This window comes from Pan paniscus, chromosome 4, assembly GCF_029289425.2.
Source record: "Pan paniscus chromosome 4, NHGRI_mPanPan1-v2.0_pri, whole genome shotgun sequence".
Classification (NCBI taxonomy): domain Eukaryota; kingdom Metazoa; phylum Chordata; class Mammalia; order Primates; family Hominidae; genus Pan; species Pan paniscus.
Genome location: NC_073253.2, coordinates 114982125 through 115054213, shown reverse-complemented (window position 1 = coordinate 115054213; position 72089 = coordinate 114982125). Strand labels below are relative to the sequence as shown.

The window sequence follows — 72089 nt, the reverse complement described above, 5'->3', positions numbered from 1 at the left end:
CTACCATGAAAGGGGCACTAAAAAAATTCTAACAAAGCAGGCAAGGAAATAATGAGCTTCTCTCTGGGAAAGAAAAAGACAGACTCTGGTGGAAAATTGAAAGCCCAGCCCTGTACCTAACACGGATCTAGAGGCCAAATGTACAGTTCCTCAGAGGTACAGAAAATTCTAAACTGAAAAATTAAGGTAAAACTGATGCTATCCCTGGGGTGCTTGGCAGAGCAAATGAAGGGCCATTCTGGAGAGAAGCTTCCAAAATGCAGGCCACAAGGCGTTTTCACAGAAGAAAGCAAGTCACACTAAAGATAGGCTCACATTTAATAAGTATAAAGCTCATGGGAAAACGACTCCCCCAACACATGAGTCCTCAGGCTAAAGAAACATTAGCACGGTAAATAAAAATAAATCAACACCTAGAGACATCATAGTAAAACCCCAGAATGCCTAAAACCAAGGAAAAACCTTAAAGTTTAAAACTCGCTAGTATTTTTAAAGTATACATTCTTGCCATTACTTGTATGACTTTTCACATTTAACACAATATAAACATTAACTCTTTAGAGTCAATATCACTATAAAAAATTAGTATTCTTAGTACTTGGAGATATCTCTTTGAAATGTAAACATCAAAAGATAGCACCCCTATCTTCACATTTCTGGGAAGATATTTTGAAATCTGATTTCTTTGATGGAAATTTTAAAAATGCCTTATTTTAAAAAAATTGGAGACCAGGCGCAGTGGCTCACGCCTGTAATCCCAGCACTTTGGGAGGCTGAGGTGGGTGGATCACTAGGTCAGGAGTTCGAGACCAGCATAACCAACGTGGTGAAACCCTGTCTCTACTTAAAATACAAAAAAAAAAAAAAAAAAAAAAATTAGCCAGGCATGGTGCTGCATGCCTGTAATCTCACCTACTCAGGAAGCTGAGGCAGGAGAATCTCTTGAACCCGGGAGGTAGAGGTTGCAGTGAGCTAAGATCACGCCACTGCACTCCAGCCTGGGTGACAGAGCCAGACTCTTAAAAAAAATAATTGGAGTACTACTCCCTCTGATATCCTTACCCATCCTGGAACTAATACAAGGTGAACTTGAAGCTATTTCATTGTAACTTAGAAATTTCTGACTCAAGTCAAAGTGGGTGGCCCTTTGTCCTATTCTCTGACAAAGTTCCCAGACGAAGTTGACCTTTAATTTAATTTATAATGTAATTCTTTTACTAAAATTTCTCAGATTAGGCACTAAAATTTGCCTTTCTAACAAATATTTATATAAAAATCCACGCTGTATTTATCTTTATAAGTCACCTAATTCATACTAGGGTCATGCTTACCATGTATGTATCTGTGCTGGATGCATTAGACCTGCCATTCAGGGTAGAGGACAGGGCTAAGGATAGGTTGTTAGGAGTTAAAATCAACATATAAACAACACTCAAAATCAAGACTATGAGGAAGTTCTCTGAAGGGTTAGTATATAACAAAGGAAAACAGAGTCCTGAAGCATAGAAGAATGACTGAAATATAGGAGCAGTAGGAGAAATCTAATCCAAAGAGAAGGAGTTATATTTCAAAGAGGAAAATGAGCATAAGATACTGAAATTTCCAAGAAAGTACAAAATAGTGTCAGAATAATGGAAACGTAGGGCTATTGAATTCAGTCATTGGAAAAATAATAGGAGACATTCATTAAACAACAAAAATTAAGACATTTACAAACAAGAAAACAGTGAATGATAAGAAAATAGAGGCATTTAACAGAGGATTTAATAGAAATCATTTATTCTAGAAATTTAGCAGTAAATAGATAAAGATGATGACAGCTATGGAGAGAGTGGCAGAGTCACAAGAAGGTGACTAACAAATCAGCAGACCATATTTTTGAAAGAAGAGAGGCAAAATTGGGTCACTAAAAACTAATGACACTAATTCAGGAGGAAGGAAACCTCCCTGGGAGATTAAAATCCAAGATGGAGATACGGGGTTAATACTAAGGAGATGAGACATCTCCTTACTAGGAAAATTCTCACAGATGTTGAGACATAATACAAGAAAAACACAGAAGCTCCTGTGAGAGGGGCGCCATCCCTGTCGCAGTTCATTCTCCTCTGTGGGGCAAGGAGAGAACATTTGGAGTGCTCTAGGGAGTGAGTGAGGCCTCACTGAAAAGAGACAACAGTCGGTGGGGTGGACCACAGCTGTATACCTCTGGTGGCCCCTGGCAGCCCTCTAGATAATTTTTATGAAAACGAGAATAAAAAATAATAACAGCTAGAGGGAATGATTCCAGTCCTTTAAATTGGTTAACAGGAAGAGATTCTAAAATTAGCAACTAAAAATAAGGCCCTTTTATTATTTACAAAGCCAAAAAGCCTACATAAGAGAAAACTTAGCAGAAACTACTTCCATTCCACAAATAAAACAAATAAACTGACCCAAGGGAAAAATTCTATAAAAAATTATACAGCATGTCAGTAAATGTAATATTTCTTTTTATATACTCTTTGACAAGTGTCAGCATAAGTAGTTTCTCATTTACTTTTTCATAGAAGGGAGACCTTCTGTTAAAATCATGTCTACAAAGTTCAGATGCAAATGAAAGGGTAAGGAAGAGGGAGCAGGAGCGCATATGCACTGGTAGAAAAAAAAACTAATTCTGCAAGAACTACATGAGGCATATGAGAGAGGCATTTCTGACTTGTCCCTAGAAGGCCAGTATCACACACACCCAGTCCTGAAGGAGAGCAAAGCTTGACAGTTTGTTAGCACTAAACAGAGATTCAGTTGCAAGAGTTGGTAGATAGAATATGCAAAGGGATGTCAATCAATAAAATGATGATTTCTGTGGGATAAATGTGGTGAGGTTTGTCGTTGCTGTTATATCCAATATGGCCATATTGCAGATTTTAAAATAAGGTACATCAAACCTTATCTCTCTTTTTCTTCTTTTATTTCAAAGGCAGTCTAAATTTTCCCACAAGCTGATTTATTGATGAGCCATTGACTGTGGATGCCAAGAGTCTTCTACCATTTTGGAAGAGCTCTATGACTGATACCTAAACAACAATGTCTTGTGCCAGGGTGTCTATAAGTTTATTTGTTTGATATGTTTTATTTCTGTTGTTTTGAAATACAAATACAGGATTTTTGAGAAATAGTTACCTGAGAAAAACAACAAAAACTTGGGTTGCTATCTAAGGGTAGTGACGTTTATTTTGTCCAGATTTTGCCAGCTTAAAACTAAATATTTTGTATTGACATTCACCGGTGAAAAATCAAGATGGAGCAACAGTTCGTCCATTGAGATTAAGAAATAAAATGCAATTTAATAAGATTCTCATATATTCAATCATCTGCTTTCAGCTCTATTTGGTATTATTTTTGAAAGTCTGATATGCTTGTTAGCAAAGCATAAAACAGATTCAACAATGCTAGAGACTGTTTTTATAATATTTCCATTATTTATTTTTTTATTTACTCATTGGACTTCTTTTTTATTTATTTTAAGTTCTTGGATTATTCATTGGATTTCTGTAACTGTGCTCATTCCTGAGTCATGGGGTACATGCACGCACACCCACACACAGTTTTTAGCAAAATATTTAAACAGCAAATAACTGTATCAAGAGAAATAGCAAAGAGAAAAATCAAGAAAATAAAAAAGTACATCTTGTATTATCTTTCCATCCAGCTAGGCTCTCTAGAAAAAGGAGGATTTCAGGTTCAACTATAACTTCATGGATATGGTCTTAAAATTCAATTATTGTAAAGAAAAATCATCTCTAGAAGATATATACTAGACTCAAGAGTTCCTGCTTCTAAGAAACTTTTCTAAATTATACTGTAACAACTAAACATCAGGACTTTGAGACCTACCAAGGGTCATCTTCTATGGAGAATTTTCTTTGGGTTTAATTATTATTGGCATTTTATTTTAATTTCTATAATTCATTAAGATACTAATTTTGTCTTAGTTATACTGTTTTTACTGGTCTAGAAAGTCTAGGAAATATTAAAAGATAATTTTTCATATTCCTCCCTGTGTAGGCAGGCCCTAAGACCACTTCAAGTTTTGGTGCCTGACTAGGAAACCTCAGAGGACTCAGCATAGAGTTGTATTCCAAACAAAAACAAGGTACAAGTTTTCAAGGGTCCTTACCCAGTGGAATCATATGGAATACATTTAATTCCTCCAGCACTGAATTGTGACAACACATATAAAATGTTATCTACCAAGGAAGTTCATTAGGGACTCAGTGCCCAAAGTTTTACTGGGAACTGGTTTCACCTTCTGCCTCTGCCAAAATCCCAGACTCTCAGAAGAAGTAAAGCAGGTGCCCAGAGTAAACCATACTGTTTGCACAAACAGATTAGGCACAGTAAGCCACTTTCATTAGTTAGAAAAAGTGAACACTCCAAAAATGCAAGTTCCTAAACACCAGCCAGGTGCCAACTTTGCAAGAAGGCCCTTCTAAGAATGGCAGATGCAAGACTGCTACGATAATTCTCTTGTGCACATCCCCTTAGAGATAGGATGGCCAAACTTTCGTGTCCAAATCTAGAGCCCTGAAGAAAATCTCAAGCTCCTGGGGGAGTGTAGATTCATAGAAGGGTATTAAGCTAGATTTTCTGTAAGAAGCAAGGGATAAAGAAGAACATGACCTGATCCTTGGTGTGGCTTCTCTGAGATGGAAAAAGAAGATAAGAATAGCCTTTTAGCAAGTGGCAGGGACCAATGCTCTCCTCTAACACAGCAGGTTTGAGCGGGGTAGGCTGTCTGTCAGGGAAGGGTGATATATGTGGATGTCATGGGATCAAAACACTAAGGGTCAGAACTTTGAAAACCAAATCAAAAGAGCCTTGATTATATGCTTGGCAAAAAAGAGGAGTACAAGAAATACTTCATTCTATTGTGGGCTTGAAAGTTGAAGACTTCAGTGGCAGCCTTGATATCCCGAAGACCCATGTCCAAGTTTTCAGAACTGTATTATTCCTTTGGGATTCTTAAATGACTCCCAGGAACAAGAATCTTCCCCCTTTGTACTGCTGCCAACTCCACCAAAAATTTAAAAATAAAAAATAATTGAATGTAGTGTCTAAACAGATTTAACTTTTTATATATTTTTAAAATATTTTACAATGTGTGATTCTCTTTGAATCCCACTGTTGTGGAGCATACCCATTCTGGTTAAACCTTTAATTTCACGGAAATCTTATGAGTAGGTACTGTAAACTTATTTTATTGATGAAAAAACTAAGGCTTAAAAAGATTAAGCAACTTGCTGGAGGTCATAGAACTAGGTATTCACATATTCAGAGTTCACCTCCACTTTTTTCCTACCTTAAAAACTATTCATGTGGCAACTGTACTATACCATACTTTTTAAGCACACACTCTAAGATAATTTAGAAAAACTTAGTATGCCCTCACACATTTTTACAATGACATCTAAAATTTTTCATTAAAAAAACTGAGTAATTATAAAAGATGTTATGTTCTATGTATTATAAATATTGACACTTCACATATATAATTGCATTATTCTTTAAAAACATCCAATATAATCTAAATGCCATAGCAATTTAATAATCACCGTCTATTTGAAGAATAAATGAACAACTACATGTTTTTACAATTGGAAGGTTTGCACCTTTCTTCTTTATTTTTAACTTGATTTTCCATTCAACATCCCCAACAAATTTTTAGCGAAATGTAATAATTATATAATTAAACATCTTTCATGGATCACCCTATCCATCTCTACTATATAAATTTAAGATTCTAAATGTTTTAAAAATACTTCTTGATTATGGTTATTAACTGTTCACATGTCCATTGGTAAATATTACTTATTCCTAGACTGAAACAGAGCTAAACATCAATACTATATCTAGTTTTCATTTGTATAGATACAGGACTGAGAAAATTTGTTCATCTAAATAAATACTATGGATGGGGTAGGATGGTGTTTTGTTATAACCATGTCATACAATTATTTGAATTTTTGAATAATCTGCCAACATCACTTGATTATATTCAACCACATCTTATTCTTAATCCCCTCTCAGTGAACAACTCCTTTGGGTCCTGCTCCAGTGATGTTTAAAGCAATGAACTGGGAACCACCTGACTTGCCAAAGGATTTGGTTCTCAGGCATTACCATTACTCACTTTCTCAACATCAATAGGATGATTTCAAATTGTCCCTTCGTTTGGCAATCTAGTGGTCTTTGCATCCAGGCCAATGCAACATTATAGAATTGCAGAGGGTGAGAGGTTTACCTTTCTCTAAAGTGAAAGAAAAGTCTATCAAGAAAGGTGCAGAAGATCAGAGGCTATGATTTAAGCCTCCCCCTACCCATGTGCCTTGACTACATTTTTACCAGTCTAACGCAGCTCAATTGAAAGAAAAAATACAAATGAGCATTGAGAAATTGCAACTGAATTGCCTTAAAATAATCTTAGTGTCCAAGTGCCCTCATGGAAATTTTTCACAAACCTCTGGGAATACAAGTACTCTGGTTTGAAGAAATATCCTACCTATATTCTGCCTCTATTCTAGCTCTTAACATATCAATTATGGCTATTAGTCTAATTGTTTTTCCTCCTCCTTGATTGTAAAATACTTCAGGCAGGAGCTGCATCTTCTTTAGCTATGTCTTCCAGTATCTGGCATGGTGTTTGATATATAGTACATGCTAATTAAGTATGTTTCATGAATAAATGACTGCCTCTGCAAAGTAAACAAAATTTAGTTGAATGTCATATATTAGTGAGTTAAAACAGACAAAAACAGTATTTTAGTATGATCCCACTGTGATCAAAAGAAGCATATGCAAATATGTGTACAGCTGTACATAAACATATATATATATAACATATCAGTAGATATTACTAGGTAGATATATTTTTTGGCCACTTTCTTTTTGTCAATCTCATTTATCTACAATCAACTTAAGTATGTTTTATAACACTTCATAAAGTATACAAACAAAGAAATAAGTAGAAGAGACAGGACCTCTATTTAGTGAATATCCCAGAACTGCTGAATGCTGCCCTCAGCTCAAACAAGGGAAGCTCTTGGTTATTAAAGAATATGATGTCCTGCCTTCCTGATTCTCAGATAAGCCACCATGAGCATGACAGGGGTCTGGGCAATTCATGAAATGACACCTCACACACAAATACCAGAAACTCTGTCACTCTTTTTACCCATGCTCAAAGAATAGTTCCTTTAAAGAATAGCTGCCTTATTGGTTTGAAACTCTGAGGAACTTCATATTTCTCAACTAACAAATCCAGGATCCCTATGTGTAAATTGTCTGCAACCGTGTGGCTATGAGAAGGAAAACACTTTAAGTTGGAAATGCTCCCATCAGATTGTTCAGGAAGAAAAATCAAGCTGCATCAGAAATGGACAGGGATGTCTTACCAAACTCACTTTATCTGCCAATGTAGACAAAAGTAAACCTCCTTCTGTAAGGATAAGTAAAGAATCTTAAAATCACTAAGAATATGATGCAGTTTAAATGAAATTTCACTTGGCAAAATCAGAAATAATGATTTCCTGGCTAATAAATTTAGGAAACTACTAAATTAGTATCAATATTTTTTAAATATTTTAATTTGAGTTTTCGACAGGTTTCAAAAGAACATTTTGTCCATGAAACTAGATCAGGTAGTCATAATAAAAAATCTACATATATGTGAGATCATGTAAAACTGCACATAAATGGAAAAATTTAATGGAAAATTTTAAATTGCATGAAAGCAGAAAATATAGAATTGGCTATTATAAAATAACCAATTAGTATAGTAGGAGACAAGTTCAAGGTTTTCTTTAAAGATTTAAAGAAAATCATAAGGGAATAAAATGATAAAAGAAAAAATACAGAAAATAATAAAAAGATCAAAGATTTGTATAATTGGAAGTCCAGAAGAAAAAAAAATGTAAACAAATGGGGTGGTAGTAATTACAAAAATAAGAGAAGAAATCTTCTCTGAGTTGAAGATAAAATTGGGACAGATGAATGGCTTACAATGTTTAAAAAAAGATGAGTAAAAATAATGATATATAAACATGTTCAATATTGTGTTAATTTTAAGAATAAATTTAAAATGTTTCAAATAAAAAATGAAAATGTTAAAAACAACATGCTATATAAAAGAAATAAAAAACAGACTGACCTTGCACTTTTCTTTTAAAAAAAATCTAGATAGCTGGCTACAATAAAATAATGTTTATAGTGTAGTAAAGGGAAAGATTGTAACCCACAAACTGCATACCCAAGAGTCAAATTTTTCACTCACGAAATGTCTTTTTTCACCTATGTTTGTGGAAAACGCTCACTTCCCCTTTATGAAAAGTAATTCATAGACTTACTACCCCAAATTAAGGATAACTCAATATAAAAAATTTCAAAAATAAAAATGTCATAGTACAAGAGAAATAATTACTATTATGAAAATACAGCAATCATTTTAGAAAAAAATCTGTTGAAAATAATCTTTATCTAATATCTAAGAATCAGCCTTGCATCCCAGGGATGAACCCAACTTGATCATGCTGGATAAGCTTTTTGATGTGCTGCTGGATTTGATTTGCCAGTATTTTATTGAGCGTTTTTGCATTGATGTTCATCAGGGATATTGGCCTGAAATTTTCTTTTTTTGTTGTTGTTTTGTCTCTGCCAGATTTTGGTATCAGGATAATGCTGGCCTCATAAAATGAGTTAAGGAGGAGTCCCTCTTTTTCTATTGTTCGGAATAGTTTCAGAAGGAATGGTACCAGCTCCTCTTTGAACCTCTGGTAGAATTCGGCTGTGAATCCATCTGGTCTTGGGCTTTTTTTGGTTGGTAGGCTATTAATTACTCCCTCAATTACAGAACATGTTATTGGTCTATGCAGGGATTCAACTTCTTCCTGGTTTAGTCTTGGGAGGGTGTTTGCATCCAGGAATTTATCCATTTCTTCTAGATTTTCTAGTTTAATTGCATAGAGGTGTTTATGGTATTCTCTGATGGTAGTTTGTATTTCTGTGGGATCAGTGGTGATATTCCCTTTATAACTTTTTACTGTGTCTATTTGATTCGTCTCTCTTTTCTTTTTTATTAGTCTTGCTAGCAGTCTTTTCTGTTAATCTTTTCATAAAACAAACTCCTGGATTCATTGATTTTTTGGAAGGGTTTTTCGTGTCTCTATCACCTTCAATTCTGCTCTGATTTTAGTTTTTTCTTGTCTTCTGATAGCTTTTGAATTTGTTTGCTCTTGCTTCTCTAGTTCTTTTAATTGTGATGTTAGGGTGTCAGTTTTAGATCTTTCCCACTTTCTCATGTGGGCATTTAGTGCTATAAATTTCCCTCTAAACACTGCTTTAGTTGTGTCCCAGAAATTCTGGTACATTGTGTCTTTGCTCTCATTGGTTTCAAAGAACTTATTTATTTCTGCCTTAATTTGTTATTTACCCAGTAGTCATTCAGGAGCAGGTTGTTCAGTTTCCATGTAGTTGTGCAGTTTTGAGTGAGTTTCTTAATCCTGAGTTCTAATTTGATTGCACTGTGGTCTGAGAGACTGTTTGTTGTGATTTCCATTCTTCTGCATTTGCTGAGGAGTGTTTTACTTCCAATTATGTGGTAAATTTTAGAATAAGTGCAATGTGGTGCTGAGAAAAATGTATATTCTGTTGATTTGGGGTAGAAAATTCTGTAGATGTCTATTAGGTCTGCTTGGTCCAGAGCTGAGTTCAAGTCCTGAATATCCTTGTTAATTTCCTCTCTCATTGATCTGTCTAATATTGACAGTGGGGTGTTAAAGTCTCCCACTATTATTGTGTGGGAGTCTAAGTATCTTTGTAGGTCTCCAAGAACTTGCTTTATGAATCTGGGTGCTCCTGTATTGGGTGCATATATATTTAGGATAGTTAGCTCTTCTTGTTGCATTGATCCCTTTACCATTATGTAATGACCTTTTTTGTCTTTTTTTATCTTTGTTGGTTTAAAGTCTCTTTTACCAGAGAAGAGGATTGCAACCCCTGCTTTTTTTTTTTCCATTTGCTTGGTAAATATTCCTCCATTCCTTTATTTTGAGCCTATGTTTGTCTTTGCACTTGAGATGGGTCTCCTGAATACAGCACACTGATGGGTCTGGAATTTTATCAAATTTGCCAGTCCATGTCTTTTAATTGGGACATGTAACCCATTTACAGTTAAAGTTAATATTGTTATGTGTCAATTTGATCCTGTCATTATGATGCTAGCTAGTTATTTTGCACATTAGTTGATGCAGTTTCTTTCATAGTGTCGATGGTCTTTACATTTTGGTATGTTTTTGCAGTGGCTGGTACCAGTTTTTCCTTTTCATATTTAGTGCTTTTTTCAGGAGCTCTTGTAAGGCAGGCCTGGTGGTGACAAAAATCCCTCAGCATTTGCTTGTCTGTAAAGGATTTTATTTCTCCTTTGCTTATGCAGCTTAGTTTGGCTGGATATGAAATTCTTGTTGAAAATTCTTTTATTTAAGAATGTTGAATATTGGCCCCCACTCTCTTCTGGCTTGTATGGTTTCTGCAGAGAGATCCACTGTTAGTCTGATGGGCTTCCCTTTGTGGGTAACCCGACCTTTCTCTCTGGCTGCCCTTAACATTTTTTCCTTCATTTCAACCTTAGTGAATCTGATGATTACATCTCTTAGGGTTGCTCTTCTTGAGGAGTATCTTTGTGGTGTTCTCTGTATTTCCTGAAGTTGAATGTTGGCCTGCCTTGCTAGGATGGGGAAGTTCTCCTGGATAATATCCTGAAGAGTGTTTTCCAACTTGGTTCCATTATCCCCGTCACTTTCAGGAACACCAATCAAACGTAGATTTGGTCTTTTCACATAGTCCCATATTTCTTGGAGGCTTTGTTCGTTCCTTTTCATTATTTTTCTCTAATCTTGTCTTCAGGCTTTACTTCATTTAGTTGATCTTCAATCTCTGATATCCTTTCTTCCACTTGATTGATTCAGCTATTGATACTTGTGTATGCTTCATGAAGTTCTCGTGCTGTGTTTTTCAGCTCCATCAGGTCATTTATGTCCTTCTTGATAATGGTTATTCTAGTTAGCAGTTCCTGTAACCTTTTATCAAGGTTCTTAGCTTCCTTGCATTGGATTAGAACATGCTCCTTTAGCTCAGAGGAGTTTGTTATTACCCACCTTCTGAAGCCTACTTCTGTCAATTCATCAAACTCATTCTCTGTCCAGTTTTGTTCCCTTGCTGGCGAGGAATTGTGATCCTTTGGAGGAGAAGAGGCATTCTGGTTTTCAGAATTTTCAGCATTTTTGTTCTGGTTTTTCCTCATCTTTGTGGATTTATCTACCTTTGATCTTTGATGTTTGTGACCTTCAGATGGGGTTTTTGCATGGGTGTCCTTTTTGCTGATGTTGATGTTTTTGCTTGCTGTTTGTTAGTTTTCCTTCTAACAGTTAGTTTTCCTCTTCTGCAGGTCTGTTGGAGTTTGCTGGAGGTCCACTCCAGACCCTGTTTGCCTGGGTATCACCAGCAGAGGCTGCAGAACAGCAAAGATTGCTGCCTGCTTCTTCCTCTGGAAGCTTCATCCCAGAGGGGCACCTGCCAGATGCCAGCTGGAGCTCTCCTGTATGAGGTGTCGACCGACCCCTGCTGGGAGGTGTCTCCAAGTCAGGAGGGACAGGGGCCAGGGCCCCACTTGAGCAAACAGTCTGTCCCTTAGCAGAGCTCGAGCATTGTGCTGGGAGATCAACTGCTCTCTTCAGAGCCAGTCAGCAGGGACCTTTAAGCCTGCTGAAGCTGTGCCTACAGCCGTCCCTTCCCCCAGGTGCTCTGTCCCATGGAGATGGGGGTTTTATCTATAAGCCCCTAAGTGGGGCTGCTGCCTTTCTTTCAGACATGCCCTGCCCAGAGAGGAGGAATCTAGAGAAGCAGTCTGGCTACAGCAGCTTTGCAGAGCTGCAGTGGGATCTGCCCAGTTCGAACTTCCCAGCAGCTTTGTTTACACTGTGAGGGGAAAACCGCCTACTCAAGCCTCAGTAATGGTGGATGCCCCTCCCACCACCAAGCTCGAGGATCCCAGGTCGACTTCAGACTACTATGCTGGCAGCAAGAATTTCAAGCCAGTGGATCTTCACTTGCTGGGCTTCATGGGGGTGGGACCCACTCAGCAAGACCACTTGACTGCCTGGCTTCAGCCCCCTTTCCAGGGGAGTGAACAGTTCTGTCTCGTTGACATTCCAGGCGCCACTGGGGTAAGAAAAAAAACTCCTGCAGTTAGCTTGGTGTCTGCCCAAATAGCTGCCCAGTTTTGTGCTTAAAACCCAGGGCCCTGGTGGTGTAGGTGCCCAGGGGAATCTCCTAGTCTGCGGGTTGCAAAGACCATGGGAAAAGCGTAGTATCTGGGCCAGATAACATGATCCCTTATGCACAGTACCTCCTGGCTTCCCTAGGCTAGAGGAGGGAGTTCCCTGACCCCTTGTGCTTCCTGGGTGAGGTGATGATCCACCCTGTTTTGGCTCACCCTCTGTGGACTGCACCCACTGTCTAACCAGTCCCAGTGAGATGAGCCAGGTACCTCAGTTGAAAATGCAGAAATCACCTACCTTCTGTGTTGGTCTTGCTGGGAGCTGCAAGACCAGAGCTGTTTCCATTCGACCGCTTGCTAGCTGCCCAGAGCATCTTTAAAATACTATTGAAATGCTCTTTTACCCCATAACTATAGGTGAAATTACATATATGTATATTTGTAAATATTTTACACTTTTTATATACAATCTATGAGCTCTAAGAATAAAATACTGTCTGAATAGCATGATTCATCTTTAAGGAAAAAGAAAAAGATCCCATAATTTTAGTCACACAAGATGGTACGTAATAGGATTATGTCGTGCTATGAATCTAGTGAATGCAGTTTAGGATAAATTACAGAATTTCTTTTCTACACAAAGCAGTTTTTTCCAAACAGAGCTTTTATTGATGTTCATACTGTTATTACTTTTTGTTCATTTAATGATAAATTACCAGGTTATCTGAAGCAATAATAAACTAACTTCTCCTTTGATTCTTCTTAAGGCAATTTAAAAAAAAATACAATCTGGAAAATAAATGGAAAAGAGTGTCCTTCTGACTCTCTGAAGTAGTTTTTGTGTTATTCTTTCCCCTCTTCTCATTTTCCCAATCAAAGTAATGGCCCCATCTTTCCACTAACCATCATCTTTTTAACAGCATCTCCTTTATTTCCATGAATGCAGTGAGCAGCAGTTATAGTGAGAATATCAGCAAACAACAGAAACATTATGCCTTTAACCCACCATGACCGAAATGCAGACTTAATGTTAAAATGTAATAAAGCTCAAATTGGAAGGCAGTCTTCTTCATGCCTACAGCCCCTCACTATCTCTGGACCCTGCTGGAATTTAAAACCAGCATCACAACAGGGATGGGCCTGATTCTAATGTACGACATGCCAAACCTGTCCAAAGAGACTGAATATATAAGTTATGTGTACACTACAATTAAAACCATTCCCTGTTGAGCAGGGAAAGAACTGGCTTTTTTTTAAGAGTCCTGTGGACATCCATAGTCCTGTGGATATCCATGGCAGGTAGGGTCCTGTGCCAGAGTCACCTTCTCAATATTGCAGGATCAGAAAGGTCAACTAGAGGGCCCACTGATGCTAGTCAATATATTAAACAGAGCACCTATATATGAACTTATAGCTAGGAACCTAACAGCCTAGTACATGTCTACTGATCAGCACCTTCTTTCTCCAACAAGAACATCTACATAGGGAAACAATTACTGCAATGAGAATGTTCCTGGTGAACATACAATCAGAGCAAGGCGAACTAGATGGATTGGATATCACTGAGACAGAAGAATCATCAGTCAAATGAAAAAAACAAAGAAACATCAGTCTACATTTCCATCTCTACTGCAGAGAAGCACCTGCCAAATCAACTAGTGGGTTAGCTCTTTCTGCTGGATCTCAGTTAAAGGAAAATTTAAGCATTTCTTGTCCATCGACCTCACCTATCCAGATTATACAGTTTCATGTCATTTTTTAACTGAATTATAATTTATAAACAATAAACCGCATTTGTCTTAAGTGTACCACTCCGTGAGTTGTGACAATTTTATAAGCCCATGTAATCTTTACTTCAATAAAGAGAATGATTCCATCACTCCAAAATTTCCATATGCTCTTTTGCACTCTATTGCCACTCTCACTCAGAGACAACCACTATTCTGATTTCTATTACTATAGGTTTATTTTGTTGGTCCTTGAACTTAACATATATAAAATCATATTTACGTCCTCTTTCTGTCTGACTTCTTTTAGCTTGACATAATATTTTTGAGAATCATTGGTTTATTGATTTTATATTTCTTTCCTTTTTACTGCTGCATAACATTCTATATTATGAACAATACCACAATTTGTTTATATATTTGCCTGTTGATGAACAGCTACGTTGCTGACAATTTTTGGTTAGTATGAATAAAGTTGCTATTAATATTCTTGTATAAGTCTTTTGTAGGCATGTAGTTTTGTTTCTCTCTTGAGTAACTCTTAGGATGGAATTGCTGTGTTATAGGGTAGGTATTATATTTAACTTTATAAGCAGCTGTCAAATAGTTTCACAAAAGAGTTGTACAATTTTACATTCCCTCTAGTAGTATATGAGACTTCCAGTAGTTCTACAACTTGCCAATATTTGATATTATCCTCTTTTTTTTAAATTTACTTTAGCCACTCCAATGGGTATATAGTGGTGTCTTATTGTGGCTATATTTTGCATTTCTCTGGTGATCACTGATATACACTCCCTTTTCATGTTCTTATTAGCCATCCTTATCTCTTCTTTTAAGAAATATTCAAGCCTTTTGCTCATTTTTTATTGAGTTAGTTTTCTTTTCATCATTGAGTTGCAGCAATGGTCAGATATACATATTGTAGATATTTTCTCCCAGTCTGTGGTTTGCCTTTCATATTTTACTAATAGTTTTTTATTTCAATAAGAATAAGTATAATGTTTCCATTTCAATAAAGTCTAGTTTATGGCTAGTGCTCTTTTTGCCCTGTGTGTATCCTTTTATTTTTTTTAACAACCTCATATCACAATATTGCCAGGTCATTAAAATATGATTGTTAATAGTTGCATAGTATTTCACCACAAAAATATATGGATTTGCTTATTTTTGTGGAGATATAAGTTGTTTCCAATTTTTCACAAATATAAATAACACTATTATGAACATTCCTTCACAGATGTCTCCGTTCATCATTGTTTTGAAGAGAATGTTACTATGGGGCATACTGAATCAAAAGGGAAATATTTTGAGACATATTGCTAAATTGATTTTACCAATTTGTACCCCCACCAGCAGAGCAAGTGCTTACTCTCAGTTTTAAGCATATTTGCACATATTTATTGGCTTTTCACATTTCTTCTTTTATGAATCAACTTTGCCTCTCTCGAATATCTGGAGGGAGATTTATTAGATGTTAACCCCTTGGATTTTTATGCTACATTTTTTTCAGATTCATTATTAATATTGTCCAGCAGAATTTTAAGTTTTTGTATATCCAGGGCTATCAGAATTTTCCTTTATGTTTTCTGCATTATATTCTGTCTTTACAAAAGTATTTCCCAGAACTAAATCAGGTATACTTATGGATATTAGTGCCAGAGTCTCCCACTACTGATGATCAATGGTGTCAACAAAGTAATGTAAAGACAGAGAGATTAGAAAGATAGATAGATAGATAGACAGATAGACAGATAGATAGATAGATAGACAGACAGATGAGAAAAAGAGATATCAGCAGAAAACAACATGTATCCACTGAGACGCTCTCCACTCACTTTACTGGGTAGCTCTGAGACATGCCTTAAGAACTCTCTGGCTTCCCAAATCAATGGGACCATGTTAGGTTCTCCCAGGAGTCATCTTCCTGTACTCTCTGTGGATCCCTTGGCTTTACCAGGACTTTAGGGACTTCCGTAGCTCACCCACACCCTATGAATGGTTTGCTCAAGTTGTCTGTTCACTCAGCGAAAGGTGAGCAGAGACACAGAACTCCAGTAACGCTCTCCAATAAAATCTTCTCTCTTAGAGTCTCCTTACTTCTCATGTACTCATGATGTGGATGATGAACTAAAAATCACTATATCTGTTTTTAGTACCAATTATTTGAAACTCTTCACAGATGATCTACACTCTTTAAAACATATGATCCTTGAATGCTTTTTGTCCTCAGCTTTGGAACCCAAATTACAATTATGAAACTCATGAAAAAAATAGTATTTAGACTGCTACACCTAAATTAGCTTCTTAATCAAGATTTACCCCTTTCCTAAAGCCCTTGACCACCAATGCTGGAACAAAATGAGAGTCTAATAGCAAGAAGGAAGTATGGGAAGGAGGTTGGGTAAGCAGCCAAGGGTGTCTGTCACAGTGACGGTGTGGTGCTTACTACTGCCTTTAAAAGAAAAGTTTCCCATAGTCAGATTGAGGAATATGGAACTTCTGAGCCAAATTCTTAAATGTATTTAGCAGCCAAATTCTTAATGATATATAATGTCCATTTTTTTGTGCAGAGACATAAAAAGAAGTCTCCCATTCTACAAATCTTCCTGTCTTTTTTGCCTTCTGCTTTTAGTTTTCTTCAAATTCTTTAATACTCCACAGCTTAAGATGTAGGAGAAAAAGCAAAAGGGGAATGGAAAAAGAAGAAGCTTTTGACATCTCCTCAGTGCCTTTGAAACATTCATTTTTATCTATTAGAGATCATAAAAAGCAAGAAGCTAGTGTCTAAGTAGTATAGGCAGGTGTAAAATAACATGTCTCTCTGCTTTTTTCCTCAGCAAGCTGACCTCTTCTAATGACACCACCTGGGTTCCCTTACCCTCTGGCTTCCTCCTTGGTACTGGCAGGAGATGGAGGGTGGGAAAAGGGAGAGGTCAGGGAATTTACTGCTGCATCCCTCCCTGCTGAGTAGAAGTGTGGCAGTGGCTATATTTTTCTCTCAAGGGTAATTTGTCACTCTGGATCTTCTCTTGCAGCTACAATTCTCCCCATTTTCCAATAACTATCACTTCCTTCGTCCCTTTAAGTTCAAGAGGAGCAATAGCTTCCTGCTTCACCATCCTTTGTCAGTTTCTTTAACCTGTCACCCTTGAAAATTGCCCGTTTATTAAACCTTTTCTCTTTTTTTTCACTTACCCTTTTGAATTTTTCATCTGTTTTCTGATGAATACCTAACTGATACCTCAAGTTACAGGTTAAGAAGGTATGTATCTGAGGTCACAGTGGATAAAAGTTCTGAAACACAAGCCAAAAAATAAATCGAGTCACCAGGAATCTGAGTGCCAAGATAAGAACCTGATTCTTCTTACCCAAGATCTGATAAAACAGCAAACCTCTTCTAAGACAAACTGAAGCCAACATTGGTATGGGAGAGAACAATAGTAAATTCTGACAGAAGACACATGTAGAAGAAATTGGTAACAAGGTCAGAGATAAATTACAAGAAAAACTGAACTCCATTCATCTACAGACTACCACCTTATTCTTCTTTTCTCCAAGTCTTCCAGTCCCTATCCTCAAACTTTCTCTTATTCTCTAATTTCATCCATTCTTCTCAAGGCTTCAACCATTACCTCCAGGCAGAATATTGCAGTTAAATGTTTTCTCTACCCTAAACATTACTTGGTTATTTCCTGAGCACTCAAAATTAATTTATCCCAAACCTATTATATCTTCACCCTCTCACAGTAATTGACAACTCCCATTGACTTTCTTATCTCTAGCATCAGCTATCTCCCATTCCTCCACGCTCAACACCTCAGGCATTTCTTATCACCTTCTCCTACAACCCTCACACTAAATCTGTCACCAGATCTTCTGGAATCCAGATGTGAATCATTGTTTATATTCTCATGTGGTTTCAGTCTTCCTCTCCAGCCTCAGTTCCCACCTCTTCTCTTCATGGTCTTCATCCTATTCTTGGAATATAATCTAGGATTTGCCTCTCCATTATTTACTCTAATAGAAGAACATCTTGCTAAGTAATTAGATCTGTTAAAAAAAAATGTAAGGCATAAATGTCAGTGTCACTTCCTTCACAGTCCTTCCTCTCTTTTCTTCCCCCAAGCAAATGATCTCCTCCCTCTCTGAACCTCTATAATATTTGACTTATACTGCTCTTATAGAACTTATGATGCATTATAATCATGTTGTACTTGATTATACAGCACTTTTTTCTGTGCTAGATTGAAAATTGCTTGAAAGCAGGAAAGGTTCTGTTTGTTTTATACTCTGCAGTGCCTATCTTTAATAAATAATTTCTGAATTGGATTCTGTTGCATTGAGTTTTCTGACACACATGTCAAATTGTCTGGCAAAATTATTCCTTAGAAACAAAAATTATCAAAAATCCAAAGTTGTACCTTATTTGTCTTTCTATACCTTGGTATGAAATTCCATTTTTACTATTTAAAAAATAATCAAAGAAAACAAGAATAAATTCACAAACAATATTTAATTTTGACATGTTAACCAAGTCAATCCCTTGTGACAAGGTTTTTGTCTATAGTTCCAGAGTGACAAGCTTTTGTCTATAGTTCAAGTTAATGGGACTTGGTAACAACACATTTTTTCTCTCCATGACAAATTAAGTTATTCTGGACAAACATGCAGTATTTTACCAGCAAAATGAAGCCACTTGTGCCTGCATTACAATTTTATTGAATGGCATATAAATAAGCAGAGACTGAAAAACAAATGTTGTCTTGTGAGGATGTTTTCTGTTTTCACAAATGCACCCACTCTTGCTAAGAACAAATAATTTGGACCTAAAAGTTTCTCCTCAAAAACTTTGAGAATCCTTTAGTTTGATCAATCCTCCTCATATTTTTCTAATTATTTAAGACATTTGCATGAAAATATGTTCTTTGCTTTAGCTATTCATTCTCTTAATAACCATCAACCAGGTATTAGCATTATAATTTTCTGAATAGTTTTTTCCTTAGATTCTCCTACAAAGGCACCAATGCCTGGTTTATATTTTCCCTGAAGCCCTTACTCCCTTAAGGACCATTCTTCATCCTGATATTATTTGAAACCATATGCCATCAGCCCTCTTAATTGCTTTTCAGCTTATTGGCCTATTTCCTCTATTGCCCATTCATCTGTTATCAGTTCCCAAGCTTCTCTTGGAGAGCTTCCCTTCCCCACTCCCTCAGTCCTTGTGGTCTGGATGGGTGGGGCCAATTCCATTCCAAGCTCAAAAATGGGCAGAGCAGTCAGATCACTGCATCCTCTGACTACACTGTTTAGCTCACAAAGGACTAATGAATCAATTTGGACTTACAAATATTAGTCCAGAAACTAATGCAAATTGTTAGAAAAGCAGCTCTCTTTCCATTAGGGTTGGGAAACAAGGCGAATACAGCTCAGAAGCTTCTGAGGAGAGCTCAGCTGAGGATGAAACCAACACAGGAAAACACAATCAAGAGGTGAAGAAAGAGACATTTCTGATACAATTATATGCTTGCCTTTAGAGATGCCTTCTCTGGATTTCAATTAGGTAAGCCCATAATTTGTTTTAATTAAGCCAATTTGTAAGTCAGCAGATTTTCTTTTTAATTAAGTCAGTTTGAATTGATTTTCTGTCACTTGCAAATAGAAATATTGGTATCTGGTATGCCACAGAGCACTCCACACTCTTCAATTGCCTTCCTCTCCGATCTAAGGCCAGTGCTAACCTGGCCTCCTCCCCATCTGAAGCTGACAAAATCATGTCTCTTTACATGATCCAATATATAACCTTCATTCACAAACTCAGGAAACACATCTGAGCTTTATTCTAATTATCCTCTACTTCTCTCTACATACCAGTGCTCTGTGCAATGTCATTTTTTTAATGTGGATTGCCTGATTCATCTCCGAATGTGTTTTAATTCTTTCTGCTTAAAATTATTATAAACAGTCAGAAATAAAAGAAAACATGGAAATAATTCACAGGAAGCATATAAATTAATAAGATCACTGATGAAGGCTTTGAGATACCTGCTAAAAACAATGGCGATTATAAAGTAGACAGAGCAAGTAGCTAGCACAGGTTGAGGAGCATTTAGAAGGGCCCCACCTCACTCTGAAACTGTATTACCTTGCTGTTTATTCTTTTTTCTGTGGAACCACAGGAAGTATTAACCATTAATACTCCCACTGTTTAAGTTATAAAAAAGTGAGCTGAGTACTGACACATTGATCATGTTTTGTACACTAAAAATCCAGATACATTCATGATAATCATAAGCATATTCATAAAATAGATAAGAAGGTTAAGAAGATAAAACAGAAAATAAGAAATGAAAACATGAGTATTCAAGAAAATCTGCTATACATGGATTCCAAAGGATATCACCATTCAGCTCCATATTGCAATAAATAAAATTTTCAATATGTATGACTGATATACCTTTAGAAGATCTGAATTTTTCTAGTTGAAATTATAAAATACTAGAATAGAACTTGAAATAAACTACTCTGCCTTGCCAAAAGCAAAAAAAAATTTGAGAAATATAAATTTCCCAAGCTTCATTTTCTTCATCAAGCCTATTGACAAGAGACTTTATATTATTTCTGACTTTCATCCCACTATTCAGAAAAGATAATCGAAGCAACCTTAATAATAGATCAGTCTCATTAATAAAACCTCTGCTCTACTCCAATTTACATGAGCTTCATTATGAAAAGTAATTGGGCACACTGAATTTACTGTGGGAGTCAGCTAATGCTGAATACAAAACCACAGGGAAATTTAGGAGGAAGGCTAGATGCAAGGTCAAGTATGTTGTAAGAAAGCTGAGTAGTCCTCAGAAGAAAAAGAAAATTGGGTATACATAAAGGCCCTCAACCTAAAATTAAGCTTTAAATTTTGAATAAATAAATGCCTTACTGGACAGAAAAGTCTAGTCCCCCAAACCAAAAGAGCAAAAGAAGATGATTTTGTGACAGTGGCATTGACTTGACATCAATGCCATAATAATTAAAAACAGGTTAATGGCTAATTTTACTATCCCTCCTCTTGTATCTCCCATGTTCCAATTAGGCAGTTAAGGTAGCTGTCAGAGCTAGGACTGCTGACAAGAGTTCCAGTTGCATCTCTGTTACACAGTTAACTTTAAAAGCTTTTAATTTCACATGCAACGCCAAACAGACTTTTAAGTGAATGAGATCACTGATGCTCTATTCCAATACAATATTCCTAGTTCAAAATGCATATGGGAAGACATTTGGCTACAAATTTTTAAATAGCAAGTGCTAAGGTTATAAGATAACATTAGTATTCCTTCTTCCCCGATCATGTTATTGAAAAATGATAAGGAACAACAGTTAGAATTCACTCCAGTTAAGGGTGTATACGAATCAGAATAATGTGTACATTCCTTTACTTGGCATTTAGAAGTAAGTTTCAAAGACGTATATTTTGCCCTCACTTGGAGACTGGAAATTGAAACACTGGTATATATCAGATATGCAAAATTGGTATATATCAGGGAAGATTCTGAAGTCATGTATTAAGAAGTAAGGCACTACATGTACATATTATGTGTATGTTTGTAAACACACACAGGCCACACACACACACAGAATATGCATGCCTGACCAAAAATAGCACTTTGTAGACGGATCTCTCCTCCAACAACATATATTCTACCAAATCCTCTGTGTCTGTTCAAGTTCTACTTTCTCTGTTGTCTTCCCTAATAAATCCAGACCATGTCTATTCTTTTTCTCAAAAGCAATTTCTACTTCACCACCACCATCACACATTTATCAAGAAATACAGGACCTTATTCGTAAAGCCAATAGAATTTCCCTAAACCTGAAATAGTTTAAAGCTAGTTACAAAGACAAGATGCAGACATAAAAAGTATAAACAGCAGCCTTGAAGTAACTGGATTATGGGGTGGGTGAAAACAGGAATGAAAAGGAAGATGGGATCACAGAGGCAGGGATAGCCAGAAGTGGAAAAGGTTTATGGAGGAGGAAGCACTCAAGTTTGTCCTTGAGGAAGGGCCCTTCTCAAAGTTCCAGAGTGGAACGAAGAGCCCTGGCAGTAGGAATAAGATGTGGAGACAGATGGACCAATACAGGACAGTCAGGAAGGTGTAATGTGGGCTGCACCTAGCAGCCTCCCTTAAGGGAAGCTCACATGTTCTCTTCGTCTGTGGATTCATCAGTTACTAAATGTGATATTACCTGTGCTTGATATAAACATCACTAACCAAAGACTAAAAATACAATAGCAGGCACTTCTAAAAAATTTCAGTAGCATTAGAAAGACAGAAAAAAAAGGATGCCAAACTCATGCCCACACTAACTGGGGTTCACTTATACTGCTTGTCTAAATTTGGGCAATGCACTCAATAGTTGCAAATGAGTCCAATTAACTCTCACATTCGAAGTAGGAGCCTTTCACGTATGAGCCATAACATAGACAGTAAAGGGGGAATAAAATTTCCTTAAAAGTTACAGTTGAACTTGAAATCTTCAGTGCATGAGTTGAACTAAACTAAAGCAACCTAAAAAACAAACAAGGTTAACTCCCAAGTGCTAGTTACTATCCTTGATGAAAACATGGATAAATTCACAATTTAGACCTTGTTAAGAGCAACTCTGCTAAAACCAAAGCTTCCATACAGACAACCCAGTGAGTCTCAATCTTGGTTGCATGTTAAACGCACTTGGAGAGCTTTTAGCACCCAGTCAGGACAGGTCCTTACCTGATCCATTAAACCAGAATCTTCAGGTATGGAGCTCAGGCAGGGTGATTCTCACAAGCAGCAGAGTTGAGAATCACTGACATCTCCCCCTCTTACAACCATCAGTGGCCTTACCAGATTAGGAAGAGTTCATCAGTTTGTTCATCATCACTTTGTGGAAATGGAGTTGATCACAGCATAGCATAGATAAGCTTTTTAACTTTTGTCCTAGTGAGCAATAATTGGAATAATTCACTAAGTAATTCACTAAGTAAAAGAACCAGTAAAAATTAAGTAGTCATAGCTTTTAAGGAAAGTGGCAAAAGAAGGCAATTGAGCCAAGAAAAAGTAAAAGTAATGAAACATTTTTGGAAATAAAATATCTGGGCCAGGCACAGTGGCTCCCATTTGTAATCCCAGCACTTTGGGAGGCCAAGAAAGGCGGATCACCTGAGGTCAGGAGTTCCAGACCAGCCTGGCCAACATGGTGAAGCCCATCTCTACTAAAAATACAAAAATTAGCTGGGCATGGTGGTGCATGCCTGTGATTCCAGCTACTTGGGAGGCTGAGGCAGAAGAATCACTTGAACCCAAGAGGCTGTGGTTGTGGTGAGCCGAGATTAAGCCATTGCACTCAAGAGTGAAACTCCATCTCAAAAAAATAAATAAATAAGAAGAAAAGAAATAAAATGTCCTGAAATTTACAAGTGTGTCTAATGGTTCATATTAACTCATTCACTTAATGTTTAGGGTGATAGATATATTAACCATCTAACAACATAATACTGATTTTTAATTCTTACTAGAGGCCACTAACAGTACTAAACATATTTTATATTAAAATTATTTAATATTATAATCTTATGAGAGAACATACCCCATCTTAAAGATGAAGAAATAAGGTTCATAATGATTACATGATTTTTGCCTAATATAACCTGGCTAGTGACCAATTTTCTAACTTCTAACTGCCTCAAGAGCAATTCAGTTCAGTTATCACAAACCACTGTTATCCAAGGCTTAGCCTACAGTCCTGACAAAGATGTGTTGGGATTAGATATGAATTGTTACAAATGACTTTTGAATCTATTTACCCTTAATTCATGGCAAAACTTGCAGGACTTTTCATTTATAAGGAAATTCAGCCAGGGTGATTATAATTTCTGACTTATTGGGTGGGCATTTAAATATTCCTGCCAGTTTCAAACTCCCTTTCCTTTAGGTTGATTTCACTTAGGGACCCAGTTTGTCAAGAAGTTCCAATGTGTTTGGAATAAGAAAGACTGGCACTTGATTTTGGGTGCCAATTCTTTCCACAATAATAATCTTTCAAACATCGTTCATTTTCAAAATAGAGGGGTTCTTATAACAAGCCAGACCTTCAACTCAGATTTAAGGAAAAGGATCATACTGAAAAGCTTCATGTGATGGCTTCAATACTTTCTTGAAAGTGTGCATAGGCATTAACAAGGCTCTGTAAATGAGTGATTGCATTCTGTTTATAGAATGCAGAACTGAGGTACACACTCCAATCTAACTCATCCAAGAAGGGGCAAAGCAGAGAATAAAAACAACTCCCTATGAATAGCACTAGGCCCCCATCCCAAGAGTACTCTGCTATTTAATTTAAAGCCTGGCTCACTCTACTTTTCCATTCAAATGCCAAGAGAAAACAAGCTGAACGGTTCAAGCTTGAAGATGAGAATGGGGCTCCCATAAGAATGAAGGAAAAACCATTTCAACACTGAAGATAGGCCCTCTATAAACCCTAATGTGGTTTTCTCATTTGTTGCGTGGCATATTGGTCTGCTCCTCTTAATTTATTCCAACTGTTTCTCCTGAAAAATACAAGGTTTGCAATTTGCTAAGGGCCTCAAAAAGCACAAAGAAATGGTAAATCATTGAATGATGATTACCAAGTCAAAGGAATGAATATTGCTTTTACTAGAAGACACAGGAATGGTTATTGGCCATTTGTCATGCTAGATAATAGATTATTTCTTTCTATGCACAAAAACTTGACAATTTCATGATTATATACTCCAAATGTATTGCATGCACAAGTATTAAAATATGAAGTGTATAATCTCAGGATATGTTGTTTTCTGAATATGATAATTTTAATTGGCATGAAATTTGCATTTCATATAACTTTAAGTCTGAATATGAGCATATTTGATAGGAATCCAGTATCACTCATCATTTTTCTTTATTTTGTATTCACATCTTGATTTAAAAAAACAGAAATCTATAATGCTAAAATCGTAATTTTAAAATGTCTCTATCAGCTTGCTAATCTTTCAGACTGAAGTGTAGATAAGTACATTTTAGTAATATTGGTTTAAAACACAATTAAGGCTGAACTTTTATATATTTTTCCATTTAAATGTTCACACTTCCTTTATATGCTTATAGATTAATTCATTTCTACATTTTTTTTCCGACACAGGCTCTCATTCTGTCTCCTAGGCTGGAATGCAGTGATGCAATCACAGCTCACTGTAGCCTCAACCTCCCAGTCTCAAGCAATCCTCCCACCCCAACTTTCTGGGTAGCTGGGACTAAAAGTGTGTGACACCACAGTCAGCTAATTTTTTGATTTTTCATAGAGATGAGGTATCACTATGTTACCCAGGCTGGTCCCAAACTACTGGACTCAAGTGATCTTCCCACCTCATCTTCCCTAAGTGTTGGGATCACAGGCATGAGCCACCATACCCACCCTCTACATCTTTTTAAAGCAAAGAGAGAGATAAAGAAAGAAAACCTCAGTGCTTAGAACAATGCCAACGTAGTGAAAAAAAAACTGAAATAATGAAAGGAAAAGGAAAAAATTTATGCACATATTTCAGGTTAATATCTTTTCCAAGAAAAATATTTTTTTTAAAAAAGAGTGAACAACAGATTGCCTACTAGGTGCATCTCCTCCATTAAAATGATTAAAGAACAAAACAGAGTATCTGAAGTGTCATGATAAAATAAAAGCTGTTCATACTCACATTACAGTCTGCCACAATTTTTTTTAAAGTCAGTTTTTTTTTTTTAATTTCCATAGGCTTTTGGGGGAACAGGTGGTATTTGGTTACATGAGTAAGCTCTTTTATCAATATTTTATTTCCATAGGTTATTGGGGAATAGGTGGTGTTTGGTTACATGAATAAGTTCTTTAGCGGTGATTTGTGAGATTTAGGTGCAACCACCACCGAGCAGTATACATTGCACCCTACTTGTAGTCTTTTATGCCTAACCCCCTCCCATCTTTTCTCCAAGTCTCCAAAGTCCATTGTGTCATTCTTATGCCTTTGCGTCCTCATAGCTTAGCTCCCACTTATGAGTGAGACCATACGATGTTTAGCTTTCCATTCCTGAGTTACTTCACTTAGATTAAGTCTCCAATATAATCCAAGTTGCTGTGAATGCCATTAATTCATTCCTTTTATGGCTGAGTAGTATTCCATGATATATACATACCACAGTTTCTTTATCCACTCGTTGACTGATGGGCATTTGGGCTGGTTCCACATTTTTGCAATTGCAAATTGTGCTGCTATAAACATGTGTGTGCAACTATGTTTTTTGTATAATGGCTTATTTTCCTCTGGGTGCATACCCAGTAGTGAGATTGCTGAGTCAAATGGTAGTTCTACTTTTAGTTCTTCAAGGAATCTCCATACTGTTTTCCACAGTGGTTGTACTGTAGCAGGACGAGCCGCAGACAAAACCTCTCAGACACTGAGTTGTAGAAGGAAGGGCTTTATTCAGCTGGGAGCATCAGCAAGCTACTGCCTTAAAATCCAAGCTCCCCAAATGCACAGTTTCTGTCCCTTTTAAGGGCTCACAACACTAAAGATTTCACATGAAAGGGTTGTGATTGATTTGAGCAAGCAGGCGGTACGTGATGGGGCTGCATGCACCAGTGGTCAGAGAGAAACAGAACAGGGCAGGGAGTTTCACAATGTTCTTCTATACAATGTCTGGAGTCTATGAATAACATTGGTTTCTAAGTTATGAGTTGATTTTTAACTACTGGGTTTAGGCCAGGCAGGCCCAGACCTGGTTTCGGGCCTGGCGCCCAGCTGCCTGTCTTGGGTTTTACGTCCTTAGTTTTTTTTAAAAAAAAAACAGGTACTGAGTATGAAACAATATAAAACAATATGACAGGGTCTCTCTCTTCCCTCAGTACTAGTTCCCACCAGCAGTGTAAAAGTGTTCCTGTTTACCATACCCATGCCAACATCTATTTTTTTTTTTATGGCCATTCTTGCAGGAGTAAGGTGGTATCACATTGTGGATTTGATATGCATTTCCCTGATCATTTGTGATGTTGAACATTTTTTCATATGTTTGTTGGCCATTGTATATCTTCCTTTGAGAATTGTCTATTCATGTCTATTCATGTCTATTTTTATGGGATTGTTTGTTTTTTTCCTGCTAATTTGTTTGAGTTCCTTGTAGATTCTGGATATTAGTCCTTTGCTGGATGTACAGATTGTGAAGATTTTCTCCCACTCGCTGGGTTGTCTGTTTACTCTACTGACTGTTCCTTTTGCCATGCAAAAGGTCTTTAGTTTAATTAAGTCCCAAATATGTTTCCCCAATTTTTAGATTTCTCTTCTTCCTCAAGAATGCCAATTATTCTTAGGTTTGGTTGTTTAACATAATCCCGAACTTCTGCGGGGCTTTGTTCACTTTTTAAAGTTCTTTTTTCTTTGTCTTTGTTGGATTGGGTTAAATCAAAAACCTTGTCTTTGAGCTCTGAAGTTCTTTCTTCTGCTTGTTCGATTCTATTGCTGAGACTTCCCAGAACATTTTGCATTTCTCTAAGTGTGTCCTTTATTTCCTGAAGTTGTGACTGTTTTTCATTTATGCCATCTATTTCACTGAAGATTTCTACCCTCATATCTTCTATCATTTTTTTTTATTTCCTTAAATTGTACTTCTCCTTTCTCTGGTACCTCCTTGATTAGCTTAATAATTGACTTTCTGAATTCTTTTTCAGGTTAAATCAAGGATTTCTTCTTGGTTTGGATCCATTGCTGGTGAGCTAGTGTGATTTTGATGGTGGGGGGTGCTAAAGAGCCTTGTTTTGTTATGTTACCAGAATTGTTTTTCTGGTTCCTTCTTATTGGGGTAAGCTATGTCTGAGGGAAGATCTGGGGCTCAAGCCTGCTGTTTACATTCTTTTGTTCTGCTGTTCACCATGGGGTGCTCCCTTGATGTAGTACTCTCCCCCTTTTCCTAGGATGTGACTCCCTGAGAGCTGAACTGTAGTAATTGTTATTTCTTTTCTGGATCTAGCCACCCAGCAGGGCTACCAGGCTCTGGGCTGGTACTGGGAGTTGTCTGCAGAGTCCTGTGATGTGAATCATCTTCAGGTCTCTCGGCCACGGATACCAGCAACTGTTCCAGTGGAGGTGGAAAAGGAGTGAAATGGACTCTGTGAGTGTCCTTAGTTTTGGTTGTTTAATGCACTATTTTTGTGCTGGTTGGCCTCCTGCCAGGAGGTGGTACTTTCAAGAGAGTATCAGCTGTGGTAGAATATGGAGAATCAGGAAGTGGGCAGCGCCCTCGAACTCCCAACAGAATATGCTCTTTGTCTTCAGCTACCAGAGTGGGTAGGGAAGAACCATCAAGTGCGGGCAGGGTTAGGCTTGTCTGAGCTCAGACTCTCCTTGGGCAACTCCTGCCCAAGGGGTGGGGCCATGGCTGCTGTGGGGAATGGGAGTGTGGTTTCCAGGTCAATGGAGTTATGTTCCCAGGAGGATTATGGCTACCTCTGCTGTGTCATGCAGGTTGTCAGGGAAGTGGGGGAAAGCCAGCAGTTACAAGCCTCACCCAGCTCCTATACATCCCAAAAGGCTGGTCTCACTCCCACTGTGCTCCCCCTGAGTTTGTTTCCAAGTAGTGGGTGAGTATGGCTGAGAACTTGCCCCAGGCTACCAGCTTTCCGTCTGAGAAAGCAAGCAGGGCTTTCACGCCTCCCAGCCTGTTGAGTCTGCATTGAATTCACACCCTCCCCCGAATTCTGGCCAGGAGACTTCGCCTTTGGTTGGAATTGTTACCAAGTTTAGCTGGAGGTTTCCTTCTCCCTGTGGTCTCTTCCCAGTTACTCTGGCAGCCCTCCTCAAGGACCCCTGTGAGAGAAGTCAGAAATGGCTTCTCTGGGGACCCAGAGAGACCACAGGGCTTTTCCCGCCGCTTCTTACACCCCTGTAGTTCTCTCAGCTCTCTAAACTGACTCAGATCCAGGTAAGGTCAAATCCATTTTCCATGATCTATACCTCCAGGTTCCCCAGTGAGGGTGTGTTTGGGGGCAGACAATCCTCTTTTCCCACTGTCACAGTTTGGGCACTCACAGTATTTGGGCTGTTTCTTGGGTCCTGCAGAAGCAATCCGCTTCCTTCAGAGGGTCTGTGGATTCTCTCAGCTTTCCTAGTATATTCCTGCAGCAGTTCTGTAGCAAAAGTTCACAATGTGAGCCTTTACGTGTCCGTCCGAGCTGGAGCTGCAAGCTGGTCCTGCCTCCTATCCACCATCTTGCTAAGATCCCTGATTCTTAAAAGCAGTTTTAAAGTTCTTCATTGTTCATTCTTCTTTGGGCCCATTTATCTTAGTTATTAAAGTCACTAGTAGCACAGGATCATGCAGAAAAAGTGCCTGCTGCTATGGTTGTATCCACATAAACAAACCAGTTAAGTATCTGTTGAATTGCTGGATACATCAGGCCAAAATTCCAAACTAGTTCCAGCTTTAAATCATTTTACTTAATTGCTGTGGTGACTGATCGATCTCTCAAACTTGTTAATCTGTGTAGACATGACCTATATTATGGCTGAGGTAAAAAAACCAGTAACTGAGAAGTTGACAGCAGCATAATTGAATTCAACAACATAAGAGGGGCATAAACTCTACCATCTCTCAATCTAAGAACCAATTCTCACAGCTCTATCAACTGGTAGGCTGGACAAAATGAAGAATTTCTAACAATATTTCATTATTCTGACAAAAAAATTAGATATGTAACTGCCCAAGAAGTCCTCAAAAAAGCATATTTAAATTTATATATTTATTTATATATATTTAAATTTATATATTTACATCCCCAGTGGGGATGTTACCAGAGGGTCCTTGCTCCCAGAGCTCGCCAGATGGTGGTGGGCTGCTTCCAAGATGGCAGCGGGCTGCTTCCAAAATGGTGGCAAGCCTTGTGTTCTCTGACCTGGGATTCTTGGCCTCAGGGATTCAAAGGAATGGAATCTTGGGCCATGCAGTGAGTGTTATAGCTCTATTAGAAGCCGTGGGTCACGGAAGAGAACCGTGGAACCTAGTGACGAGTGTTCAGCTCAATTAGGATGAACCCGGGCACTTAGCCATGCAGGAACAATGGCAAGCCTCTAGCCCGATCGGGAGCAGCAATGGGCGCCTTGCTGGATCAGAAGCACAGCGGACACCCTGCCGGATCTGGAGGGATGGAAGTCAGTGGCGGGTCTGTGAGGGTGGCAAACAGCAGTGGCAGATGGCGAGCGAAAGCTCAGCTCCAGCCGTGACAAACACAGACCACAAGAGCGTGCAGTTGCAAGATTTAGTAGAGTGAAAACAGAGCTCCCATACAAACGGAGGCAACCAAAAGAGTGTACCCGATGCCGGCTCGATTGCCTGGGTTTATATCCCGATGATTGTCCCTCCAGCTAAACTGTTAGTCAATAGATGATTGGCTATTTCTTTACTTCCTGTTTTTGCCTAATCAGCTTTTTAGTGAGCTCTCTTTACCACCTGATTGGTCGGGTGTGAGCTAAGTTGCCAGCCCCATGTTTAAAGGTGGATGTGGTCACCTTCCCAGCTAGGCTTAGGGATTCTTAGTCGGCCTAGAAAATCCAGCTAGTCCTGTCTCTCAGGCGCAGGCAATACAAAGTCCCTGAAGGGTGAATGAGTATGCTTGGTGTGCAAAGAATAGCAAGGAGGCCATTGTGAGAGTGAAGTGGAGTGGAGTGAAGTGGAGTGGATACGGGAGAGAGTAAAAGATAAAGGCAGAGAGGTAATGAGAGCGGAAGAGGAAATCCCCCTCTTTTTCTTGTTCCTTTCTTTGATTTTATTCTGGTTCCCTAGCACCACCACTCTTAGGGTGGTTATACTACCCCCTTAATTCCACAAACAAATTAACTTTACACAGCCACTGTTTATATCATTGTGCCATTTATGCATAGAAGTTGTTTGGTGTGTTGGATTACTCTGTCTGATAACTGACTTGTCCTGCCAGGTTGGTAGCCCTAAGCTAGTGGATTTTCTTCCAAGAATATGAAAGCAAAATATGCTTCGGTATAATATTGTGTAAAAACTTAATTGTATTTTCTAATATATCAGAGAGACACCAGCTGCTATTAAATAAAACTTCCTGAATTATCACTGTGCTGGCATTTTTTTTTGTCTGTTTTTTAGAAAAAAGTCTATTTTTTTAAGATTTTTACAAGTCTGCTTTCTACAGTGTCTTTTAAATTAAACATACTGTTACATCTTATGATCATTTAAATTCATAATTTTGCTCATCAATCCTAGATATATTGAATTCAGGTTGATAATTTAAGAAATAGTGAAGATATTAAAGATCCCCTTTTATTCTGTAACTTTGCTCCTTAAATATTTGGCACAGTGGTATTTTACTTTGGTTTTGCTATTCAGAGGACAGTCTTGATATATGAACATGAAATTTTAGGAAATGTCATGAATAAATGTAATCTAATTCCATTCAAACCACATTTATTGAGTACCTACTATCTTCCATGATTGGTTCTAATATTTCTCAATACAGCAAAGACCAAAACTGCCAATGGTGCTGTCAGGATGAAGCTTTTCATTCTATTACGGTTGTCACAATAAAATGAGTAAATGGACATCAAGTAATAATAAATATTTTGAAGGAAAAAGAATAGAGTAAGGGGAATTCATGAGGTTGAATAAAATACTCTTTATATATGGAGGGAAGAAAATTCCTCTTTATTAGAAAGATATTTAAGCTGAGATATAAAAGAAGGAAGAAAGCAAACCAAGCAGTATGAGGGGCAGTGAGGAAGTTCTAGACAGTGGGGACAGGCAACACAAAGGCCCTGAGGGTGAATGAGTATGCTTGGTGTGCAAAGAATAGCAAGGAGGCCAGTGTGAGAGTGAAGTGGAGTGGAGTGAAGTGGAGTGGATACGGGAGAGAGTAAGAGATAAGGGCAGAGAGATAATGAGAGTGGAAGAGGAATGGGGAATAGATCATGTTAGGCATCACAGGCTAAAATAACAGTTGTAGAAATATGAAGCCAGCAGAAGATTTTAAAAAAGAAAACTGTCATCTGCCTCCCATTTTTAAATGCTATATGGAAAATTAATTTTAAAGACCGAGTTAGAGAAAAGAGATACATTAAGATACTGTTGCACTTCTAGGCAAAAGATGAGGATACCTTGGGCCAGCATAGTAGTGGTAGAAGTAGTGAAAAATAATTTGACTTGAGAGAGACTTTGCAGGGAGAATTCTTTAAAACATTGTAGATGGATTATTGCATGTGAAGAATGAGAGAAAAAGAGGTGCAAGGATGACTCCAAAACTTTTGCCTGATCAACTGGAAAAAATGGAATTTCCAGATACTAAGAAAGAAAATAGAGAAACAAGTATAGAGAAATAATTAAGAATTTGGCTTTGAATAAAATTTGGGATTCCCAGTAGTCATTCACGAGGGGATAGATGTTGAATAGGAAGTTGGCTGTGCAAGTCCAGCACTTGGTATGCGATTTGGACTAAAAATACAAAATTAGCAATATCAGTATATAGATAATATTTGGTTTGGTTGGAGTAAACAACTCCAGCAGTGACAATTATGAAGAAGAGAGAGGACTAAGGACTGCAGGACTGCATTGAAAACCATTATTTTTCCATACTCAGAAAGCTGGCAAAAGGTGAGAAGGAAACCCCAATTTTTATATAATTCAGTATACTTCTTAATGTTAGAGAGCTCTTTTATAGCTATATACAATTGGTAGTTATAATAAGTCCTCTCACTTTCAGAAGAACCAGTACTAATAGAGCTGACACCTAATTTATTTGCTTGCTAAGCATCAGCTGCTAATCCCAGCTGATCTGAATCTGAATGAAATTAGTTTGAGGCAGAGTTGGACTTTACTAAAGGACATTGTGCCTTTGAATGATGTTTTTTAAGATAGACCAAAGGCTCCCCCCAGACACCTGGTGTTTCAGAAATTGATAGGGCTGCTCTACAGAGTAGTTTGATTCCAATGCAAGTTCCTCAAGAAAGCCACAAGCCTGGGATTTCATTATTTAGCCTACCAAGCATCCACTTTTGAAATCAGGACAAATCATTTATTCATTAGTATCCCATTGTAGCAGCCAAGACAGTCCCAATGATCCTAAACTCTTGGCATTAAGACTTTCGTAGTCCCCTCTCACATTGAATAGGGCTGACCGATATAACAAATAAGATATTGTGGAAATATTGGCATATAACTTAAGAGGCTACATCATGAAAGACATCAGAGCATCTACATTGCTCTCTTGAATTACTCAGGGGAAGCCATCTGCCATGTTTCAAGAACCATCAAGCAGCCCTAGAGAGAGACAAAAACCACTTAGCAAGAAGCTGATGCTTCCTTCTTACAGTCAGTGAGAAACTAAGATTGCCTATCAATAGCCATGTGAGTGAGCTATCTTGGAAGCAAATCCCCAGCCCCATTCAAGCCTTAAGATGACTGCAGCCTTGGCCAACACCTTATCAATACCTTGACTGTTGCTGGGCGCAGTAGTTCATGCCTGTAATCCCAGCACTTTGGGAGGCCCAGTCGGGCAGACCACGAGGTCAGGCGATCGAGACCATCCTGGCTAACACAGTGAAACCCCGTCTCTACTAAAAATACAAAAAAATTAGCTGGGCGTGGTGGTGGGCGCCTGTAGTCCCAGCTACTCGGGAGGCTGAGGCAGGAGAATGGCGTGAACCTGGGAGGCAGAGCTTGCAGTGAGCTGAGATCGCGCCACTGCACTCCAGCCTGGGCGACAGAGGGAGACTCCGTCTCATAAAAAAAAGAAAAAAAATACCTTGACTGTAACTGCAAGAAACACCCTTAGCCATAACCACCCACTAAGAACACCTGCTAAGCTTCTCCCAGATTTCTGATCCGTGGAATCATAAAGCCCTGTTGTTGTTCTAAGTTTACTTGGGAAGCTTTGAAAATATTCATGCTTGGTTTCTATCCCCAGAGATTCTGACTCAATTGGCCTGGGATACGGGCTGGACAACAGGATTGAGTCTATCATCAAAGTTATGGTGTTCAAACAATATGTCACTCAATTTCAGATGAGTTATGGAGCCAACCTGACCTACTAGACATTTACTTCTTTCCAAAAGTGAGAGGCAGGGCAAGTATTATATGGGTCATGGTGTTCTAGATGTGGACTCTGCAAAAAGGGTCAACATAGGTGGTACATTTCCCATCATTTGCTGCTAATTCTATTAAAGCACATTAAAATGGAGACCAAGCCTAAAGAATCCCTGAGCAGACAAAGCCAGTTAGGCCCTCATAAGGAACCTTAACCTTTCTTGCTTTGCAAACATAAGTGAAACTTAACTTGAGCTATTTCTTGTAAATGCCTCAGTTAAAGAAAAACAGAATTTAAGCTCGACAAGTCAGAAGCAACCAACAAACATATACTTATGTAACTAGGCATTTTCCAATGGGATACACCAAATAAGGCAACTGTATGACTGCAACCAATCAAATATTTTCTTTGCATTACTTTTGCGTTTGTCCTGTAAAAGCCTCCCACTTGTATTCCCTCTGTGGATCTCCTGAACCACTTCTGGTTTGAAACTGCTACTGTTTGATTCATGAATCACTGTTTGCTCAAGTAAACTCTTTAAAATTTTACTGTGCCTCCCTTTACTTTTTAACAATCCATGCAGGGCAAATAAACGTATGGCAGGAGGTACAGAGGAAAATCCAGCTAGATGTGGGCTGTTTTCCACCTGATCTCAGCTTACATACCACCTAACGTATGCTGCCATATCCCTTCCATTTCATGAGGGATGACCTTAACTATTTCCTTTCTTTCACTTCGACTTCTACTGTATTTAATCCTCCTTGCATTCCCACATGCATACACACTACACACTTACCTGTTAGGATACTTTCAGCAGCAAGTAAAGAAAACCCAACTCAAGCAGCTTAAAAATAAAGAAAGTGTATTCTCTCATATAACACAAAGCTTAGAGGTAATTGAGTGGTTTATTGGCATAATGCACTCAGGATCATTCCATCTCTGCTATACTCAGGTGTTGTCTAAAGCTTCAGACTAATTTATTGAATGGACATGGACAACTGCCTCAGCTTCAGACATGAAGACTGAAAGAACAGAACAGAGAAATTCTCTTCCAATGTATCCTCTCTTATCGGGAAAGGAAAAAAAACGTTTTACACATGCACACATACACACACACACAGAAAGCCTCGCCACACATCTCATTGGTGGAAAAAACTAAGTTATGTGCTCATTCCAACCATTAACAGGAAAAAGAATAGGAAAACATAATTGCTAAAGCTATGTAGCACTTAGTCCCAGTGAGTTAAAGATAAGATCACACACACACTTCATATTATCAATGTCTGCTGAAATACTTTAAATTGCATATAACAGATACATATCAGTTAGCTGTTGCCACAGTAATGCTGCAAAACATAGACATGAAATCTCAGTAGCATAAAACAAAGTCATGTATGTCTCAGGAATCTACAGGTTAGCATGAGAGGTTTGGTTCTGCTAAACTCAACTGAACTCACACATCATTGATTCTTTTGACAGCCAACTAATCTAGACTGGGCTTGGCAAATGGTGCTGATTCAAGTTGTGGTTCCAGCTGGACTTTGATACTCACTGAAGGTTGAGCAATTCAATAGGTATTCATTCTAGGGTGCAGGATAAAGGAACAGAAGGTATCAAGGAGGTAACAGCAAAAGCATGAGAAGGCAGGCAGAAATGCAATGTCTTCTAAGGTCTAAACTAAAAACTGACACACTCCCACTTCTACTCACATTCCATTAGACAAAGCAAGTTATGGCTAAGCTCAAAGTCAAGGTACGAGGAAGAACACATTGCAACTGTGGGAAGGACGGCAAAGCCACAAGGCAAAAGGTTTGGATGTAAGGGGAGGTTAAGAATAGAGGCCAGTATTTCTATTTACCACTGATACTAAATCTAGTTCTGTCAACCAAAAATAAAATTATTGGAAAAATATTGAGGACTCTCAGCATTGATGAAAACTTAAGGATCAGGCTTAGAAAATATATATCTGAAAAACCAAGAAGCCAGAAGCACACAAACATTTTCAGCAGTATTAACCTGCCAGGATATTTCCACCACAGGATTTTCAACATCACTGCCACTTCTGCGAAGGAAACGCTATCATCCTTTCTTTTATTTACTCATTCAAGATTTAAAATCCTCGGCAGGAGCATCCAATCAACTCAGGCTGGGTTATGTCTAGGCAGTATTATCAGGATCAGAGAAAAAGAGGACCTAGCCCTTTGCGTTTTCATATTGAGAAGTGGACACTGACCCCATCAAGATAACATCTAATTAGGGATTCTCCTAAGATATAAGGGGTCTTAGATGCCAGAGAGACAAAGACACAATGTTCAATGGCTACATGGAACTGGAATGAAATAGGAATTCGGTGAATGAAGGAAGGACTTCCAACTTCCTCGAAACATCCCTCATTAAGGGAAGTATTTCCTGTTCACCAACAGGAGGGGGAATCTTTTTTTTTTTTTTTTTTTTGAGACGGAGTCTTGCTCTGTTTCCCAGGCTGGAGTGCCGGGGCGCGATCTCAGCTCACTGCAAGCTCCGCCTCCAGGGTTCACGGCATTCTCCTGCCTCAGCCTCCCGAGTACCTGGGACTACAGGCGCCCGCCACCACGCCCGGCTAATTTTCTATATTTTTAGTAGAGACGGGGTTTCACCGTGTTAGCCAGTATGGTCTCGATCTCCTGACCTCGTGATCCACCCGCCTGGGCCTCCCAAAGTGCTGGGATTACAGGCGTGAGCCACTGCGCCCGGCCAGGAGGGGGAACCTTTAGATCATTCATTATAAATCCTCTGAGGCCTAGCCAGCACCTACTGGCAATACACATTTGAACAACAATTTCTTTGGGATTATGGAGGAAAAAGTCTGTTAGCCTTACAAATGTTTTTATAATAGTTTTATGCTGCTGAATAGACTTAAGGAAATCAAATATGTTTCCAGTTTTGCACTCAGCATTTAAATAGTCCGATGTACAAGCAAGAGATATATGGTTACCTCATGTTTAAACATACTCAGGAAAAACCACTGGGCATTGAAATGTACTGCCTCAAATGAATTTTTATGCTGAGAGGTCTACACTAATGTGATAGGTCTTCAATTCTACTCGTGGCTGTAGGAAATCTATAAATTCAAATCACTATTATGCTTAAATAATGCAATTGCACTCAAGGGACATAGACTGTAATATCGGATTAGGTCATGAGATTAATGGATTCGGAGGGTCTCATTTTTTTCCTCCATAATTCATTTTTGGACTAAATGTTTATAGTAAATCAAGTCTGTGTCACAAAATAGCCATTTGGGTTAGTGAACAGAAGTGGAACAGCAGCAGAAAGGAAAATTAGAAAAGGGAAGGGAGGAGCGAGAGTTGGCAAGGGAAGGGGGTAAGAAGGAGGCAAAGGGAAGGAAAAAAAACGCCTCCTGTCCATCACCTCTCACTACTCTCAGGCATGGTGATTCTCTGTGTTTTCATTCCTTACTTAGGATTGTAAGACTGTGCAGTATCTGTGAGAAGGCCAAGCATGTCTTCTTAAGCAATTTTCCACTCAACCAGTTGGGGTCACTGTTGTCAGGTAAAACAGTATGGCCCTCATTAATCACACCCACAATTGATGCCCAGGTTCCTGTAATCCCAAACCTAATCTTTTTTTAATCTATTTTTTTCTCCCTCTTGTTCTTTGTCCTCCTCTTCCTCCTCTTCCTCCTTTCTTCTCCTTCTTCTTCCTCTTCTTCATCTTCTTCTTCTTCTTCTTCTTTTCTCCTTCTCCTTCTTCTCCTTCTTCTTCTTCCTTCTTTTCTTCCTCTTTCTTCAAAGAAAGGATATCCTTTATTTTAAAAGGCATAGCAAAAATAGACTTATCAAGATGCCCACTCAGATAAACTAATAAGAGTGAAGAGAAAGAAATGCAAAGGTGGGGTACTGCCATTTAGAATATGACATTGCATCTAAACAACCCTCTGGGCAGTGGTTTGGTCCCTATTAGTGTCCTCTTATAGATGGACTGTCCCCACATCAGTTCTTTGGTCTTTAAGTTGTTCCCAACCATATTAAGCAGAGGTCACTTCATTTCTTTCCAAATTCTTCTACTAGATAAAGTGTGCTGGGATGAAAAGAGTGAACCACTATTTTCTTGACTGAAAATGATAATAGACTCAGGCATTTCAAGACACATAATGGAGATGGCCCAACAATGCCCCAAAAGGTCATATCATAGAATAAGAAGAATGAATGCAATGAACTAATTCTGTTCAGTTGTGTAATCTAATGAAGTCATGCCAAAGTTTGGAGCCTTCAGCAGTAAAATTAACGGCTTTCAAATTGAGGCTATTTTTAAGTTTCTCCATTAAAGTATTTTTTTTGAACATATACTTTTAAATAGGCTACCTAGTTCTAACTGGATATAAAATGAAAGTAAGGAGAATAACTGCAATGTCCACCCTTTATGCTCAATAAACTACAGTAATTAAATTGGGTGAGTGGGTCCTTGTCTTAAAAAAAACTTTCTATTAAAAATGATGTGTCCTTTCCTCATCTAATGCAATCCAAAGACTCCAAATAACTAGAACATGGACATTCTTTATTTATTCTTGACAGAAACTGGGCACATAGGGTTTGAAATCATTATACTTCTGGCCTAGACAACTCACCAACAAATTATGGTTTCAATGGTTACTACCAACAATGGGTTTTAGTCCTCAATTTTGCTAGTGATAAAAAAAAACCTGATGCTAAAAAAAAGGGCTTTTTCTTTTCTTTAATTCCAGAGAAGTATTGGATAAATATAAACTTCATTACTTTCTTATTGTTTTCAACAGTCATATGCCACATAATGACATTTTGGTCAATGACAAACTGCATATAAAATAGCGGTCCCATAAAATTACAATGGTGCTGAAAAACTAGTATAGCTTAGTGATGTCATAGCCATGTGGTGATGCTGGTGTAAACAAACCTACTGAACTGCCAGTCATATAAAAATGTAGCACATACAACTATGTATGGTACATAAAGGTTATTACAAAAGGGTCAAATAGTTTTTTAAATGTTAAGTTTATAAAGTAAAAAGTTTCCAGTAAGCTAAGGTTAATTTATCACTGAAGAAAGAAAAACACTTTTTAACGAATTTAGTCTCGCCTAAGTATACAGTGTTTATAAAGTCTACAGTAGTGGACAGTAATGTCCTAGGCCTTCACACTCACTCACTGACTCACCCAGAGCAACTTCCAGTCCTACAGCTTCCATTTGTGGTAAATGATCTATACAGGTGTACCTTTTCTTACCTTTTATACCATATTTTTACTGTACCTTTTCTATAGTTAGTATGTTTTGATACACAAATACTAACGCCTGTGTTATAGCCAGGAACAATAAGTTACACCATATAGCATAGGTCTGTAGTAGGCTATACCATCTGGGTTAGTGAAAGTGTGCTCTATGATGTTTGCACAACGAGGAAATTGCCTAATGATGCATTTCTCAGAACGTAACCCTATCATTAAAAAATGCATGACTGTATTTACAGCGTCCAAAAGAATCTTTGTCATCACGGTATTCCTTAATTTATTCCAATAAATGTTCCTACAAGACTCAGATGTACTCAATTATTTGCATGTTTTACCTCTACTATTTAAATTCCTGCCAAATTCCAAATTAATTTTATTCAGCATTATTTCCTATAGTCAAGCAATAAAAGAATATTGTCTAAATGCTAATCTGCTGTTTATTCATTTTCCTTGTACAGCTTCAGTCCCCCAGAGTTTGACATTTCAATAAATCCTTAAAAGAGATTATAATGCTGCCTTGCTATATATTGTTTTCTCCAAGAAAATAAATTAAGAAACTTTCCCACCTTTCACCCTTTAAAAATGAGAAAGAAGTGTATCTTTCTGCCTATAGAAAACAGGCTTTGAATATGGAATTAATTACAAGAATCTGGAATAAAAAATAGTCCCTGGCTAACAGAAAATGATTTCAATAGATTCTGGCAAAAGCTTTTCTATAATTTGTTTCCTTCAGAACAATCTGATCAGCCTCATTCTCATAGGATGCTAAAGCAGAGAATCCCATATGTGCTTATGCAATATGCAAAAGGTCTTTGGATTTTTTCTGCAGCTTTAACTACAGGCCTTGGGTTTGCCTGTCATTGAAGGCAATCTGTGCATAGTTGATTGAAAATGCAATTCATTATGTGATTCTTCTTAATGTCACAAATTGAGAAGGGTGGTTAAACTTTGAGTCATGATTGGGGGAAAGAAGACTTAATATGCAGGAGCTAATTAATATGAAAACAGCTAATGAATTAAGAGTTATACACAGTTGACAGGCTAAAATAGAGCAGGTTATGTAGAAGAACCCAATTCAATCCTGTTATTCTCCTCATGCCCTCATCACCAAATACCTGCATTGGGCAGGTAGAGGCTGTGTGGTGCACAATTGCCTGTGCTTTAAGGTTTATTCCACTAAGTAATCTACTCCCTTCACACATACCAGCTTTACTTTACAACTGCCTGAATTCATAAAAGCCTCACCATTGCCTCAGGTTGCCAGATGTTCACAAAGCATGGTCAGTCGTTTTTGTTTTTTTTGTTTTGTTTTGTTGAGACAGCGTTTCATTCTTATTGCCCAGGCTGGAGTGCAATGGCGTGATCTCGGCTCACTGCAACCTCCACCTCCTGGGTTCAAGCGATTCTCCTGCCTCAGCCTCCCGAGTAGCTGGGATTACAGGCGGCTGCCATCCAGCCTAGCTAATTTTTTTAAAATATTTTTAGTAGAGACAGGGTTTCACCATGTTGGCCAGGCTGGTCTCAAACTCCCGACCTCAGGAGATCCACCTGCCTCGACCTCCCAAAGTGCTGGGATTACAGGCATGAGCCACCACACCCGGCCGGGCAACCTTATCAAGAGAATTAACCCCTACAGCCAAGTCATTTCTACAGTTTGGCATTGTTCCACACATGTGGTAAACCCAGCATTTTAAGGTGTACATTTAATATGTAAATGTTACATTAAAAACATAGAAACAAATTTAAAATAAAAAAGAAAGAAAGAAGATTTGCAGAAAAAAAGGAGATTTCCTCCCATAGGACAGCTATTGATTGGCTCAGGGAACAAATATTTCACTACAATCAAATCATACATGCCGAACCAGTGTAGACCATCCTTTATATGTCAGCCAGTTCAGGGATTCAAACTCCAGAAAAATGTACAGAGTGGAACTCACTTCCCATCTCCAGCTTCAGCCCCACACGTGGAGTGCCTACTAGCTTGGCTGAATCCTTTGCTATCACTTCCAGTTCAATTTGTGTCAGGCCATAACCTAGGGGCATTAGGTGAGGAAGTCAGGAGATGGCAGAAACCACAAGTCTAGTTAGAAAAGAGAGTTGCACATGAAGATTTATAGCCATATGTCAATTTGGACAGGAACGAGAGTGCAAAGACTGACCATAGGCTAGGGAAGAAAGAGAATGTATAATATCACCTGAGAGGTTTTCTAATAAATAGGACAGGGATGGCGGGATGTTCTACCAATACTTCATGGCCCCACCTAACTGCGAGGGTGGCTGAGATATATAGTCTAGCTGTGTGCCAAGGATAAGATAAGTGGATTAGGAAATTAGATTTCATGAGTACATGGCAGTCTTTGGATCATCAGTCTAAAAATTAAATAATTTTAAGTCTATCCATCAAGGCTTCACTAAATCTAATCCTATTATGAAAGTTTTCTATTCTACTCATTCAGAGGAAGATCTGCCCAGCTTCTGAGCACAAACACTTACGTCTTGTTTGGCAAATAACTTAACCTTATAACAGCGCTTTATTTTTATCCTATTGCTATCTAATTATCATGTCGCTTTTAACATTCTAAGAATAGAAGTTCTCACTCCCCATGTTGACAGTGAGCTACTTATAGGTGAGCAGTAAGTATCTTGTATTTCTAGATCAGGTACATGCATGCACACAAACACACACACACACACACACACACACCCTGACTCTGTCCCTTACTCAGATTAGGTATTTGAAAAGAATATAGTAAGTGAAAGCATAAGGTTCTGGATTTGTAAAATGAAATCTATCATCTATCAAGATAAGTACCTCCACAAAAAATAAACAAAGAGAATAAATACATATCATCAATAAACACTGTTGGGTTTACAATGCAAAGTTCAGTGTTAGGAAAACTAAAGATGCCATAGATGTCAGCCATGGTCTATATCCTTAATGAAATTTGTAAAGAATGAACAGATGCATAAAGTAATTTTATTTTTACTTGAGAATTGGAAGTTCCACTTGAAATGGTTTGACTACATACATTTATTTCCTGAAATACCTTTAGCATAACATAAAGGAATAAAAAACATTATAAACCTTAAAGGAAAATGAAAATAGGACAGGAGACAATAGCAAGTAAGATATTTCCATAGAACGTTAGAAGATGGGAATGAATTGAGAAGTGGTAAATGACTCAATGCATTAAAAAAAGCTGAAACTTAGACAGAAGGATATTGATTAGAGTCAGAATGAGAAAATGTTTAGAACCCTGGAAAGTGCTTAGGAATTGGAAGCATGGGCATTTTGGGAGGCAGAGGATGGGACTGTATAAGGATTTATTAGATACTAGATACCTCTTCTACCTTGTGCCAGGTGAGTTCTCCCTCCCCTTACCCATCACTTCAAGAGAAGAGAAAATTTAATCTCTAGAGAAATTGGGTCCAGAAAGACTTGGGACTCAAGGATACTAAGCTCAGCAGAGTGAGACAAAGGTGCTGTGTTGAAGACAGGGGATTAAGAGAATGTCCATGAATGGTGAGGGAGGGAGGCGACAGAGCATAAGTCAAGGGTGAGATGTAAGAATGACACTGTATTTCTCAGCAGCATGACTAAAAGCTGGAAGATAATAGAGTAATGTCTCCAAAATTATGAAAGAAAAGTATTTTCAAACTAGAATTCTATATTGAGCTAACTTAAAGTGTGAGGGTAGGCTCTAAACATTTTTAGATTCTTCCCAAAAAATTATTTCCCACATACTTTTTTTTAGGAACATATACAGGATGTGCTCCAAGTAAAGCTGTAAGCCCAGAAAAAGACACCATGAGATCCTGTTGCCTCCAGACAATTATTTAACCTTCCACAGTTTTAAGGAAATTAAACTACAGTATAGACAATTATTTTGCAAAGGATCTTGGAATAAGAATTACAAACAAAAGAAGTGGGGATCTCTAAAACGGTAAGAAATAATGTTTCCCTCATGTTGAATTGAGAAAAAAAAAGCATTACATTTTATTAAACTTGTTTTGCACCAGCATTCAATATAATTGTTTACTTGTGTGAGCTTTTCAGTTTCTGAGTCATGGTAACTTGATGAGCAATTTTTATTTTATATTTTCACAGAAATACTACATTGTCTTAAAGAGGACATAGAATAGGAGCCACCTTTAATTCAATCACCATATTAGTTAAATACCTTTTTTTGTATAATATATGTACCTTATTCATGCTATTTTGGCAAATAAAGGATGTATTGATCACAGAGATTAAAAATTCACATAAATGAATATATATATGAGAATATATATTTATTTATATGAATTTTAAAACCATATATATAGAGATGGTTTGAGCCCAAGGTTTAAACTATATCAGCAAAACCAGGCTCTTTCTTTCTCTCTGCCTTGTTCTCTGATATAATGGCTTATTCTCAGGCTCTAAGAAGAGGTAAGATAGTCAGTCCATGCCTTCCATGTTCAAGTCCAGCAGAAAATAAAGAGCATCGCTTGTAGAAAGCGTCCTTAAGACTCAAATAATTGACTTTGATTGGCCCACTTCAGTCAGATCCCTTTTCCTGAAACAAACGTGATATCCTTGGGAATCACTGTCACATTCTTCATGCTATAGAGCCCCATCTGGACACTTGGCCAGAGACCATGGAATTTGTTACCCCAAAGGAAAACTCATGTACTTTTTCTCATCAAGTGAGGATAAATGCTCAGCAAGCAAAAATAGCATATATCCATTGCAACCTTTTAATACATTCACAAATCCATTGTTCCACTGTCTCCAATGAGCAGAATTCCTATACAAAGAAGGCTTGTTCTAAAACCAACTTCTTAACATTTCTCTTGGTTAAAACAAAAAAAAATGCCAAGTATTGGCTGGGCACGGTGGCACACCTGTAATCCCAGCACTTTGGAAGGCCAAGGTGGGTAATCACTTAAGATCAGGAGTTCGAGACCAGCCTGGGCAATATGGCAAAACCCTGTCTCTACTAAAAATACAAAAATTAGCTGGGCATGGTGGTGCACGCCTGTAATCCCAGCTACTCAGGAGGCTGAGGCACAAGAATCGCTTGAACCCAGGAGGCAGAGGTTGCAGTGAGCCAAGATCACATGACTGCACTCCGGCCTAGGAAACAGAGTGAGACTCTGTCTCAAAAAACAAAAAAAAAGCATTAATGTATCATTTCCTTTTTAATTTATGATCAAATCACATGCAAGTGTACATTTTCAAGTTCCATATGATCATTTGGGGTCTTTATAGAGTCCTTGCTCAATAGTACAAGTTTGTAGTAGCTTGTAGTTATGAAAGAAACTACCTTTAATTGTGCAGAGGATAATTGTAATTTTCTTTTTCTAGAGGACATGCATTTTCACCTGAAGCTTTCCCTTGAATATCATCACATTCCAACTTCAGCTTTGCAGATTAAATATAAGGGATTTCCTCTACATCAATGCCTCCTGGACTATTGACTATAATCTGCCTTAGCAGGAAGCCAAGTATTTTAGAGAGCTATATTGTGTATCTCTGAGACCAAAAAAGAAGAGCAGCTCCACCTAGACCTCCTGCAAGTTCCACGAAATGGCTAAACTGATGTGGTTCTGTCTTTCCAAATAAAGGAATTAATTTTCAAAAATTGACAAGAATCTCTGGTATTCCTGCATTTGTCTGAGAAAAACCTCTCCTGTCATGTTCAGCTACACACCTGCCTCCGGAACCTGGGAGAAGTTATACCTGTCATTGCCAACCATGAAGGCTTGATGAGGGCTTAGGAGCTTTATTTCTACAGAAATAATCCATTCTCTGCCATCTCATCTGAAGTTCGGAGAAACAAGAATTGCTTCTCTATTTTCAAACCTTACATTTTCTTTTACAAATAAAAATACATCAAATTTATTTATTGAGTACCTACTAAAATTACGGGATCTATGTCCTTAAGGAAATCATGCTGCTGTAGAAATTCTGATGTGTTATACAATGATTTAGAAATGTACTGTGGAATCTTAGAAGCTGCATTTGATATGCGTAGCTAACCTCCTAAGATAAAACTTTGTCTTTCATAATAAATAACTATTAAAAAAATCATTGCCTTATGTAGTCATGGCAATACTGTGGAAATGGGTTCCAAGGGATATATATATATATATATATATCCTTACTTGAAACTGGTTTTTGGTTCCTGTTGAACAAACCCCTGATCTTTAGTCTTATCAAATCATAATTATAATTTATAAATTTTAAAAATAAAATTCATTTTAAACTCTTTTTGGGTATAAACTCTCTTTGGGTATAAACAGCTTGATAACTGTACATCTTTTGATGCTATTATCAAGTACTCATAATTTTTTTCCTGACAAAAGAGATCATACCCCACCAGGAAAAAAAATGATGTTCTGCAGGGTTCAACTGCATCCAGGGTTGAGTAGGAGAAACAATCAGTTTCTTCTATCTATTTTCATTTAAGAAAGAAAATAAGTGCAAGTGAGGGTGCAAATTATCTATGTATACATACAACATGGAGAAGTAGCCTTACAGTATCTCAGAGCTGCAAAGAACCTTAAAAGCCACCTAGCCATCTAATTTTACCCACATTCAACCAATGCCCAACTCACATTTACAACCCTTACGTGCCCATTCAGTCCACTCAAAGCACGAAGCACATCTAGAGAATTGTTTACCTCCTGAGGCAGCCCATTTTATCTTGTCATCCATAATAATAGGCTCTTAATTTGTGGCCCCAAATAGTTGTAGTGCTCTCCAGGCTCTAGTTTCCCTGAGTTGTATTTGATGCTTTTGCTTAAATGGGTCCAAATAGGTGCCTGTAAGATTGAGGACAGAAAGATAGTTTGCTTTATATCTCCAACTTATTACAATACCCCGAGGTCATGGGTCTTAATTCTAGACAGCTTAGCTAAATAAACTGGGGAAAGACTACAAAGTGTGTTGTTTCCCAGCTCAGCCATTTGCCACTGTGCAATTTTCCCAACTCAGTCACATTCAGTCCTCTTCCCTTCTCCAATGCCAGAATGGGAATTGGGAATAATGGCATTTCTGGGTCACTTAATTAGGAAAGAGCATTCAATGACTTATTCTTCTACTCTAGACTCCCTTCTCTTCCTAAGTATGTCAAACTTCACAGATCAGGACTTATTATGTTCCTTCCTCTGTTAAGTTCACAGTTAAAAAAATATCTATTTTTCAGGTGAACACCACCAATGTTTATGTGCTCTTAGAGAATAAACAAATGCAAAGGGAATAGGCAGTTTGTGTCCAGACTTTAAGAAACCTGTCAGAGAAACTATGTGAGTCTTTGAGGATCTACTCTCAAGATAGAATTTGAAACTTTCACTGGATCCTGAAAGGCTGAGAAAGCCCCGGGCAATGAAATGCTGATGGATGAGGAAGTAGAAATATGCAAGAAAATGCTATCAGCCATATTGGGGGTCTGTGTGACAAAATGAAAAAAAAGTGTCATCAAGCCTAAGACAAGCTTAAAAAGCCTAAAAGAAGCCAGGTCCAAAAATGAGACTTAATATTTGGCTTCAAGGGAACTCAATTTATTCCCCCAGCTCTGTCCACTGAAAGGGCTGAGAAGTCCAGAAGCAATTACACCCCAGAAGTAATGAATATACCTCATACTTAGATCCTCAAATGAATGTCATTCTCTATTAAAAGGACTCACAGGTGAAATGGCAGATTCCAAGACTGGAGCAGAAAATGCACACAAGATGAACCGGAAGCATTTTCTGCCAGAAAGCAAGGAGCTGCTAAAAATAAAACAAAATAATAATAATAATTTTAAAAATAATAATAATAATAATGAAGACATGGCAAAAGGATACATGAAGCACCATGAAGTGGTTCCCTCTGGCCAAGCCAGAGACAATTTGAGCAACCAAAATAAATAACAACTATAACACATTATAACCCACTGAATAAAATAAGAATACATGAGTCCATACTGATAATAAATAGGATTCTCCAGAGAGACAGAACTAATAGGACGTAGACAGATAGATAATTAAGAGAGGCTTTTTCAGGGAATTGGTTCACGTGATTACAGAGGCTGAGAAGTACCACAACAGGTCACCTGCAAGCTGAAGAAACAGGGAGGTTGGTAGCATGGTTCAGTCTAAGCACAAAGGCCTGAGAATCAAGGAAACTAATGATGTAACTCTCAGTCTGAAGCCAAAGGACTAAGAGCTCCAGGAGTCCCAAAGTCCAAAGACTGAATAACCTGGAGTTCTGATGTCCAAGGGCAGGAGAAGAAAAGCGTCCTGCTCCAGAAGAAAGAGAGAATTCACCCTTCTTCTACATTTTTTTCCATCCTAGTCCCCAGCTGATTGGATGGTGCCCATCCACATCAAGGGTGGATCTTCCCCACTCAGTCCACCAATTCACATGCCAATCTCCAAAAACACCTTCACAGCACACCAAGAAATGGTGTTTTACCAGTTCTCTAGGTATTCTTTAATCCAGTCAAGTTGACAGCTAAAATTAACCATCACAGATAGATAGATCTTTCTACCTGTAGAATGCTGGCTAATAAATCTAGAAAGTACAATTAGAAAACCAGCATGAAATCACATGCAACTATTATGATAAAAATTGACTTAGGCAAAACTATTCAATGGATACTAAATCTGGTGCAATAGAGATAAAGGAAGAATCTGGTGAACTGTAAAGCAAAAAACCATACAGTGGAGAAAACAGCACCTTATCCAAATGATCAAAATTAATGTTATTGATAAGGTACAATTGGACATGGTGTCCTTTCAGATGTGTTACTCTGAGAAAGACATAAGATCACTTATGTAGTATTTGAGTCAAAAATGTGTAGCTTCAATTTGATCTTGAAGAAACATCAGACAAATCCAATATAATCAATGTTGTATAAAATAAGTGGCCTGTACTCAAGAATATTAAGGTTATGAATGGCAAGGAAAGACAGAAGAAATAGTTCAGACTGACAGAAACTAAAGAGACACAGTAATTGCATACAATACATCTTCTGAACTGAATCCTGTATGGTAGGAGTGGAAGATGTCATAAGGGATATTATTGTGACAGTTGGCATAGATTAAAAGATTGTGTTAGTGTTTAATTTCCTGGACTTGATGGTATTCTGTGGTTACATAAGGAAATATCCTTATTCTTAGGAAACATGCACCAAAATATCAAGGGGTAAAAGTACATGCTGAACGTAACCAACTCTCAAATCGTTCAGAAACAAGTATTATATATCTATTTAAAGCGAAAGAAAGCTAAAACAAGTGTGGCAAAATAGTAAAAATTTGTGTATCTTGGTAAAGAAAATATGAGAGTTCTTGGTATATCCTTGCAACTCTCTGTAGTTTGAAATTATTCAAAACAAAAAGTTAAAAACAAAAAGTTTCAGGTCCACCGTAAGTATCCTGCTTACCCTTGCACACCTAGAAAGACTCACCCAGTCTACCTTAGAGATAAGTGTGTTACTCAAGAGATAGTGTGTGTGGAAACAGCCCTAAACTAGGAGCCAAAAGAGCAAATATTGCTATTAATCGGCTAGGAGATGGTGAACAAGCTAAGTCATCTTTCTGTACCTCTGTTCCCAAATCTGTAAGTGAGGAGGCATGGTTTGGTTCAGTTTAAAAAAGACCTTCACAACAGTTAGTGCCTTGCTTCTGTCTGATGGTCTCCACAAGTGCAAGTCTTTAAGGACAGGCTTTGCAATCATTTCTTGGGGGTGCCATTTGTAGGGAAGAAGGTGCCAGGCTTCAAAGTGGAACTTGAGAATAATCTATGACACCTCTTCCAACCCTGAGATTATATGAGTTTAAAAGTAAGTGCCCTAAAAGAATTGCTCTGTGGGTCCAAGAAGACTCTGCAGAATATTAAATAAATAAAACTATTAGTAAATAGCTTTAACAATAATAAATAAATAAAGCTAATAATGTTTTTCACTTCAGCTCCTTTGGGTTATTTATTCATAGAACAAATTGACAACTCATGCCCTTATTTCATGGCTTTTAGTACACATGTATAGACTTACCAGTAGCATTTTAAGATACAAATGAAAATAGATACACTAGATTTTTTTAATTCAGAAAAGGTAAAGGATTTACTGAACTCCAAGGCCTAAATTTGATTTCTTGTCTATAGCAGACTTAATCTAGGCTTTTTCTATCATGTTCCTCAAAATTTTCAGCCTTCACCAACTACATGATCATAAAGCCACTTTCACATTTTTAAGTATTTGTTACAACAGCATCCCACTTCTAGGTACCAAATTTTGTAACAATTAGGGTTCAACTAGAGAAGTGTAACTAGTAGGAGAAGAGGATGATGATAGATAGATAGACGATAGATGGATAGATAGATGACAGATAGACAGACAGACAGATAGATAGATATTACAAGAAATTGAATTACATAATTGTGGAGGCTGGCTAAACAAATCTGAAATCTGTAGGGCAGGATGTCACGAAGGGAAGATCACAGGCAGGCTGGAAACCACAGGCAGGGGCTGTAGCTGCTGTCCACAGCAGAATCTCTCTCTCTCTCTCTCTCCGTGTGTGTGTGTGTGTGTGTGTGTGTGTGTGTGTGTGTGTGTGTGTGTCTCACCCCTCCAGCCCTGCTCTCAAGGCTGTTCAACTGATTTAATCAGGCCCTAGATTATCCAGGATAGTCTCCCATCTCCCATATTTAAAGTCAACTGATTGAGGATTTCAGTTTCATCTGAAAATTCCTTTTACAGCAACACCTAGAATAGTGTTTTACTGAATAACTGGGAATGTAGCTTAGTGAAGTTGGCACATCAAAAAAAAAAATCATCACACTATGAAAACCCATACATGAGAAAAAGCAGGTTAAAAAATTATTTAAATTTATAAATTACAACCTTTCATTCAACATCCCTGCCATTGTGGCAAAACTTTAGTGATAAAAAGTCAAACCTCAGATTTTCTCTTGTAAAAGAATAAAGATGTTTCAGTAAGCACAAATTATAATCAATATCATTTTTTCTTGAAACAAAAGCAAGAAATTATTTTAAAAAACAGTCAAACTCCTAGCCATTTGCAATTTATTGTTTCTGCTTTCAGAAGGAAAGCATTAGCTTCAATATGGCTTCTGTGTCAGGTTCATCGTGATAAAGGACCAGAAATTGGAAAATATGAGACATCATAAATGACACAGCGGTTGAGAAACTAGAAGTTGTCATATTTTATCATGATTCAAAACAAAAAAAAATTCTCAGTCCTACATCTTGAAGGGGACAGAGGTTAGAAAAAAAATTACCAGTTGTTTTATGACCATCTTGGAAAAGAAGTCCCTCAGGACAAGCAAAGCCTCTTTTCTCCCGTGATTTGAGGACTGACAGCAATTTATCATGGTGCACGAGGCTGATCCTAGTCTTTTGATGATGCATGATGTTGATGTTCCACTGATGGAGATAAAGACAATGCTTTATCAGTGGTATGACCCTTTTCCTCTTTTACCCTGAGCCTATAGCGGCTACATACCCTTCACCCCAGTGACCATTCTCTACAACCGGTAGTTCATCCTTTTTTCTTTTCTTTTTTTTTTTTTGGACAGTTCACATTGGGAAAGAAAGCTACATAGCAATTTTTGTGACTCTCTATTACCAGAACAAAAGGAGTAAGGACAAGCATCAATAGTCCTTTCATATGGATACTTTTTACGGACTAAATGTTCTCATGAGAAGATTTAAAAAAAAAAAGTCACTTAGAAATGTATTGTGCAGGGAGAAAATTCCAGATGGCTTCTACCAGTGTGTAATTGTTTTCCCATTAGATTGCTAAAGTTGCCACTCCTCACATTGGTGTGGACAATGCTTAATAAAGCCCTGTGAGTGATAACACTGTGCTCTCAGATTATCATCAGGTTGATTCTGTAAGCACTTCTAAGAAATACTGCCCATACTGCCTACACTGAAAGAAACAGAGAACAAGAAAATCTTGCTGAGATGGAGAGATTTCAGAGTGGTCAACTGGTTCACTTACTAACAGGTCTACTCTTACCCACCGGCATCCCTGGTGAGTAGTCCAGATTTAGCTTCAAGGCTTGTGTGTTGAAAGGGAAGAAAGACTCTCATAGAGTTATAGGCTGAACTTCAATTTATCCAAACCAGCCTTCTGTGGGGAGAGGGTGGGTAAGCCTATAGAAATGATAGTACTAATGAATTAAGACACTGCAATAGATTCTCCTACCACCACTAAAAGTAAAGAGCAGGATGCAGTAGTGAAAACTTATTTCTTATTCTCCAGATAAAGGAATGAGCATGTAAGATTCATTCATAGGAAAGATGGCAAAGAGCTTGTAGTGCTGGTGTAGAAAGAAGAGTCCACAAGGAGCCTGAGAGGTCAAGAGTGAGTCAATGTCAGTGAAGTGATAAGCAGAGCAGAGTGCTGGTGACACAGAGGACACTGCAGGTGACAATAATAGGACATATTTTAATAATGTCCTGGAGAGATGACAGAAGCAGAGGCTAGAGCAGTTAGAGGCAGAGGCACACGCAAGACTTCTACTTGGGGTCTCCCAGAAAGACAAATGAAAGAAGACTAAGGTCTTTACAACTGTCAGGTGGAGAACATTACTCACCAGTCTTGAAAATAAACTGTTAATAGTATTCCATCACTTGAGATTCTTTTGGTGGTAGGCAACAAGAAACTACTTTTGGCTTAATCAAAAAGGGATGCTGACACTTACAACTGTAGGTCCAGGAGCAAGGTCCTGACTTCAAAGTCAGGTGTCACTGGATTCAGGACTCAAACAATAATAACATTCAGCTCTGTCTATCTTCTCACTTCGTGTTCTACCACACGGCCTTCAACCTCAGACATCAGGGCAGAGCAGTTGGCAGCAGAAACTCTTGCACATGCATTCCTTAATTTAGAGTTCAGAGACAAAGAACAAATTTCTCCAGCAAAAGAATCATTTATCTTATTTACTTTAATTGGATCATATGCCTATCTCTGAGCCAAATACAGCTGCCAGAACAATTCGATACTCTGATCAACTTAGAACCTATGCTCTATTTCTGAGCTTCACGAAAATTCTACAGATAAGAATGGGAGAAAAAAATCAAGGTCTGGTTATTAGAAAAAAGGTTAATGAGCTTGTTGGCAAATACATAAGATGACAAATCTATAAGATCATGCATATATATATATAAATGTGTATTCAATCACTTTAAATTATATTTATAGAACAATAAAACTTTTTAAATTTCAGAATTATATATTTTGACAAATAATAATTGTACACATTCATGGGGTACATAGTGATGTTTCCGTACATATAATGTTCATGATCAGATCAGGGTAATTAGCATATCCATCATCTCAAATGTTTATCATTTCTCTGTGTTGGGAACATTAAATATCCTCCTTCTAGCTATTTGAAAGTATATGTATTAATCCATTCTCACTCTTCTATAAAGAAATACCCAAGACTGGATAATTTATAAAGAAAAGAGCTTTAATTGGTTCACAATTCCACAGGCTCTACAAGAAGCAGGACAGGATCTGCTTCTGTTGGGGACTCAGCAAACTTACAATTGTGTCAGAAGGCAAAGGGGAAGCAGGCATGCCTTACATGGCCAGAGCAGCAGGGTGGGCAGGTGCTACACATTTTTAAAACAACCAGATCTTGTGATAACTCACTCACTAACTATCAGGAGAATAGCACTGAGGAGACGGAGCTAAAACGTTCATGAGAACTTCACCCCATGATCAAATCACCTCTCACCAGGCCCAACCTGCAATACTTGGGATAACAATTTGACATGAGATTTGATGGGGACACATATCCAAACTATATCAGTATATAATATATTATTGTTGACTATAGTCATCCTAAAGTAGTATAGAACACTAGAACTTATTCTTCCTATCTAGCTGTAATTTTCTATCCTTTAACAAGTCTTGCCCTATCCCTCTGTATTAGTCCGTTCTCATACTGCTATAAAGATAATACCTGAGACTAGGTAATTTATAAACAAAAGAGGGTTTAATTGACTCACAGTTCTGTATGGTGGGGAGGCCTCAGGAAGCTTACAATCTTGGTGAAAAGCGAAGGGGAAGCAAGGCATGTGTTACATGGTGGCAGGAGAAAGAGAGCACAGGAGAAACTGCCACTTTTAAATCATCATTCTCCTGAGAACTCCCTTACTATCATGAGAACAGAATGAGGGAAACTGCCCCAATGATCCAATCACCTCCCACCAGGTCCCTCCCTCAATGCAGGGGAATTAAAATTCAATATGAGATTTGGGTGTGGACATGGAGTCAAACTATATCATTCTACCCTTGATGCCTCCCAAATCTCATGTCCTTTTCACATTTCAAAACCAATCATGTCTTCCCAACAGTATCCCCAAAGTCTAAACACATTCCAGCATTAACCCAAAAGTCCAAGTCCAAAGTCTCATCTGAGACAAGGCGTGACCCTTCCACCTATAAGCCTAAAAAATCAAAAGCAAGTTAGTTACTTCCAAGATACAATAAGGGCACAGGTATTGAGTATTTGTTCCCATTCCAAATAGGAGAAATTGGCCAAAACAAAGGAGCCAAAGGCCCCCTGCAAGTCCAACGTCCAACAGGGCAGTCATTAAACCTTAAAGCCCCAAAATAATTTCCTTTGACTCCACATCTCACATCCAGAGCACACTGATGGCCTGATGGGCTCCCAAGGGCTTGAGCAGCTCCACCCCTGTGCCTCTGCAGGGTACAGCCCATGCTTTCATGGGCTGACCTTGAGTGCCTGAAGCTTTTCCAGGCACACAGTACAAGCTTTCAGTGGATCTACTATTCTGGGATCTGGAGGATGGTAGCCCTTTCTCACAGCTCCACTAGGTGATGTCCTGGGGGGGACCCTGTGTGTGGGCTCCAATCCCACATTTTCCTTTCACACTGCCCTAGCAGAAGTTCTCCATTAGGACTCTGCCCCTGCAGCAGACTTCTGCCTGGATATCCAGGTGTTTTCATACATCCTCTGAAATCTAGGCAGAGACTCCCAAAGCTCACCTCTTGTTTTCTGTGCACCTGCAGGCCCAACACCACATGGAAGCCACCAAGGCTTGGGGCTTGCACCCTCTGAAGCAATGACCCAAGTTGTACCTTGGCCTCTTTTAGCTGTGGCTGAAACTGGAGCAGCTGGGATGCAGGGCACCAAGTCCCAAGGCTGCACAGAGCAGCAGGGCCCTGGGCCCAATTAAGCCATTTTTCCCTCCTATAGCTCCATGCCTGTAATGGAAGAGGCTACTGTGAAGGTCTCTGATATTACCTGGACACATTTTCCTCATTGTCTTGGCTATTAACATTCAGTTCCTTGTCACTTATGCAAATTTCTGCAGCCAGCTTGAATTCTTCCCCAGAAAAAGAAAAATTTTTTCTAACACATGATCAGGTTGCAAATTTTCCAAACCTGTATGCTCTGCTTCCCTTTTAAACATAAGTTCCAATTCCAAACCATCTCTGTGTGATCGCATATAACTGAACACTTTCAGAATAAGCCAGGTCAGCTCTTGAATGCTTTGCTGCTTAGAAATTTCTTCTGCCAGATACCCTAAACCATCTCTCTCAGTTCAAAGTTCCACAAATCTCTAGGGCAGGGGCAAAATGCCACCAGTCTCTTTGCTAATGCACAGCATGAGTGACCTTTACTCCAGTTCCCAATAAGTTCCTCCTCTCCATCTGAGACCACCTCAGCCTGGACTTTATTGTCCATATAACTATGAGCATTTTTGTCAAAATCATTCAACAAGTCCCTAGGAAGTTTCACACTTTCCAACATCTTCCTGTCTTCTCCTGAGCCTTTCAAACTGTTCTGACCACTGCATGTTACCCAGTTCCAAAGTCGCTTCCACATTTTCAGGTTGTCTTTGTAGCTGTACCCCACTTCTGGTACCAATTCTCTGTATTAGTTCATTCTCACACTGCTATAAAGATAATACCTGAGACAGAGTAATTTGTAAACAAAAGAGGTTTAATTGACTCACTTTCCTGAGGGGAGGCCTCAGGAAAGTTACAATCATGGAGGAAAGCAAAGGGGAACCAAGGCATGTCTTACCTGGTGGCAGGAGAGAGAGAGAGTACACAGGAGAAAATGCCACATTTAAACCATCAGATCTCTGGAAAATTTCCTCACTATCACAAGAACAGCATGGAGGAAACTGCCCCCATGATCCAATCACCTCCCTCCAGGCCCCATCATCTTTAATTGTGGGGATTATAATTGGAGATAATGAGATTTTGGTAGGGACACAGAGCCAAATGATATTACCCTCCCTGCCCTGTACCCTTCCCTGACTCTGGTATCCTCTGTTCTACTTTTTACTTCTATGAGATCAACTTTTTCCAATTTGCATATATGAATGAGAAAATGTGTTGTTTACCTCCAGTTTCATTCATGTTGCTAAAAATGACAGAATTGGATTATTTTTCTATGACTGAATAATATCCCATTGTATATACATGCCATGTTTTCTGTATTATTTGTTGAATAACTAAGGTGATTTCACATCTATTGTGAACAGCGCTACAATAAACATAGAGGTGCAGATGTCTCTTCAATATACTGATTTCCTTTCCTTTGGATAAATCCCAGTAGTGCAATTGCTGGATCATATGGTGGTTCCATTCGCAGTTTTTGAGGAACGTCCATATTATTCTCTGGAGTGGTTGTACTAGTTTACATTCCCACAAACAATTGCGTAAAAGTTCCCTTTTTTCCTAATCCTCACTAATATCTGGGGTTTTTTTGTTTGTTTTGTTTTGTTTTTTGTTTTTGTTTTTGAGACTGAGTCTCGCTCTGTCACCCAGGCTGGAGTGTGGTTGCCCAATCTTGGCTCATGGCAATGCCTGCCTCCAGGGTTCAAGCAATTCTCCTGCCTCAGCCTCCCAGGTAACTAGGATTACAGGCACATACCACCAGCCTGGCTAATTTTTGTATTTTTAGTAGAGACAGGGTTTCACCATGTTGGCAAGGCTGGTCTCGAACTCCTGAATTTAAGTGCTGCCCATCTCAGCCTCCCAAAGTGCTGGGATTACAGGCATGAGCCATCATGCCCAACCTGTTTTGTCTTTTCTATAATAACCATCCTAACTGGGGTGAGATGATACCTCATTGTGGTTTTGATTTGCATTTCCGTGATGATTAGTCATGAGCATTTTTTCCCATATTTGTTAGCCGTTTGTAAGTGTTCTTCTAGTGAATGTCTATGCAAGTCATTTGACTATTTTTTAATTGGATAGTTTTATTTTTTGCTGTTGAGATGTTTTGATTATTTGTGTATTCTGGATCTGAATCCACTGCTGGATGGGTAGTTTGCAAATATTTTCTACCATTACGTGGGTTGTCTTTTCCCTCTGTTTCCTTTGTTGTGAAGAAGCTTTTTAGTTTGATATTATCTCATTTGTTTTTTATTTTGTTGTCTGTGCTTTTGAGGTCTGATTCCTAAAATCTTTTTCCAGAACAATGTCCTAAAGCATTTCCCATGTTTTCTTCTAGTAGTTTTATAGTTTCAGGTCTTACAGTTAGGTCTTTGATCCAAATTGAATTGAATTTTGTATAGGGTAAGAGGTAGGAGTCTAGGTTTATTCTTCTGCATATGGATATCCAGTTTTTGCAGCTGCATTTATTCACAGCTGTCCTTTCCCCTGTGAGTGTTCTTGACAACTTTTTAAAAAGTCAGTTGGCTGTAGATATATAAATTAATTTCTGGGTTTTCTACCCTGCCCCATTGGTCTACATATCTCTTTTTGTGCCAGTATCACATTCTTTTGATTACTACACCTTTGTAATAAGTTTTGAAGTTGGTAGTGTAATAACTCAAGCCTTGTTCTTTCTGCTTAGGATTACATTTGCTATTTGGAGTCTTTTGTGGATCCATACAACTTACTTACTTATTTATTTATTTGTTTATTTATTTTTGAGACAGGGTCTCACTCTGTAGCCTAGCCTGAAGTGCAGTGGCATGATTTTGGCTCACTGCAATCTTTGCCTCCTGGGCTCAATGTGATTCTCCAGCCTCAGCCTCCTGAGTAGCTAGCATTACAGGTGTGTACCACTGCACCCAGCTAATTTTTTTATTTTTTGTAGAGACAGGGTTTTGCCATGTTGCTCAGGCTGGTCTCAAACTCCTGGACTCAAACGATCCATTTGCTTTGGCCTCCCAAAGTGCTGGGATTACAGGCATGAGTCACCACACCCAGCCCCATATGAACTTGAGGATTTTTTTCCTATTTCTGTGAAGAATGTCATTGTTATTTTGATACGGATTGCATTGAATCTGTAGATTACTTTGGGTAGTATTGTCATTTAACAATATTAATTCTTCCAATCTATAAACATGAAATGTCTTTAGTTTGTATCCTCTTCAATTTCTTTCAGCCGTGTTTTGTAGTTTTCCTTATAGTTGTTTTCACCTCTTTGCTTAAAATTATGTATAGATATTTTATTTTTATAGCTATTGTAAATGGGGTTTCCTTCTTGATTTTTCAGCTGCTTTGTTGTTCATGCATAGCAATGCTACTGATTTTTGTATATTAATTTTAGATCTTGCAAATTTACTGAATTCTTTTGTCAGTTTGAAGAGTTTTTGGTTGAGTCTTTAGGTTTTCCTATATATAAGATTATGTCATCTGCAAAGAGGGATGATGTGGCATCCTCCTTTCCAACTTGAATGTCCTTTATTTCTCTCCCTCATAATTGCTCTGACTAGGACTTCCAGAACTATGTTGAATAAGAATCATGAAAGTGGGCATCCTTTTCTTTTCCCAGTTTTGTTTTGTTTTTTGCTTTCTGGTATTTTTTTGTTTTTTGTTTTTTGTTTTCTGTTTTTGTTTTTGTTTTTGTTTTTTCGAGACAGGGTCTTTGTCTCTCATATGGGATGGAGTGCAATGGCATGATCATAGCTCACAAAGCTTCAAATTCTGAGCTCAAGTGGTCCTCCAACCTCAACCTCCCAGGTAACTGGGACTACAGGAGCATGTCACAATGCCACACCAAGTTTTTTAAAAAATATTTTTGTAGAGATGAGGTCTCATCACTTTGCTGCCCGGGCTGGTCTTGACTCCTGGCTTCAAGTGATCCTTCCATTTCAGCTTCCCGAAGTGCTGCAATTACAAGCTTGAGCCACCATGCCTGCCTTTGTTTCTGTTCCTAGAGGTAAAGCTTTCAACTTTTTCTCATTCAATAGGATGTTAGCTGTGGGTTTTTCATATAGTGAGTAGTGTCACAAAAATGTTCAAAACCATGATAGGAAACAAAGGGCATAAGGAACACCAGTGCTCTCTATTTACAATAGCAAAAACTTGGAACCAACTCAAATGCCCATCAATGATAGACTGGATAAAGAAAATGTGGCACATATATACCATGGAACACTATACAGCCATAAAAAAGAATGAGTTCATGTCCTTTGCAGAGGCATGGATAAAGCTAGAAGCCATCATTCTCAGCAAACTAACACAGTAACAGAAAACCAAACACCGCATGTTCTCACTCATAAGTGGGAACTGAACAATGAGAACACATGGACACAGGAAGGGGAACATCACACAACGGGGCCTGTTGGGAGGTGGGAGGCAAGGGGAGGGAGAGCATTAGGACTAATACCTAATGCATACGAGGGTTAAAACCTAAAAGGACAGGTTGATAGGTGCAGCAAACCACCATGGCACGTGTATACCTATGTAACAAACCCGCACGTTCTGCACATGTACCCTAGAACTTAAAGTAAAATTTTAAAAGAAGGAGAAAGAAAAGAAACATCAGTGCTCCCTGGGAATATGATTACAGAGAATGTTTGGATAAAGGTATTACGGCAGGGTGGGAAGTTATCACAACCTCAGGTAATGAATAAATCAGAAAAGCAACTGCCAGTAATTGCTGTCAATAATGCATCTCCAGGGACCAGGTAACAAGCCCATTAGGGTATTGCCTCCATTTGCACGCCAGCAGCACTCACTCTTGCTTGCCTCTCCAAATCTATCTCCCCCCTCCTTTGCTGGCAGAGCATAAGGTTTGCTCTAATATTCATCCTTCTCCATGTGGTCCAGGGAAGATGGGTGGATGTGAAGATGCACCTCCCAGATTATTCTTCAAGGAAAAACTTTGTCCTTCAACTGTTGCATTGCTGTCAGAAAACAGCCTTCAGCTGTCAGCCCTTTTGAGAGTTTCCTCAACTTAGAGAATCACATCACTAAGGTCACACCCTTCCAGGGGCAATTCACACTTAATGACTGGTCACAGTGGGAATAGGAAGGCCTTGTCACTTTGGCCCAAACATGAGCCCACTCTGCTGACCCATTTCCATTCCAGAGCTCCCATGAGGGTTGGGCTGAGGGTGTCAAACATGCATTACAGGTGTCCTTTCCAATTCTACTTTACCTCCCACCATCCCTAGGGTGCTAACAAAAATCCTAAAACCTAAACTGTGTTTTAATTATCTTCCTGAAGAGCCCAAACTACACTAGGGGATGGAACTTGACTACTGAGCAACCACAGGGAAACACTGTCACTTTACCAAAGATTGCCTCAGGAAGGCACATTATGGCCCAATTCTGGCCGATGGAACATGAGCAGAAGTTCATTTGTAATCAGACAGGAACTTATGGGGAAAGAGCTGGTTCCTTTTATGTCTCTTGATTCTGGTGTGACAGAATGGGACACCTGGAGCTGTTGTTGTCAACTTACGGGCGTAAGGAAGTTAGCCAGCAACACAAGGATGGCAGAGCAGGAAGATAGAAAGAACACAGGCCTTTGACGATGTTACTGAACCATCATGTAAGCCTTTTAAAGTTACATTTCTGATATCTCCAAAAGTATCCTAACCAAATGGAAAGGGTAAAAATAGCACTATTAATAATAATAGTAATATACATCTACTGCAACACTGATAAGCACACAGATTATTCTTCAGCTTTTCAAACATTCAGAGAGCTTCCCTGATAAAAACCCTGGCACTTGGGCCTCAGCTCTTCAAAGTCCAGATCCCAGAAGCAAAGGTCCAGAGAGCACAGGCTTTTCTGCCAACCTGAGTGCCCCACTTCCTGTCTGAGGGAGCTCTTTGGTTGAATCCAAGAATGTTTGTCCTCCTTTCCAAGATAGATACCTCTGAACACAAGAGTGCCTTTAATGCATGGTTTACAATTTTATCACCTCATCTCAATGCAATGTTAAATAAGAGAGATGTACTTATAATTGGGAAGAGCAGGACAATATCTAGTAATGCAGAGTCTCCAATCAGCCAGCAGCAAGGCTAACTGGGTAACTAGTTACTTGAGACACTTACTTCCCTGTTTCTCATGTTCCCCTAAGCAGAAACTGGATTGATAATAGTCTTTTGGGCCAATTAACCACACGTATGAATTCTGTTGGCCAGGGCACCATTTTAAATTTTGATTCAGAATATCTTTAACTTAAGCATGCACACTCCAGTTCTTCAGGGCCCTACCACTCTTGATTGTCTTTTAGCAAGCTCATATTTTTGTGTCTTGGTGGGCATTTACATTTGAAAGCTCCTGCAGTATGAGGCTCAATGGTAGATGGTTTAAGGAAAGGCTAGTTTAACTGTTAGGGCAGCACACCTGTTACCCCAGTTAACACATTTAATGAAAAGCAAGCTGCACTATTTTTCATGCTCTTCCAGGCCTGTCATCCAGGATGCCTACCAGAAAAATATGTAGTTATGATTGCTTTCTTATAAGATACCAACATTCACAGAATCTTTTCTGTGTGATCCACATAACCACAGCATACATTCATCTGTTTTTCAATTTATTTAATTTGAGGTAACTTCTTTCTGCATAAATTAATGGATGAAGTATAGTTGACTCTTGGACAATGCAGGGGTTAAGGGCACCAATGGGCACAGTCGAAAATCCACGTGTAACTTTTGACTTTTCCCCAAAAACATACCTAATTGCCTGCTGTCAGCCAACTGACACATATTTTGTATGTGGCATGTATTATATACTGCATTCTCTTTTTTTTTCTGATGGTTAGTTTTTTTTTTTAATTATACTTTAAGTTCTAGGGTACATGTGCACAACGTGTAGGTTTGTTACATATGTATACATATGCCATGTTGGTGTGCTGCACCCATTAACTCATCATTTACATTAGGTGTATCTCCTAATGCTTTCCCTTCCCCTTTCCCCCACCCCACAACAGGCCCCGGTGTGTGATGTTCCCCTTCCTGTGTCCATGTGTTCTCATTGTTCAATTCCCACCTATGAGTGAGAACATGTGGTGTTTGATTTATTGTCCTTGCAATAGTTTGCTGAGAATGATGGTTTCCAGCTTCATCCATGTCCCTACAAAGGACATGAACTCATCATTTTTTATGGCTGCATAGTATTCCATGGTGTATATGTGCCATATTTTCTTAATCCAGTCTATCATTGTTGGACATTTGGGTTGGTTCCAAGTCTTTGCTATTGTGAATAGGGCTGCAATAAACACACGTGGGCATGTGTCTTTATAGCAGCACGATTTATTATCCTTTGGGTATATACCCATTAATGGGATGGCTGAGTCAAATGGTATTTCTAGTTCTAGATCCTCGAGGAATCACCACACTGTCTTCCACAATGGTTGAACTAGTTTACAGTCCCATCAACAGTGTAAAAACATTCTTATTTCTCCACATCCTCTCCAGCACCTGTTGTTTCCTGACTTTTTAATGATTGCCATTCTAACTGGTGTGAGATGATATCTCATTGTGGTTTTGATTTGCATTTCTCTGATGGCCAGTGATGATGAGCATTTTTTCATGTGTCTGTTGGCTGCATAAATGTCTTCTTTTGAGAAGTGTCTGTTCATATCCTTCACCGACTTTGTGATGGGGTTGTTTGTTTTTGTCTTGTAAATTTGTTTGAGTTCTTTGTAGATTCTGGATATTAGCCCTTTGTCAGATCAGTAGATTGTAAAAATTTTCACCCATTCTGTAGGTTTCCTGTTCACTCTGACGGTAGTTTCTCTTGCTGTGCAGAAGCTCTTTAGTTTAATTAGATCCCATTTGTCAATTTTGTCTTTTGTTGCCATTGCTTTTGGTGTTTTAGACATGAAGTCCTTGCCCATGCCTATGTCTACAGAGAAGAAAATGTTATCAAGAAAATAATAAGGAAGAGACAATATACTATTCATTAAGTGGCAGTGGAACATCATAAGTTCTTCATCATCATGTTCACATTGAGTAGGTTGAAGAGGAGGAAGAGAAGGGGTTGGTCTTGTTGTCTCAGGATTGGCAGAAGCGAAATAAAGTTTGTCTTTAAGTAGACCCAGACAGTTCAAACCCATGCTGTCCAGGGTCAACTATACTTACAAATTCTGACACAAAAGTACTTAATGTTCTTTTTCAGCTTAGCAATGTACAACAAAGGGAAAACACTGAGAGCTGAGTTATTCTGAAATTGGTCACACAGAATTTCCAAATACTTGTCAGAGGATTCTAAGCAATAGATTATGCAAACAACACATATATTTACATAAATCTGGGAACATTTTTGTAGCTTCCTACAGTTAAAATATAGTGAGCCATAACAAGCCTCTATACAACACTCAGATAAGTTCTATAATTTAAGTCCCTATTTGCAATAACTTCAGAAAATAGCATAGACATCAAAACATCCAATATTTATTGGCAGCAGAGATTCCATTATTCATTTATTCAGAGATTTTTAGTGGCAAACAAAAGAAACTGTTGTAGCATGTTGAAACAAGAAAACAGATATAAGCGTCTGAACCTCTGGGAAAGCCCCAGAAGCCATCTTGAAGGCCATTCTTTCAGGAACAAACCTCGAAAATACAACACATGACTGTGCCAGCACTAGTGCTACAATGAGGCACAATGCCACAGCTTGTACTGATGACTCTAGACACCAAAGACAGCTCCTGGAATCTCCTGGACTGTGGCTCTGGAAGACTAGCTGTCACTGCCACTCACTCAGCAGAATGGTTTCTGCACAGCACCTGCCTCGTCACCTGCCGAGCTCACAAAGCGAGTCTGCACAGAGGCTTTACATCCAATTGGCTGAGCCCAGGTCACATGCTTGCAACTGGCTTCAAGGTATGGTGGCTGGGAAAGTAAGTTTCTGGGTTCTGCCACTGTGACAGGTGGGCTTATAAAATGAATTCCTCATACACAAGAAAACTGTACAAAGGTATACTTTTTTTTTTTTTTTGCTGAAGACTCCAAATAAGTGACAAATTCCCACAACAAGCAACAAGGCACTAGGTACAATGCAAGGAAATGGTAAGAAAAAAATTAAAATGGCATGCTAAGGAATACATTCTTATGGAATTTGCTAGGAAGAACAAGACAGAAGTTAAGAAAATAATCTTATCAATAAATCTATAATTATGAACTGCATGTGTAACCCAAAGGAGAGAGATCCGGTTCTCTGAGAGCCTACATCAATGGGAAGTGACATAAATTGGGGATCCAGAAAACTTGAGGCAATGATGTCCGTCCTGAGATCCAAGGAAAAAATAAGAGTTACATCGGTGAAAAGGACTGAAGAACTTTCCAGTCAGCAGAAACACATAAGCACAGGGCCTCTGGTGACAGAGTAAGTTTGAGGAGGTAGAAGGACCTAGGTTTGTCTGCTCTAGATGAAGGTCAGGGAGCTGGGAGGTGGGAGGAGTTAGTAAACTAAGGTTCAAAAAGTGTATGGAACTAGATCAGAGACTATCCATGTCTTTATTCTGACAGCAAATGTGGGATATGCAGGATAACTCTGATTAATCTCTTGATTTTTTATGAGATCACTCTGTTGTGTACCAAATGAGCACTGGGACACAGTGGACACTGTGGTTCAGGTGAGAGGTGACAGTGAAGAAAGCTCACAGACCTCTTTGCAGTAGATTCTTGTTGCTTTCTTCAGCACATGAGTTCTATTTTAATCGATTTTCTCACATATCTGTTATTTTGCAAAATTAAGCTACATACATGCCTAAAAGTTTTCTGATTTTGAGAAGTTTAATCCCATAAATGTTTCTTTTGGGGACACTGCATCTAAAATGGCACTGCAGAGTATTTGCAACTCATAGCCTAATGCATTTGGACAAGTTGAAGCTCTCCTCGAAATTCAAAATTTATTATAAAAATGTAGCATAGTTTCCAAACAGTGGATGACCAGGGAATTATATGATTTATCATTGCTTTTCAGACTGCCACTAGAAAATTGTCTTTCTCTGGTTGTCATATCTACTGACTCTTTACCAATTAATTCTTAGTTGGTTTCTGCATAAATAGCAACAGAAAGCTCTATGAGAATTGCATTAATTTTTTTCCTTGAAATTCAATTATGACAGAAGGTTTCTTTTTGTTAAAGCAGCCTGAAGCATTGGATTTTAAGAGTAAAGTTTGGAGCCAGAAAACCTGATTTTAAATACTACTTCAGTCACTCCCCAGATATGACATTTTGAAAGTTATTTAGTCTCTCTGGGCCTTTGTTTCCTCAACTGCAAAAGAAGCGTGATTGGGCCTCCAATTGGGTTGTGAAGATGAAATAAGAGGATGTTTCATCAAAGTGATTTGCAAACCGGAAAACTACAGAAGCATGAGTTGTTAGTAAACATGAAGATGGTTTGCCAAATAAATAGGAAAGAAATGCAAAAACATCAAGGTGCTTGAAAACAAAGACAATTTCTAAAATTTGTGTAGCATAACAACATGCACAAAAGCAGAGATCAGAACTGTTTTGATTGTGCTTGTGTTCCTTCTTTCTTGGAATTTCTCTTGCTGGTCTCTGACCTTGAAGCATATGAAAACCCTGAACTGGCCCACGGCAGCGTCCCAGATCAGCCATACTCCAGATGGCAATCATAGTGGTAAATTTAAACAGAGACAAAGATTAAGCAAGTCACACCTCTTCAATAGCTATGAACATTTAGATTCTTCCAGCACACTTAGGTTTTATTTTATTATTTTATTTTATTTGTTCATCAGTTACACAAGGATAAATTATAATAGTAATACTCCTCAGTTGGAGGCAATTTATCATTATCGATCCATATGAGGCTCTCTAGTTTTAATCTTAATTTATTCCATTTTATTCCCATTTCCAAAGTAACCATTCTGTTGTATTTATTCCTTGTAAGCACCGTAAAGTGCATACAAATGTGATTCGTGATTTTGTTGGCATTTATTTTAAAGTTCAAAAGTCCTTAAAGATCTCATTCAGTTTCTTACTTTTTTGGACTACGCACTATCTTTTTAAGATCCAGCCTTATTTCTATGTATATATCACATGTGTTCCTTCCAATTGCTGCATAATGCCCCATGGTATGTGTTCTCCAAGTCTTGCCTATCTACTCCACCAAAACTGCCACCAACTATAAACAACACTGCAAGAAATATCTTTATGTATTTCATGCTATAAACATGTCTGAAAATGTCTTTGGGATAAATATTCAGGAGAGGTATCGCTGGGTCACAGCATATATATATGTTTAATTTGCCTGCATCATGCCAGACTGTTCAGAATGGCTACACCAGTCTACCTCCACATGAAACTTCCTGCATGGCATCTTCCCTGACAACACTCAGCATTATCCAGCTTTCTAGCCTTTGCAACTTAATATTTTTAATTTAACCTGCATTTCTTTGATTATTATCTTCAGCATGCCTGTAAGTATGTGTTGGTTGTAAGAGTTTTTCTGCAAATTCCTTGTTCGTATTCTTTACCTATTTTCCTACCACAGTGACTGACATTGATTTAGAGAAGGTTCTTAGTTATTATTAATCCCTTGCCACTTTTAGATATTGCAAATACCCTCTCTCATTCAGCTGTCTATTAATTTGGTCGATGGTATCTTCATTGAATGGAAAAGCTAAATTTTCATATAATAATATTTCTCAATCTATTGCTTTGTGGTTATTTTTGAAATTTTTGAAGTGTTTCTCTATTTCTATAGCATAAACATTATCTCATACATTCTCTTCTATTAGCTTTATAATTTTTCTTTTCCTACTTATATCTTTAATCTATCTGGAAGCCGCCTTTTGTGTGCAACTACATAAAAATCCAACTTCATTTCTCTCCATACAGTGAACCAATTTTCAAAAAAAAACTTCAACTAAATTTCCATTTATTTGTGGTAATTTTTTAAGGTTTATTACATTTTGACATATAAACGAATCTCTGAGTGCATTATTTTCTTCCACTTTTATCTACTTATCTGATCTTGCAACAATAGTGCATTGTTTTTATTACTTCGGCCTCATAGTATGTTTAATATTTGACACAGCAAGCTCTCCCTCTTTATGACTTCCCATGAGGAATAGATAGCATGGAATTTTATTTTTCTCTACAAATTTTACTGCAAGTTTAATGAATTTCTCAAAAATGACAAATTGTGACCAATACTTTATTGCATTTATATACTGAATTGAAGAAAATGTATATCTTATAAAGTCAACTCATTAAAGAGCATGAAATGTCACTCTTTTTATTTAAGTCATCTCTTATGTTTTTTACTAAAATTTCAAAGTAAGTCAGGAAAATTATTTAAAACTTGAAAATGATGCAAAAAGATGGGTGACACATCCTTAAATATTACATGGGGACAAAGGGTACACAAGGTTTACCATGGGATATACTTAGTTTATCTCATTGTTTACTATTAACAAATGGTCCCAAACTTACTGAAATTATCTGTAACTTTTAGAATTTTGTCCACTGGATGCAAATAGCTATGTGTCTGATGGAAAGATAACCAGATTTATGATCTGTTGGACATTAGTTTATAACTAATAACAATCTCATCTTAATTATTGTCTGTTTAATTGCCTATAAATCCCTGCCTTAAGTGCTCTTCAAACTGATCATGACATCTTACTGATTCTCTCATTAATTAATGAGTTTTAAACTATCAACATATGTTCAATTTACATTTACATGAAAGATTATTTTACCTGTTTGAAAATGATAATTTAGCAAGTTTTTTCATAAAGCTCTTAGAAATTCTAGGTTGCTTTAAGTCCTGAGTACTATATAATTTCATTGCAATTATAAATGAGATATTACTTTTCTGGAGTTTTCTATTGATTGCTGTTGGTGTAGAGAAATGTTACTAATTTTGGTAAGTTACTGTTCTATGCAATAACTTTGTTAAACTCATATTGGTTCTGATAGTTTGTCTCTGGATTTTATTAGTTCTTTTAGGCAGAAAACCATAATATCAGCAATTAATGAACAATTATATGCTCTACACTAATAAGTTTGAAAAGTTGTATAAAGTGGACAATTCCTTTAAAAAATTATCAAATTCCAAAATTAACACTAATTTCACAAATACTTCTTTGGAGTTCAATCCTAGTTTCAGCTTCTCATTCTTAATAAAAATGTGTATTTATAGTGTGCTTTCACATGAATTACCTCATTAGATATCAACTGAAACCCTATGAGGTAAGTGTTACACCAATTATAAATTGAAGAAAATAAATATATAAAGCACCGGTGAGAGCACTGTGCCAAGTCACAACACTGGCTGGAGTGCGGCCTTGTCAAAAACACAGCCCTGTGTCTTGAAATTGGTGCAGTTTTTCCTATGTTACACTTTTTGACTTCAGAGGCAGGAAAAGTTCAGAAGAAAACATCACTTGCCTGGGAGTTGAAGTTCTGTTATCATTAAATACTGCTTTTTTTCTGCTATTTTTTGAACTTCTTATTTTTTTGTTCACTCAATATTCTTACTGGTTTGGAGCCACATAAGCAAATATCAGAAAGAGAATTATACTGGATGAGTAGGATGAAACTCTTTAGCATAAATAACTGAATTTGGTAAGGATTCTCCTAGTTAAGTCAAAATCTTAAACATTGCACTTGACAATATAATATTTGAATTCAAGGTGATTATAGCATCTTTTCCTGATGATTGTAAAAACCAGTTGTTTTGTGACGATTTTATTTGTTGTTTCTTTAACAACATGTAGCAAAACCATAAAAAGCTTTATTTTTAAAAATTAACAATCTTTCTTTATCCCTACCCATCTCCAAGATAATAAATGTTAACATGTTGGTATGTGTTTTCACACATTTTCCCAGCACATTCAAAGACACACACACACACACACACACACACACACACACACAGGTTGTATTGTTGTTGCTGTTGCTATTTGTTGTAACAAAAATTTGATCATGTTATATGCAACTAGTTTTTATATTTCTATTGATAAATGTAAATTATAACTTAAAGAAAGGATCAGTAAATTATGGGCCATGGGCCAAATATGGCCTGCCTTCTGTTTTTGTAAATGAAGTTTTATTGAAACACAATCATACTCATTCATTTACATGATTTCACACTGCAATAGTAGAGGTAAGTTCCCACTGAGGCTATGTGACTTGCAAAGCTTAAAATATATGCTATCGTTCATTTACAGAAAAGGTTTGTTTTGACCCTTAATTGGGAGTTTTTTGCCACTATCACATGACACAATAAAACTAGTTGAACATATATCCTTATTTTCTAGTGCTTTTACTTTTATACTATTTTACGTCTATATTACCTATTAGATAGCTATCAGAAGATGATATTTGAGGTTAATGGTTTTTATATTTTATAGTTTAACATAGAATTCCATACTTCTTTCTGAAAATATTTTAGCAATTTGAATTGTCACCAGCAATTTTATGTGAGTGTTCATTTCCCCATATCTTCATCACCATTGGATACCATCATTATATATTTTTTCCCAATTAGGTGAGAAAAACATGGCATCATATTGTTTATTCTACATTTCCCTGACAGTCAGCAAAGATAGCTCTCACATCTGAAAGATATTTTCCTTTTTTCAAATGTGTTGCAAGTTCTTTTCCAGTTTACTGTTTGCTTTTTGACTTGATTTATCATGTCTTTTGCTGTACATTTCTTTTTAATATGATTGTTTTGAGTAAACCGCAGTTAAAATCTGGAGCAGAAATTTTGTGTGTCCCCCTACCCATCCCATCAGGTTGTTTTCTCCTCTAGCAAGTCCATAAAAAATCAAATTGATTATAACAAAGAACTGTTCATCAGCTAACAAGGTAACCGTATTCAAAGAGGGTTTTGGTTTTGTCACCCTTGGATGCATAAAGGAAGATCAATTTGTTATTGGAGAAAAGCAGGGAAAGCAAAATGGTACGATGATGCATCATTACAGGTCTTGTTTCCTCCTTGGACTCTGGAGGACACACCTAGGTTCCTACAGCTGACTTAAGCAGCTTTTAGAATCTGCTTGGGGTAAAATTGCCAAATGGAGGAAATAAATACACAGGCTTCCCAGTTAAATTTCAAATTCAGATAAACAATGAACACTATTTTAGTATAAGCAAGCCCCATGCAATATTGTGGGCCTTCTTATAGTAAAAAAGCATCCATTGTTATCCGAAATTCAGATTTGACTGAGCATCCTATATTTTATCTGGCACTCCTAGCTTGTAGAGACTGCTCATTCACTAAGAGCCAAGTGGCCTCATTCACAGGAAATTTTTAGTGTTAACCTATACCTATTTCAAAAGGGGTCAAATCTATACCATATCTCCTATTGATGAACATTATTCCAAAAGATTGATAGATGTTGCCTCAAAAGATGTAAAAGAATTAATACTTTTATTTCAAATGTCTTTTACAACCTATATAATTGGAATGCTTCAATTATTTAATTCTTCAAACAGAAAATTCAGCCCAGTAGAATGTTCTAAAGAGGCACTCTCCTAAATTAACTAAACTTAAACTAACCCCACTAATACATGATTCCAGTAATCACTTTTAAATAATTTCTTTACAATTATCAAACATGCTAATGAAGATTCAATATTACCTCTTGAAGGAACCATCACAAAGATTCCTGCCTAGAGCACATAAGTCAAACTGGAAACTTTCAATATCACCTCAGAACAGTTTACAATCATGTCTATCTTCTCCTTGGGCCTTGGGATTTCCTCTCTCATTTAGGAAGTTTTTCTCTATACCTCCCAATTAATGTTGTTTAATTTTATACATTTAAATATCAATAGAAGTTTAACTTATTATAAATTATATCCACTCTAAGTGATTATCACAACAGAAATGTAATTTTTGGAAAGTATTTTGCCTCTAATTACAATTTATTGCCTAACTGCAATGTACCAGATACTGGAGATATATATTCATATGTATATATGTAGCATTTTATATAGTATGTCTATAATATATATTCTAGTCTTTACAGCAACCCTGAAAGATGGTTATTATGAACCCCTTAAGACAGATAAGGAAGTTGAGGCTCAGAGTCATTAAGTAGATCATTCAAGGTCACCCAGTGGTAACTGGCAAAGCTGATCAAGGTCATCTAAAGTCCATGCTCTGATATTGCCTCCTTACTTCCTCAAACAATCCCCTGCGGCAGGTATCATTTTTAGTTAACCTCAATCTCATTTCTAACCCTTCCTTCCCTTGCCCTACTCCATGGAAGAGGCTGGGAAAGCTAAACATTCCCTTTCCAACCTCCAAGGCAGTGAAAGCAAGTCATGTGACACAGTTCTGGCCAGAGATGTATAAGCAGAAGTCCACTGGAACTTCTGGAAAATCCTCTCTTCTCTTTTCATGCTCAAAAGGACCAACATGACTTACTGCTCTTGCCCTCCTCTTCCTCCCAAAATCATAGATTCAACAATGGTAGATGTAGTCCCTACCTTGTGACTATGAAGAATAGGAAAGACAATCTACAGAGATGCTTCCCAACCCTAAAATTGTTGATTCCACAAACCAAGAAGAGCACTACCTACCTCTAAGCATCCTGTTAGGTAAAGGTAAACTACTTGTTTAGCTACTATTTGGCAAGGTGTGAATTCTCTTTCCATACTAATTATTTGGGTGTTAGTAATTCTCGATAGATTCAAATTCAACCAACATATATTAGATGCTTAATATTTCCAGACTCATTGATAGATATCATTATAATTTCACCCTTACAAGACCCCCACATGGTGGAAATTACCTATTTCACAAACCTGTAATTTAGATAAGCCCAGAAGTTTGTGCAAAGGCTACACATGTCTGGTGGCAAAGTCAGGATACAAACCCATGTCCTCTGAATCTTAATTTTAGGGTTCTCTATTGTAAGCATCTGGAAATACTCAAATAATATTGAGATAACAGTTTGGTTTCATTTTTAAAGTATGCATTCAAGAGAATTTTTCTAGTTTTCAGAGATAAATATCCTAAAACTCATATTAAATTCATGGTGTACATTAAAATGTCTTGTGGGTTTTCATTTTTATGTAGAGCAAGCTGTGGTCTCTACTATAGAAAAATGATTTGCTGTAAAATAAAGACTGAAATTCAAGAAGCATTTTTGCAAGCAAACAAGAAATTATACAAAAATGCTATGTAATAAATGTCAACAAACACATAACATCATGGTAATAGTTTCATCTCACATGGGCCAAGTATGGAATATGTAATACTGGAGAATTCTCTTACAAATGTTTTACCCTAAATTTATAATACTACACGGGGTGGCAATCCCTCTACATACAGGGAGTCTTCCAGCAAAGGAAAAGAAAAATAAGTTGTCATCTTTAAAAAAAAGTACTACAGAAACAGAAACTACAGAAAAAGATTTGGCACATGGCAGTAATGATAACAAGTTGTGAAAAGCTTTTACAAAGTCAAAGAGAGCTGGATAACTACTCATTTGCCCATAGT

The 72089-nt window shown here is 37.8% G+C and overlaps 1 long non-coding RNA gene across 1 annotated transcript; it reads left to right on the top strand.

The window, feature by feature from the left end:
* The first annotated feature begins 19311 nt into the window (after positions 1–19311).
* LOC117980361 (uncharacterized) lies at positions 19312–45516 on the top strand. The gene is made up of 5 exons (XR_004671633.2): positions 19312–19597; positions 27781–27820; positions 28080–28220; positions 43165–43353; positions 44760–45516. It is a non-coding gene; the product is annotated as an uncharacterized LOC117980361 (long non-coding RNA).
* The last annotated feature ends 26573 nt before the right edge of the window (positions 45517–72089 follow it).